This window comes from Erpetoichthys calabaricus, chromosome 6, assembly GCF_900747795.2.
Source record: "Erpetoichthys calabaricus chromosome 6, fErpCal1.3, whole genome shotgun sequence".
NCBI lineage: Eukaryota > Metazoa > Chordata > Cladistia > Polypteriformes > Polypteridae > Erpetoichthys > Erpetoichthys calabaricus.
In genome coordinates this window covers 212,183,673-212,255,761 of record NC_041399.2, presented here as the reverse complement: position 1 = coordinate 212,255,761, position 72,089 = coordinate 212,183,673, and the positions used below count along the sequence as shown (strand labels likewise).

Genomic DNA, 72,089 nt, shown 5'->3' with positions numbered 1-72,089 from the left:
GACAACGTGAAAGAAGTTTACTAGAGATTTTTGCAAATTTATTAAAAATAAAAAAATTGAGAAAACACATGTCCATAAGTATTCACAGCCTTTGCCATGAAGCTCGAAACTGAGCTCAGGTGCATCCTGTTTCCCCTGATCATCCTTGAGATGTTTCTGCAGCTTCATTGGAGTCCACCTGTGGTAAATTCAGTTGACTGGACCTGATTTGGAAAGGCACACACTTGTCTATAGAAGGTCCCACAGTTGACAGTTCATGTCAGAGCACAAACCAAGCACGAAATCAAAGGAATTGTCTGTAGACCTCCGAGACAGGATTGTCTCGAGGCTCATATCTGGGGACTGGGGAAGGTTACAGAAAAATTTCTGCTGCTTTGAAGGTCCCAATGAGCACAGTGACTTCCATCATCCGTAAGTGGAAGAAGTTCGAAACCACCAGGACTCTTCCTAGAGCTGGCCGGCCATCTAAACTGAGCGATCGGGGGAGAAGGGCCTTAGTCAGGGAGGTGACCAAGAACCCGAAGGTCACTCTGTCAGAGCTCCAGAGGTCCTCTGTGGAGAGAGAAGAACCTTCCAGAAGGACAACCATCTCTGCAGCAATCCACCAATCAGGCCTGTATGATAGAGTGGCCAGGCGGAAGCCACTCCTTAGTAAAAGGGACATGGCAGCCCGCCTGGAGTTTGCCAAAAGGCACCTGACGGACTCTCAGACCATGAGAAAGAAAATTCTCTGGTCTGATGAGACAAAGATTGAACTCTTTGGTGTGAATGCCAGGCGTCACGTTTGGAGGAAACCAGGCACCGCTCCTCACCAGGCCAATACCATCCCTACAGGGAAGCATGGTGGTGGCAGCATCATGCTGTGGAGATGTTTTTCAGTGGCAGGAACTGGGAGACTAGTCAGGATAAAGGGAAAGATGACTGCAGCAATGTACAGAGACATCCTGGATGAAAACCTGCTCCAGAGCGCTCTTGACCTCAGACTGGGGCGACGGTTCATCTTTCAGCAGGACAACGACCCTAAGCACACAGCCAAGATATCAAAGGAGTGGCTTCAGGACAACTCTGTGAATGTTCTTGAGTGGCCCAGCCAGAGCCCAGACTTGAATCCGATTGAACATCTCTGGAGAGATCTTAAAATGGCTGTGCACCGACGCTTCCCATCCAACTTGATGAAGCTTGAGAGGTGCTGCAAAGAGGAATGGGCCAAACTGGCCAAGGGTAGGTGTGCCAAGCTTGTGGCATCATATTCAAAAAGACTTGAGGCTGGAATTGCTGCCAAAGGTGCATCGACAAAGTATTGAGCAAAGGCTGTAAATACTTATGGACATGGGATTTCTCCGTTTTTTTATTTTTAATAAATTTGCAAAAACCTCAAGTAAACTTTTTTCACGTTGTCATTATGGGGTGTTGTGTGTAGAATTCTGAGGAAAAAAATGAATTTAATCCATTTTGGAATAAGGCTGTAACATAACAAAATGTGGAAGAAGTGATGCGCTGGGAATACTTTCTGGATGCACTGTAAGATCCTAGGATACTTAAATAAATTGTGGCTTGTTGCACAAGTGTCCCTCAAGGCTAATGTTTTAACTAGTTGTATTCCTAAGACAATGGCACTTAGTTTTCTAACAGGACACACTGTCCTTGGCTTGTCATCACCTCGTGTTACTCTCTGAGCAGGCGGGCAGGGAGAGGCCAAGCTGCTAGAGGTAAAAGCAAGTGGCCTTGAGCTGATAAGCACAGAGAGTTTTCTAGCTATATCTAGCTTTTCATCTTTAACTGTCACATGACCTTAAAACAAGCTATTACAACACCTTTTGTTTTAACTTGACTGAGAATGCATTGATTCGTAAATTTAAATGTTCTATACAAGTGGCTTATCCAATACTAATATTTTCTAACTAGCCAACCCGTGGCTTAGCATACGCTACATAATCATTTATTGATGGGTGAACACTTCCTTTAAGACACAGTTGTCCAAATGGGGTGGGTTTGAGGATACGACTGTGAGTAAATGAAAAGATGGAACTCTGGAGAGAGGAACATAGAATTGTCCGTGACTGAAAACTGGTTTTGGCAGATACAGGCATATCTTTTTGAAAGTTTGTCCCTGCGCCTTATTAATTGTCATTGCAAAGTCTAATCTAACAGGAAATTGTCTGCATGTAAAAGTAAAAGGCAAATTTGAATCTGATGGGGTCAGGGATATCTGGGGAATAAGGACAGTTTGTGAGGTAGCAGCTGCGATTGTTTTACACTCCAGTACATTGCGGTGAATGCTGGTAACAGTCCGTCTAGTGTCTTTACAGAGACTTCTTGCTGGCATGAGGTTTCTGAGAAGCATGACGACTGAACCAGTTTTAAGTTTGAGTTTATGCGGAGGCATGCCAGTGGGAGTAAGACTGCTAAGAAATTCTTCGGGGAATGAAAGTTGATGTGCGGGATCGTCTGTGACGATGGAGTCAACGCTGGTAAAAGTTACTTCGTCGGTAGGGATAAGTTTCAGTACCTGTTCATTAAGGTGTAGCGAGTCTTCGTTGGTGACGCTTAATATAATTCGCGTGCCGAGTTGTTCCGGAGTGACAGTTGAGAAGTCGATGTCGCCACATAGTTGTAGAATGGGATCAGAAATAAAAGGAAAACAATGTGAAGGCAATGTTGCAGGTGTTCCGTTTTTCCCGTCTTGCGAAATCTTGTTCGTGAGGAAGAACTGTCATATTTGTCGTCAGTGTAGTACGTGCATGTGACGCCACAAAGGTTGCTTGTTAATGCAACCGGTGACAGTAAGTGCTAGAGTTGGCGGGCGGGACTCTGTCGTGCGTACCCCATGACGCGGGAGGAGGGTTAGAGTTGGTGGATGGGGGTCTGTCTTGCGTGCGTGCGTGTGTATCCCATGGTCGGGCGACTTGGTGGATTCTATATAGAAAAGCAGGTGGAACCGAAAAGAACAATGTAAAGTCAACGTGGCTCAGAAGTGCATGTGGACTGTAGCAGAGACGAAAACGACTGAGGCGGTGTTTGGTGAGGTGCTGCGTGCCTCGAGAGCGAGGGTGGACACTAAAATGATGCCAGTGTGTGCTTGTATTCACCTTGCGATGAGCTGATGCCTGGAATGGGCGCATCCCTGGATTGATGGATGTAATCATTAAACCTCCATCCTTTTCAGAGATATTGTGGCAAGGTGTCCTCAGATTTTCATGGATGTTTCAGGCAATTCACAACACAGCGAAGCCAAACGTTTTCTCGCCGTGATGACATCTCGCACTGCCACCTGGTGGAATTTTCCAGATTTACGTAAAGTGTTCACGCAGGTCTAAACAGTACAACGCTTGTGTAGCAGTATTGTGTGCTGGAGCACGCGTCATGTAGCGTGAAGTATAAACCCGGCCTTAAGGGGTCACGTCAGGGATATGCAGGTGGATGAGCCCGTGGTGTCCTGGATAATGGAATGTCTGTAGGGCAGACCTCAGTTTGTGAGTCTCAAGGACTAATAATAATGATAATACATTACATTTACATAATTTTCTCAGTACTCAAAGCGCTATCCACACAGGGAGGAACTGGGAAGCGAACCCACAATCTTCCACAGTCTCCTTACTGCAAAGCAGCAGCACTACCACTGCGCCACCTGTGAGGACATTGTAAGTGACTATGTCCTTGATTTAGATGTGAGCAACTGTAGAACCCCACAAGGACCAGGCCTGTCACCTTTTCTCTTCACTCTGTACACTACCAACTATAAATATAACAGCAGGCCGTGCCACTTGCAGAAATTCTCAGATGGCTCTGCACTGATAAGAGGGATGGGAGAGCGGAGAGGAGTCAGTTGGAGAAGTTTGTTTCTTGGCGCAGAAAGGATTGTCTGCAACTTAACATTCACAAACCCAAGGAACTGCTTATTGACTTAAGCCCCACCAAAGAAAGTGAAAGACCACCTGGACCCACTGGAGTGGAGGACACAATTATCTATCTGCTCCACATGAATGAAGAAAGCTGGCATGCGATGTGAGGACTACGTTCTTGTTGGTTTCTCCAGGGCCTTCAATCCCATCCAGCCATCAATGTTAACGGGTTGAGATGTGCATGTGGATGAGTCCTTCCACCTGCTGTGGTTTGTGAGACTCGAGGACTGTGCCTCTGATGTGGATGTGAGCAACATTGGAGCACCACAAGGAGAAGGTCCGTCTCCTTTTCTCTTCACCCTGTACACCTTGGACTGTTAACCTTCTTGATGATGATCCTGAGCATGCCTTGGGCTGGGAATTTTATGTTAGTACAGTGTGGTCAGGCGGTGAAAAGGCAAAGAAATTTTGGGACAGTCCAACAGGCTTGCCCCTTTTATGCACCTCCAGATGAACTTAAAGTTTCAAAAAACTGTAAAGAAAATGCATGACTTTTCGCTGCTCCCCGGAATGGGAATTAGAACTTTGGTTTAGCATCACTAGGTCAGTGCTCCATCCTGCGGTAGGCTCCGGTCTTCCAAAGGATTTGATGAGATGCCACATGAGAGGATGGGCATCAAACTAAGTGAAGTGGCAATTCAGGGTTATGTGTGTAGATGGTTGCAGAATTGATCAGACACAGGGAGCAGAGGGTTATGGTGTGAGGACCCTCATCAGAATTGGCTGATGTTAAGAGTGGTGACCAGCAGGGGGCAGTGCTTGGGCTGCTGCTATCCATATTACTAACCGAAAATAAACCGGATATGGACGCAGGGACACAGCGATGTGACCATGAGACGTACTGCACAGGCGCGCGTCTCATAAACCGCAAGCGGAGTCGTATCCACCACGAACGAAGGAGTCACGGCCCAAGAACAAAAGAGCTCAACTAACGTGAATGAGAAATGAAGCAACAACGCGCCCATAGCTACCACTAACGACACAACCACACAAAAGAGAGGATTCTGCGCTACACCCCAGAGTCAAACGTGAGAGGCTACGGAGGCCCCACAGGTCCACAAAGAGAGTACGAAAGGTGCAGGCATCACCGCCATATTGTGAGTGGCACTACTGTGGAGTGAAGTTAGGAATAATGTGCTGCTTGGGATTGTACAAACTGCTGAACGCTTTACACCAAATTCAACGACAATACAGCTCAACGATACAAACACGAGCCCACCTGGATAAGATCAATGAACGCAGGCGCCTACAACGCGCGTCTGAAACTGCGGAAGCAAAGCAGGCACGGGTTCAAAACGAAAGACCACAACTGACGGAGATAAATAATCTCTTTCAAATCTATTTCGGGTTACCCAAGACCAGGGGTTGGCGAGCGAAGCGAGCAGGGGGCAGAGCCCCCTAGTTTTTAATATATAGAAATGATTTAGATAGGAATATACGTAGCAAGATGGTTAAGTTTGCAGATGATACCAAGATAGGTGGATTAGCAGATAATTTGGAATCCGTTATATGATTACAGAAGGACTTGGATAGCAGACAGGCTTGGGCAGATTGGTGGCAGATGAAATTTAATTCTGTCTATCTATTATATAGCACCTTTCATATCTATCTATTATACAGTGCCTTTCATATCTATCTATCTATCTATCTATCTATCTATCTATCTATCTCTTATTATATTGCACCTTTCATATCTATCTCTCTATCATTGTAGAGGTTCATTTTCTCTTTTTATATATGAAAATTATTAAAAAAATTTTAATTTTGTACGAGATTAGAGATGCATGCTAGGGTAGTAAGTCATTTATGTCAAATACTGTCTGAATTTATGTGCGGAGTAGGAAACGTGCTTAGGTAGCAGAGCTGACGATTAATACTATACATGTATGTGTGAGTATACGTAAGTATGTACATGTTTTCAATGTTAGAAATAGTTTCCTTTATAATATATGTTTATGTCAAGTGAAAATATTGAAATTTTATTTTTGTTACTTTATTAAATAAAGATTATTATAAAATAATATCTGTTGTGCGTTTCACATCTGTTTGTCTGTCCCTCTCTGTCTGTCTGTCTACTGAAATGCAGTTTAAGACTCACAGCTGTGTGCTTCAAAGGGTTACAATCTAAGGACGTTTCCAACAGCCAATCAGAACTCAATATGCAAATGAAGCCCTACCACTCTAATCCAAGTGACAGGAGTCAAGCAGCCATTACAGGGGAGGGGCTGCTGGAGTTTGCATCAATTTCTGGTCACACTGTTAACTGGGCTCCAGCTTTTAAATCATCATGGACCTGAAAAGTCCACTGCTGTTGCTTGTTCTGTTCTTCTCTGGGGCAATTTATTCAGTTGATACTAATGGTCCACAACAACTAAACGTGATCATTGATCTCTTCTTCCCTAAAGAATGCCAGGATTCCCTCCGTTTCCTTTCAAACCAAGAACCCGACCATTCGACAAGTAGTTCGTGGTTTTCTTTGTCAAAAAGCAGCCCGGACTTCACCAAGAAAACACAGACCATCATCACCAATCTAGAACAATGCAAGAAATTTATGATGAACTGGCTTGTCACCAAGGACAACCATTTGTCTGTTGGACAACTCCTAAGTGCCAGAATGGAGGAAGGTACTAATGGGAAGTTGCTGATGAGTAGGAAGTATAAGGAGGAATATCTAAAGGATATGCAGGCTAAAAAAGCGCAGGCCATTTCCCAGAACAATGGTAAGAATGGAAAAGAGACCCCACAGTGTGAGTCCGCCGAATCAACCATGAAGAGTGAGCCTCCTCTAAACCAGAGGCGCACACATAGCTGGATGTGGCCTGTTATTTATGGGGTGCTGTATGCCTTCTGCGGGGGCATCGTGATCGCAGGTAGTGCCGTCTTCTTGGCATCAAAAATCAGCCACGTCGAACTCTAGGCGACGGGGGAAAGGCAAATTCTTTTGCGGGTTTGAGGCTGAACAGCACCATAAGAGTGAAGATCTGCAATATGGAAGGTGACAAAGAGGAATATTCTGACTAACTACATGTGATGAACAAAAAACTAATGACTCAGCATTGAGGTGGAAGAAAAATTAGGAGAAGGTGCCAGAAACATGAAGGGTACTGTGGGGAAATGGGCAGAAAGGAGAAGAATCCACAGGATAAGCAGGAATGCCAACTAAGTAGCATCTGAAAGAAGGTTCAAGTGTCACAACCAAATGTGTCCGCTCCACCAAAGCTCCTGCACTCCTGCTATAATAAGAAAGGAGAAATGGTGGAATCCAAAGAATGGACTTCACTAAGATAAAGGAGCGACCTTTCTACTGAGCTGAGGCCGCCACCATGATACAGCAACACTTGGGCTGACTGCACTGTGAGCAGCTAGGAGTGAACTTTCTAACACTCATTTATTAATATCATTATGTTTCATACAGGTTGGTAACCCAGGAACATAGCAAGAACAGGATTGGATTAATTATGGATAATTGTATATTTTCAGATTTCTAGAGGTTTCTTTTATTAATATTTTCCATTTCACATATTAATGAATGAATGAAGGAAAAGAAACCGGACAGAATGACATTAATTCTGACTTCTGAGCCAATGCTTCAGACATTAAGGTTGGGGGGGGAGATCAATCTAAAACACTTTGCCATATTTTTGTATTTTATTTAAGAATGATTTGCTCCACGTCTGCAATGCCACAGACTAGGGCCGAGTCCAGGGTTGGTTCCTGCATTTGGAGAATGCTGCTGGGGCAGGCTGCACTCCTCGACAATCCTAAATTGGGTTAACTAAGAGATCTGGTCAATCCAAAACACCGTCCACCATTTTGTACTTTATTTATCTTTTTAATACATGACTTTCTCTCGGCCTGCACCAACTAGACTGGCACTCACACCAGGGCTGGTTCTTGCCTTGAAGCTGAATATCCCAGAGAAGGCTCCAGTATACGGCAACTGTAAATTGGATTAAGTAAATGAATCAACACATTACGTCAATCCAAAACACTGCCTACTATACAAATATAATATTTTTAGTTTTCTTTAAGTACAACTTAGACGTTTAATCCCTTTCACTGGTGTCCGGTCCATAGCTGGTTCCTGCCTTGTGTCTGACACGGCTGAGTTAGGCTCCAATATCCCCAGTGACCCAAAATCAGATACAAAGAGATGGAGGTCAGTCCAAAACACTCTAGCATTATATTTTTTCACATCTTTTATGCAGCAGACTGGGGTCCAGTCCGGCAAGCGGCTGCTGCTAGGGTAGGCTCCAGTATCCCCTAACCCTAAACTGGATCAAGTAGTTTAGCTAAGAGTTTGGATATATTCATCCATCCATTTTCCAACCCGCTGAATCCGAACACAGGGTCACGGGGGTCTGCTGGAGCCAATCCCAGCCAACACAGGGCACAAGGCAGGAACCAATCCTGGGCAGGGTGCCAACCCACCACAGGTTTGGATATATTTATATTTTTTAATGTTATTACGTATGACACGGTCTCTCTTTACAATAGACTGGTGTCCAGTCCAGAGCTGATTCTGGCCTTGAGCCTGATACTGCTGACGTAGGCTCCGACATTCAGTGAACCGAAATTAGATTAAGAGATTAATCCACAATAATGTCTAGTATTTAAAAAAATAAATGATTTTCAGGCAACATAATCTTTAATGCAGTAGACTGCCATCCAATCCAGGGCTGGGTCCTGCCTGGCCCGTAATGATGTTGCTGGGGTAGACTCGGGTATCCAGCGGCCCTTTACTGGATTAATGGTAGGAACGAAGTGAATAAGTGGACAAAGAGATCTTTTTATATTTCATTATTCACGACTTGCTCCTTCATTGCACTAGACTGGTGCCCAGTACATATGTTGCCTGGGTTTGGCTGCAAGCCCTCGGCACCTCTAAACTGGATTAAGCCAGTCTGAAAATGTTCTTTCTCACTATTTACTTCTTGTTTTGTGAACGAGTGTGACGGAGCCCCCTGTGAAAGGCTGGTGCCCTTCTTGGGTTGGTACATGTCTTGAACCCCAAGGCCAACCTCCCCTCTTTTTATTCTGTATTATTAATTATCCAATTCTGAAACAATTGTGGACCATAAAATAAAGAATAACCAGGCCCATTTATCATGACGCCAATATTCAGGCACTACTGCGTGTATTAAATATAACAGGGATGAGCAACAATGTTCTAGGAAGTGCATTTAAAACTTTATTATTAAACCTGAATCCATTAATCATGTTTTACATTACTAGGTGCTTTGATACACATAGGAGATAAGTGCTTGTCCTTTTATTCTCTTTACACTTATTGGCAGATATTTAAACAAGACCTACTGATTAGACCTGACCAGGAATTAATTACACAATTAAAAAAGAAAATGATTTAAATTTGACTGCAGTGGCTGGATGTCCTGTCCCCAGTTGGCTCTTGTCTCTCATCAGTTGCTGCCGCTGAACTGGACTGGAGATATAAATGTGAATGGATGGGTTCAGTAAAGGGATGTTCAGTGCTTAATAATAATAATAATTGATTACATGGATATAGCACTTTTCATAAACAGGTTTAGCACTGCTGCCAGTACACTTGATTGTAATTCAAGGGGTTCATCCATCCATCCATTTTCCAACCCGCTGAATCCGAACACAGGGTCACGGGGGTCTGCTGGGGCCAATCCCAGCCAACACAGGGCACAAGGCAGGAACCAATCCTGGGCAGGGTGCCAACCCACCGCAGGACACACACAAACACACCCACACACCAAGCACACACTAGGGCCAATTTAGAATCGCCAATCCACCTAACCAGCATGTCTTTGGACTGTGGGAGGAAACCCACGCAGACACGGGGAGAACATGCAAACTCCACGCAGGGAGGACACGGGAAGCGAACCCAGGTCCCAAGGTCTCCCAACTGTGAGGCAGCAGCGCTACCCACTGCGCCACCGTGCCACCCTCAAGGGGTTCAGTAAAGGGATATTCAATATTTATTTAATAATAATAATAAATGTGATTATCATTATTATTGTTAATAAATTACATTTATATGACACTTTTCTAACCCACTCAAAGCACTTTACATAGACAGGGTTAGCACTGCTGCCAGGAGATTTTGTTGTAATTCTGGGTTTAGTAAAGGGATATTCAGTAAATAATAATAATAATTAATTAATTGATTACATGGATATAGCACTTTACAAAGACGAGGTTAGCATTACTTTCACTTGGTTTGTAATTCAGGAGGTTAGGTAAAGGGATATGCAATAGTTCTTATTATTAATAATATATCACTTTTCTAACCCACTTAAAGCACTTTACATAGACAGGGTTAGCACTGCTGCCAGAAGACTTGGTTGTAATTCTGGGTTTGGTAAAGGGATATTCAGTAATTAATAATAATAATAATAATAATTCATTAATAATTGATTACATGGATATAGCACTTTACAAAGACCAGGTTAGCATTACTGTCACTTGGTTTGTAATTCAGGAGGTTCAGTAAAGGGATATGCAATAGTTATTATTATTAATAATAATAATTAATAATAATAATAAATTACATATCTAACCCACTCAAAGCACTTTACATAGACAAGGGTTAATATTGCTTCCTGAACACTTGGCTGTAAATCTGGGTTTAGTAAAGGGATATTCAGTTGTTAATAATAATAATAATATAATATTATTGATCACATGTATATAGCAGTTTTTTTTATTATTATTAATTTTTATTGTAATCATTCCATACAAATAGATCAATTTATAACCAAACAAAATTGAAGACAAATCAAACCCCACCCCTGAGAAGGAGAGCTAAGCCAAAGGAGAATTGCTTAGGGCTTTTTAATAAGGCAACAATAAATAAAAGAAAGGGAGAAATAAATATATATGTAAATAAGAGATGGAGAAGGGAATTGTATAAAGCAGTTTTCTAACCTTCTCAAAGCACTTTACATAGACAAGGGTTAGATTGCTTCCTGAACACATGGCTGTAAATCTGGGTTTAGCAAAGGGATATTCAGTTGTTAATAATAATAATAATAATAATATTATTATTGATCACATGTATATAGCAGTTTTCTAACCTTCTCAAAGCACTTTACATAGACAGGATTACATTACTGCCTGAACACTTGGTTGTAATTCTGGGTTCATTAAAGGGATATAATGGTAGTAATACTAATAATAATTAATGGCAATTAATTCCTTTTATATAGCACTTTTCTAACCTACTCAAAGCACTTGACATAATCAGGTTTAGCAATGCTGCCAGGAGATTTGGTCTTAAGTCTGGGGGTTCAGTAATGAGATATTCAATGATTAATTGATATTATTATTAATATTTATATTTATATAGCCCTTTTCTAAGCTACTCAGAGTGCTTAGAGGGTTAGCACTGCCGTCACGACACTTAGTCCTACTTCTGACCCGGTCTCCTGCTGTGTTGAGTTTGCATGTTCTACCCGTGCGTCAGTTTTTATTTTCCTCCCAAATCCCAAAGACAGACCTGCAGGTTAAATTGGGTTAATTAATCCGGGGCCGTAAATCTGCGTGATGTTTGTGTGTGAACGTACCTTGTGCTGGACTGGCATCCCATCTGGAGATGGTTCGTGCCTTGGTGTCCAACTTTAGACTCGGGTCCTTCACCTTTCACAACTGGATTAAAGAATTATGTATAGACTTGGCAAATTGAGCATTATGATATATTGAACTACAAATCGGATCAATTAGGCTTGAGAATCGTATTTTATATCACGTATACAGGGCTTAGTTAACAGACTTGTTAACAGACAAGTAGGATGGCTCTGCTAGGGTACATCCTCGATGAATCGATAAAATAATCAAGTGGTAGAAATTATCGGCAAAGTAGTTTCACGAGGTTTTTATATGCCATACATGGTTAGTATAAATTAGTTAGAAGTAAGTTAGTTAGTAGTACAACGCGCTCTTTGAATTTTGAGCCCCGAAGGTTACTACGCGCAGCAAATTGCGCACGCAGTTCTCACGTGAAGTGGGCGGGGCCAGGACCCCGCTGACCGGAGCGTTTGGGTTGCGCTGCCCCGCGTCAGTCAGTGAGCTCTGAACTGTTTGGAGGCTGAACTTCAGCTCGCAGCAATTTAAAGAGGCGGAGATGTCCTCCACAGGTAGTTTGCAGCACACTTGATATCCGTTCGGTTTTGAAGAATATTTCCTCGCATCGGTAAGTGTGTCCGATTGTCGCGGTTAACAATTAGGCATTTTTTAAAAGTATTACCTATTTCTCGCATTGGGTCGTTCTGCTTTTGAGCAGTTGATGTTTCCTCCGTCAACGTTGCTTCTGTCGAAGTGTCATTTTTGCTACAAAACGGAGAAAATTCTCTTCGCATTTTCCTACGCCGTCGCTAAATTTAAAGTTCACACTAAAGACGCACATCACATTCATTGCCTCCAATAACTTTTTTTTTGCACTCCAGTGTTCCCCGATGACACCCCTTTAAATGCCTTGCGTTTGTTAGCAACTTGGAAAATACGCGATTGGATTTATGCACTATTTGAGCGTTTTTAGTACGTCGTGAAATTGAGTAATTTTTAGGTGACGGTGCCGCGTATATACACAGACTACTTTGAAAGGCACTATATGACCAATATTTTTTTGAAAGGCGGTTAATTCGAAAAGTCCGTTTCGCCTAATTAATATCCCCGTATAATTAAATGAAACACCCATCAATAGACGAAAGGGATGCGCCCAGACTTAACCTTGCGCATCTTGACAAGCTGAATCCGAGTATTACGAGTGCGTATCTAAACTGTCAGAAATGGGAACATCGACACGCTTCAACGTAAAACATACGCAGCCCGAAAAGTTCGGTTAGCCCTTCTTTTAGAATCTGCCACTGCCTTTCATTCCCGTCTCAATGCGCATGCTCTCCCTCTCTCTCTCTCTCTCGCTCGCTCTGTTCGGCTGCCCCGTCGTTGCTTCTCTGTTGCGTCAGACTCAGCGTGCAGGTGCCACAGCACAGGTAAGAGTGCCAGTATAGTGAACTGATAGGACAGTTTTTTTCTTATTAATAGAATATCAGAATTCAGAATACCTTAACTGTCCTGTTTCTTTGTTCAATTTTTATGTTTTCTTAACAATTACTGTATCTGATAAATGTGTATATGTTATTACTGAATAAACAAAACCAATGCCATGTGTCAATCAAAAATGTATTATTAGACTAGTAGTATCAGACTATTAAGAAACTCGCCAGTCTGTGGTACTATATTATCATTTGTTTTCTTAATGCTGTTTAATGTTTTGATTTTCTTGTCTTATTTTTTACTATGTATTTAATAAATTCCAATGTCTCAGCCGAGTTTCAATTTTCATGGAAACTGTTAGTCAACTCAGACCTAATTAATGAAGAAAGCTGTCCCCTGCATTCTGATACAGGGGTTTTGGGGTGGCACTGGTGGGCTAGCGTTGATTCCTGTACCATTTACATTTATTTGCTTAGCTGATGCTTTTATCCAAAGAGACTTAGAATAGAGGTCGATATAAATGCAGTAACATCAGTCTGGGGTCTGTCTGGGAACAAGTGCGGCAGGACAAGGGTGCAAAACAAGCTCAAACCAAAATATAAGTGAGTTTACAATTCACAGATTTACAAATCCTAACCGCTGTTATTACTTAGACAGAACTTCACCTAACGAGAATGATTCTTGAACACGCATTCCTCAAACACCCTGTGCAGGTTAGATACCAGGAGGGCATAAATAGTGGAGGGGGTCAGTCAGGTCCATCTGGTAATGCAGTGTGCCAGGAGAAACACAGCAAAGGCCTGTTAGATGATGCTTATATATATATATATATATATATATATATATATATAACCAGAATGGAAACAATGGTAGGGTGGGTCATAGGTGATGCCCATCTGTTGATGCTTATTATTTTTACTAGAATGGCACAAATGTCAGAATATGTCAGGGTAAGGGACATCGGATGATACTAATTGGATATTAGAAGGACACAAACAGACGAACAGGTCAAAAGTGAGGCCCATGAGATGATGCTATCCTTACCAAAAGGGTAGAAAATGGCATGGTTGGTGAGTGGCAAGTCCCAACACGTGCTGGTTATCCTATACCAGGAAGACACAAATGGCAGAATGGGTCAGAACTGCGGGCCATCCGATAATGCTTCTTTATTGGGAGGACACAAATGGCAGAATGCATCAGGGTGTGGGCCATCAGGTGGTGTTTATCCTATGCCAGATAGAGAGAGAAAAAAAAAAAAGCAGAGTTGGTTGGTGATGAGGTCCATCAGATGCTTCTCATTTTGTATCCGGAGGATACAAATGGCAGACTGAGTGAGTTAGCGTGAGGCCCATCAAATAATGCTTGTCCTGTATCGGGAGCACACAAATGGCAGGATGGGTCAGATGATCCATCCATTCATTATCCAACCTGCTATATCTTAACTACAGGGTCACGTTGGTCTGCTGGAGCCAATCCCAGCCAACACAGGGCACAAGGCAGGAAACAAACCCCGGGCAGGGCACCTGCCCACCGCAGAGGTCAGATGATGCTTATCCTATATCAGATAGAGAATAAAAGGCAGAGTTGATCAATGATGTTTATCCTAAGCCCATGAGATGATGCTTATTCTGCACCTCAAAGACACAATTGGCAAGGCTGGCCAGAGGTGAGGCCCATCAGTTGTTGCTTACTCTTTACTAGGAGGGCACAAATCGCAGAATATGTTCAGGTGAGAGTCGCCATGTAATGCTTATCCTATGCCAGACGGTGAATAAAAGGCAGAGGTAGTCGGCAACGAGGACCATCGGTTGATGCTTATTCTTTACTAGGAGGGCACAAATGGTAGAATGTGGCAAGGTGGGGGTCATGAGGTGATGCTCTTCCCCTTTGTATCCTCATATCCAATAAGCAAGTCAGAAGTGAGGCCCATCAGATGGTGCTTATCCTATACCAGACAGAGAATATAAAGCAGAGTTGGTCAGTGATGAGGTCCTTCAGATGTTTATCCTGTACCGGAAGATTAATTAAAGACAGCGTTAGTCACCAATGAGGACCACTAGATGCCACTCATTCTGTACCAGGAGGGCACAAATGGCAGGATGGGTCAGGATGAGGCTTATCAGATGATGCTTATCCTATACCAGAAGTTGGGGGGGGAGGGCGGAGGTACAATGTGCAGCAGTGAGACATATTAGATGATGCTTATTCTGTACCAGGAGGACACAAGTGGCTGAGCAGGTCAGAGGTGAGGCCCATCAGATGATGATGATGATGCTTTATTAGGAGGACACAAATGGGAGAATTTGAGGGTCATCAGGTGATGCTTATCAGATATCAGAAGGATGTAAAGGGGAGAGCAGGTCAAAGTGAGATCCATCAGATGATGCTTATCCTATACTAGACCGAGAATAAAAGGCAGAGTTGATCCGTGATGAAGACCCTTAGATGCTACTCAATACTGTGCTAGGAGGACACAAATGGCAAAATGGGTTAGCGTGAGGCCCTTCAAATAATACTTGTCCTGTATCAGGGGACACAAATGGCAGGATAGGTCAGGGTGAGGCCCATCAAATGATGCTTATCCTATACTAGAAGGTGAATAAAAGGCAGAGGTGGTCAGCAATAAGGCCCATTAGATGATAAAGCTTCTTTATTGGGAGGACACAATCTGGGTGTGAGCCATCAGTTGGTGTTTATCCTATACAAGATGGAGAATAAAAGGCAGAGCTGGTCAGTGATGAGGTCCTTCAGATGATGTTTATCCTGTACCAGAAGGTTAATTAAAGACGGTGTTAGTCACCAATGAGGACCACTAGATGCCACTCATTCTGCACCAGGAGTACCCAAATGGCAGGATGGGTCCGGGTGAGGGTTATCAGATGATGCTTATCCTATACCAGAAGTTGAAAAAATGGCAGAGGTACAATGTGCAGCAGTGAGACCTATTAGATGATGCTTTTTCTGCACCAGGAGGACACAAGTGGCTGAGCAGGTCAGAGGTGTGGCCCATCAGATGATGATGATGATGCTTTATTAGGAGGACACAAATGGCAGAGTTTGTGGCTCATCAGGTGATGCTTATCAGATATCAGAAGGATGTAAAGGGGAGATCAGGTCAAAGTGAGGTCCATCAGATGATGCTTATCCTATACTAGACCGAGAATAAAAGGCAGAGTTGTTCTGTGATGAGGACCCTTAGATGCTACTCAATACTGCGCTAGGAGGACACAAATGGCAAAATGAGTTAGCGTGAGGCCCTTCACATAATACTTGTCCTGTATCAGGGGACACAAATGGCAGGATAGGTCAGGGTGAGGCCCATGAAATGATGCTTAACCTATACTAGAAGGTGAATAAATGGCAGAGGCGGTCAGCAATGAGGTCCATGAGATGATGCTTGTTCTGCACCTAAAAGATGCAGGTGGCAGGGCGGGCCAGAGGTGAGGTCCATCTGTTGATGGCTATTCTTTACTAGGAAGGCACAAATGGCTGAATGTGTCAGGGTGAGGGACATCTGGTGATGCCTATAAGATGGCAGAAGTTTACAAAGGGGGAGAGCAGGTCCGAATTGAGGCCCATCAGATGATGATTATACTATACCAGAAGGTTACAAACTGCGGTGGGTTGGCACCCTGCCCGGGATTGTTTCCTGCCTTGTGCCCTGTGTTGGCTGGGATTGGCTCCAGCAGACCCCCGTGACCCTGTGTTCGGATTCAGCGGGTTGGAAAATGGATGGATGGATGGATGGAAGGTTACAAATGGTAGAATGGCTCAGGGGTGAGGCCTTAAGGTGACACAGTATACCAAGAGGGCAGAAATTTGTAGAATGGGTCGGGGTGAAGGCTAACCGGTGACATTTAATGGTATTGACAGCTGTAAGGGCCATCCGATAAGGTTTATGGGAAGAAGGGCAAAGTCACTGGCGAATTTCGAAGTGGGCATACTGGTTGTAGGGCTTTTCCAGTTAACCAATGATTCCAAGCCCACCCAAATGTGAGTGTCTGAGTGGGCCCTGTGATGTCTGGTGCCCTGTCCGGGACTGTTTTTTATATGAAACCCAGTAAGATCGATGGAACTGGTATGAGTGAGTGTGTGACTGTTAGGTGTTAATTTGCTTTGGGATGGCAGTATCCAATAATTTTATAATAATTGAGGTGAGAAGGGGGGGAAAAGGGTCTCTGGATCCCAAGAGAGTCCTTCTATATTTTAAATTTGAAATTCTGCACACGCTGTGGGTTTTATACTTCAGGATGGGCATGAAAGCCTTTTCGGCAAGCCAGCCGATTCATGCTGAGCAGCTTCCTCAGGAAACCGCAGAACTCGCTCGACTGATCGCTGCCGACTTGCATCCTCCTGCACTTTTTTGAATGTAAACAAGTTTTGTGGGGGGGGCGTCACATGATCAAAAGCCAGGAGGACATCAGCTGTGCTCGTCAGGCTGTCACACAAATGGTCCTTGCGGCAGCTGCAGAGTAGCAGACGCTTGACCGTCTGGCTGTCCGGCCGAGGCTCTGTGCGAGAGAGGAGTTCAGGTGACCATGTTGTTGTGTTTTGTGTTGTGTATTTGTGCTTTGGCTCAGTTGTTTACTTGCTGTTCACTTTGCCCTCGAAAGTTGAAAATGGCTGTCAAAGGAGAAGCTGTTAGAGGCGTTTGTTGGACGTGGCACCCTGCTTTATGTCTCCAGCGCTGGGCCTGATAGCAGCCGTCGTCGTCCTCCTCCTCCTTTTTAGTGTTGTCATTGTGCTATTTAAGGACACAAAGGCTCCACTGTAAGTGAAACTGTTGAAGGGGGCACAGAGAAGTGGCTTAGTGTGCCGCTGCCCGCTGTGTTTAGCGAGGGGCTTGTTTAGGATGAGCTGGCACTTTTTTCTTTCTTCACTTTTAAGATCGGAGGATAAGAAGACTTTATTATCACAAAGGGAAATTTGTCATCTTTTACGCCTATTTGCTTGTCTCTTCTCAAAGACCGAATGTGTTGGGTGAGCTTCCTGTTAAGGGGTCAAGGTTGGCACCTCGAATTCTCATTCGATTTCCTGCAACTACACGGCTTGGGCGGCTGTTGGGACACTTTGGACATGCACTATGGTGATAAAGCGTGTAGCCAGCCGTCTGCCACGTAGCGTGTAGCACATGTTTGGGGGGGCTTCATCTGGGGTTTGTGGACGCTGAAGTCGATAACAATGAGAGACAAAAACACCAATTTAAAATATAAAGCCATTTCTTTATTCTTGGTGTGTTAAAGAGACTGCTGCCACCCCCAAGGACTCCGAAGAGATTGGAGCCCCCCCCCGAAACCCCCAGGTCAGTGGCACTGGCTGGTCAGAATAGACAGTCCGCATAAAAGAAAAGAAAAATCCTCTCTTATATTACCAAGCTTATTCAATAGCCAAAGAAAAAAATGCACAACACTTCATTTTAAGGTCACATCTACAGTGCATCCGGAAAGTATTCCCAGCGCTTCATCACTTTTTCCACATTTTGTTATGTTACAGCCTTATTCCAAAATGGATTAAATTCATTTTTTTCCTCAGAATTCTACACACAACACCCCATAATGACAACGTGAAAAAAGTTTACTTGAGGTTTTTGCAAATTTATTAAAAATAAAGAAACTGAGAAATCCCATGTCCATAAGTATTCCCAGCCTTTGCTCAATACTTTGTCGATGCCCCTTTGGCAGCAATTCCAGCCTCAAGTCTTTTTGAATATGATACCAACGGTACCAACGGAGAGACACAGTAACAAAGGAGTCCAGTCTTCGTCTCGGGTCACTGGATAGCGTCCATATCTCGCAACCATATAGCAAGACAGGCAGCTCCAGGACTCTAAAGACTTGGACCTTCGTCCTTTTGCAGATATTGGGAGTGCCACACACCTCTCATGCGACCTTATGACCCCCCCCCCCCCCCCCCCCCTTCCATGCTGTCCCAATCCGTCTACTGACTTCATAGTTTGCTTTTACTTATCTTGGCGGCAACCTTTGTATCTCTGGTGGCTTAGACAACGCATAACTTCATAAAACTAAACCTCTCAATGACGAGGTCGAAACTCCGCAGACGGACACACTGCTGATGGCCGTGCCCAAGAGGTCATTAAAGGCCTGGCTCTTTGGTTTTTATAAGGACACTCGCAAGCCCAGACACTCAGTCTCTCGAGCGCTCTGATCAGAGCCTCCATTGACTCCATGAAGATCACAGCATCGTCAGCAAAGTCAAGATCTGTGAATCTTTCTTCACCAACAGATGCCCCACAGCCACTGGACCCCACGACCTTACCCAACACCCGGTCCATACAAGCATTGAACAGAGTAGGAGCAGAACACGCCACTGACGAACACCAGAATCGACTGGGAAACACACAGAGGTCCTGCCTCCACTCTGCACAGCACTCACAGTACCAGTGTACAGGCCGGCCATGATATCCAGCAACCTCGAGGGGATCCCGCGAACCCTCAGAATGTCCCACAGGGCAGCTCAATCAACTGAGTCGAATGCTTTGTGAAAATCGACAAAGGCTGCAAAGAAACTCTGCCGATTATTTGTGTTTGCTCTCCATGAGAACCCTAAGTGCCAGGATGCGGTCAATGGTAGACTTCTTAAGTGTTAAACCAGGCTGTTCCAGTCACTGGTAGGTGAACAAGTGATCACGGATCCTATTGAGGACGACCCTAGCAAGGACCTTACCCGACACCGAGAGCAGTGTTATCCCCCTGTAGTTGCTGCAATCCAGGCGATCACCCTTCCCTTTCCAGATAGGGAAGACAAGTTCCGTTTTCCAGTCAGTTGGGATGATGCCAGTCTCCCAAATGGAAGTAAAGATTGCTTGCAATGCCAGGAGGGCATCCTTACCAACAGCCTGGAGAAGTTCACCCCGGATACCACAGATCCCTGCAGCCTTTCCCTCAGTCAGCTGGTTCACCACCTGTGCAATCTCAGTGAGACCGGTGGGGGGGGGGGTCACAGCTAATTGGAGGATCAGCCTCAAGAACCGTGGACCCAGAGATATCCAACGTCCTGACCAGAAGGTCTGCTTTGAACAACTGCTCAAAGTGAAAAATACAATTTATTTTTATATAGCCCAAAATCACACACAGAAGTGCTGCAATGGGCTTTAACAGGCCCTGCCTTTTGACATCGATGTGTCATCGGAATTTAATGGGTGTTCTAGGCAATTCACAACACAGAAGCTGAACATGTTCTCACCGTGATAATATCTCGCACTGCCACCTGGCGGATTCCTCCAGATTTACGTAAAGTACGCGCGCAATTATAAACACTTCCAATGCTTGTGTAGCAGGAGCGTCCGCTCCAGCATGTGTCGCGTGAAGTATAACTCCGGCCTTAGAGTTGGCGGGCGGGGCTTTGTCGTGCGTACCCCATGTGCACTGCCTGCTCACGCCTCGAGAGCGAGGGTGGATGCAGGAGGAGGGTTAGAGTTGGCGGGCGGGGCTCTGTCTTGCCCGACCATGGGATACGCACGCACGCAAGACAGAGCCCCCGCCCGCCAACTCTAACCCTCCTCCCGCGTCATGGGGTACGCACGACAGAGCCTCATGTGTCAGCACGCAAAACCTCACCAAACACCGCCTCAGTCAGTTTCGTCTCTGCTACAGTCCACATGCACCTCTGAACCACGTTGGACTTTTCATTGTTCTTTTCGGTTCCAGCTGCTTTTCTATATATAATCCACCAACTCGCATGCGTGCGTATCCCATGGTCGGGCGAGTTGGTGGATTATATATAGAAAAGCAGCTGGAACCGAAAAGAACAATGAAAAGTCCAACGTGGTTCAGAGGTGCATGTGGACTGTAGCAGAGACGAAAGTGACTGAGGCGGTGTTTGGTGAGGTGTTGTGTGCCTCGAGAGCGAGGGTGGACTCTGGAGGAGGGTTAGTTGGCAGGCGGGGCTCTGTTGTGTGTATCCCATGGTCTTAGAGTTGGTGGGCGGGGCTCTGTGAGTTGGCAGGCGGGGCTCTGTTTTGCGTATCCCATGGTTTCTGTCTTGCGTGCCATGGTCGGCTGCTTAGTGAATTGTTGGCGGGCGTGGCTCTGTCTTGTGTGCGTCTTGCTTGCCATGGACTTCTATAGATAGTAAATAAACTTCTATCTATTATATAGTTCTTATCACATCTGTTTACCTGTCTGTCTGTTTTCTGTCTAACTATGTTTATAAACTGCCTGGTAGGACCCCCTGGCATCAAAGCCCATGCCCAGATGTTATCCGTGTGGAGTCTGCATGTCCTCCTATATCTAATGTTTTTTTCTACCAGCTACTCTGCAAGCCTCACTTGCTTGCCATAAAACATCTAGGGGTTGATCGGCAAGTCCAAAATGGCCCCCTGTTTGTGTAAATGTGTGTGATGGACTTTAGGTGCCCGGTTTGGCTCCAGCCTCCCACAATCCTGAACTGGATTAGGCAGGTTTGTGAACATGATGTGTGTTTCCTAACTGGGTGTTCTAAGAAACTGCAGCCCCATGGAATAAGTGACCCAGTAGTGTGCTCGATAGTGGGACTTTAGGGACCTTCAGATCTCGAAGCTGGAAAGCCGGATTGGTGAACTTGTGACGAGAATGAGACTCTTCAGTCCAACAACTGTTCCAAGTCCAGCGGACCCACTCAAAGTAGTGAAGTCAGCTGAGGCCCCCACTCCTGTAAAGCTCCCCACCTCGGCCGTTTTTTTAAATGATGCATTGCACAGCTCGTGGGCAGCAGTGGGTTAACAGGCGAAGGTGACCTCATTCAGCAATTCCCACCCCCAGACTGTTTTTAAAAGGAAACAATCGCAGAGGGTCAGACGGAGTGCATGTCGGATGTGCCAGTCCTGGGAATGCCAGCTGCTTGACATAATGAACGGCATGTAAGAATTTTAAGCGTTCCTCTGATAAAAAAAGGAACCACAGAGGGTGGAGAAGAAATTAAAGAGGGTGGGGGGGGGGAACCTGCTTGACCGCAGATCAAAAAAATTTTTGAAATGTGAGGTCCCACATTGGCTCGAATATCCGCCCGTTATTGCAGACATTCTTCTTCTTTTCACTAAGGTCTCCATTCCTGGAAAAGCAACCCGTCTCTGTTATATCTGGTGGCAGTGCGGCCAAATGGCAAGAAAAAGGCTCTGGAATTTGAACAACAAGGCTTGTCCCCTCAAAGTGACGGTGTGGCCATTAGCAAGTCACTTTAACTAATTGTGCTTTTTACTGTAAAATGTGCAAAAGTGTAGGCCCCCCTGCTTAAAGTGTCTGTGGCTGTGAATAGTTAAGTGAGCAGATGATGAACTGATCGCCTCAAGGCAACAAGTTAAGGATGACGCTTTTCTTTTCAGTATTTTATTAGTGTTTTACAGTGTAAAAAGGAAAGGAGCACTGTGCAAAAGTTTGGGCACCCCCTGACCGTGCTCATAAGGTGTACTCGATTTTCAGACCTCTTGATTGTGTAATCAAATCTAACTTTTTTTTTCTTCCTATATGTAATATTTTACTGACATTTAAATGTCATCTGTCACAAATCTGCCTGAGCCTGTCTGCTGTCCAAGTGTCCCCATAATGATTCAGCTGATTCTATTTTTACCTCCCAATCCACCTACTCGGGTAGAAAGCCAAGCCATCTTCAAATTTAACCAGCTTTTTATTCATACTCCAATATCAAGAGCAGTTTAAGCACATCCATCCATCCAAATCCAGAGTGGCATGCAAAAGTTTAGGCTGCTTAAAGTGTCTGTTTACTGTGAATACAGTAATCCCTCGCTATATCGCGCTTCGACTTTTGCGGCTGCACTCTATCACGGATTTTATATGTAAGCAGATTTTTTGCTGGTTCACGGATTTCTGCGGACAGTGGGTCTTTTAAATTCTGGTACACGCTTCCTCAGTTGGTTTGCTCAGTTGATTTCATACAAGGGATGCTATTGGCGAAGGCAGGCAAGGAATCCAGTATGGTGAGGATGGCTTCCTGACTAACCTCATGTTCGCAGACGATAGTGGCATCCTGGCCGGCGACGACACGGAGGCCACAGACGTCCTCTACAACATCGCCAACATCGCCCAGCCATATGGATTGAAAATAAAAATAGACAAGACGAAAGTGCTGACAACAGACGGATCGCAGACAAATGTGCAACTCGATGGTGTGCAGATCGAGCAGGTCCAAAAATTCAAATACCTTGGGTCGCTGGTCCAGGAGAAGAAAGTGGCGTCCACAGTCGAATTGGTCAATCAACCGTGGCATTTGCTTCCCTAAAGTGGTGCCTGTGGAAGCAAACCAACATCTCCAACGAGACCAAAATTCGACTCTTCAAAACTCTGATTCTGCCAATTCTCCTCTATGGATCCGAGACGTGGACACTGCTCAAGCAAGACCTCAACAAACTCGAGGTCTTCCAAATGCGATGCCTGCGACAAATCCTACGAATTTCACTCCGAGACTGAATACGAAATGAGGAAATCTGTCGCTGGGGTGATCAACAGCCAACAATCGAGGAGCAAATTCAACAACGGCGACTACAGTGGTTTGGTCACATCTGCAGAATGGAAGGCAGCAGGTTACCACACAAACTCCTCTGGTGCGATCGACCCACCCAGTGGAGAATCCAAAGAACGGCACCAAAGAAAACATGGCTCAAGCAGGTCGAAGAAGATATCGGAAACCGTCGACTCAGCCTCGACGAGGCCAGAACAGCCGCCATGGATCGCCTTGCATGGAAACGCCTGCAAAATGAAATCCGACAACCATTGGCACCCACAGCAGTGTACGCTCTTAGGACCAGGTCCAGACCAAACGCCAGCTTGGGACCAAAGAAGAAGAAGAAGAAAGAGAGATTGGCGGATGGCTGAGAAGCTACCCAATCGGAGCACATGGTTAAGTTCCTGGGTGGTGTTTGGCTCAGCGACGGAGCACCGAATTTGATTCCGCTTTGCGTTAGTCAGCATCTCGTCTCGCTTATTCAGCATCAACACGTTTCGCTGTGTAAAGACTTTTGTGTTTTTCTTTGTGCGTAGTCCAGCCCCTTCGTTATGACTCCAAAACGATCTGCTCCTGCTACTGCTTCAGGGGCCGTGCTCAAGCACCAATGGAAGATGCTAACAATTGCTGAAAAGGTAAGTTTTGGACATGTTGAAGGAAGGGAACAGCTACGCTGCTGTAGGACGCCATTACAGCATCAATTAGTCCACGGTTCTTTTTTATTTAAAAAGGAGTAAAAGAAAATAAGATCTACGGCCTCAGTGTCCTTTAACCAGGGCGCGAAACGAGTTGTAAGTGGACGTAATAAGGCGATAGTCCGGACGGAATCTGCTTTAGGGATTTGGATTGAAGACTGCAGGAAGAAGAACAACGGCGGTGCTACACAGTCGCCTGAAGAGGCTCCTTTAGAAGAGCTGTAACGCTCTCCTTTGTTGTGCAGTAAAATTAAACTCCTCGTTATTGGACTAGTCGTCGTGTCATTGTTGGTGAGTAACCATAATTTTCTACGTACATTACTTAGTACATGTACGTACATTTAGTGTCACTGTACACACATTTTACTGTATACAATTTTTCTTGCATTGTACATATTTATTGCTGGTGGCCTGTCTGTCGTAATGGCTGTAACGTGTGATATCGGAGATGCTCGATATCTTTAAAATAGCATTTAGGTTTTACTGTATATAAACCGTGGGGCGGCACGGTGGCGCAGTTGGGAGACCTGGGTTCGCTTCCCGGGTCCTCCCTGCGTGGAGTTTGCATGTTCTCCCCGTGTCTGTGTGGGTTTCCTCCCACAGTCCAAAGACATGCGGGTTAGGTGGATTGGCGATTCTAAATTGGCCCTAGTGTGTACTTGGTGTGTTTGTGTGTGTCCTGCGGTGGGTTGGCACCCTGCCCAGGATTGTTTCCTGCCTTGTGCCCTGTGTTGGCTGGGATTGGCTCCAGCAGACCCCCGTGACCCTGTGTTCGGATTCAGCGGGTTGGAAAATGGATGGATGGATGTATATAAACCGTGTGTTTACATACATAATTTCAACGAATCTTACCTAATATCTAAGAGAATATAAAGGGTTTATGCTGTATAACTGTGTTTATAAGAGTGTGGGAGAGTTTATAAGGGCTTAAAATATATAATATTAATAACCATATGAACACATGGTTTTTACTTCGCGGATTTTCACCTTTCACGGTGGGGTTCTGGAACGCAAACCCCGCGATCGAGGAGGGATCACTGTAGTTAAGTGAGCAGAACATGAACTGATCACCCACGGGCATGAAGTTAAAGATGACACATTTCTTTAATATTTTAAGCAATTAAATCATTCACCGGTTCCAAATGTCAGTTTGCGCCTCTTGAGGTGTTCCATTGTGGGTTTGGAGGTGTGTTTCGGGTGATTATCTTGTCTTCTCTTTAACTTCAAGTTCAAACTGCATCTTGATATCGGAGTGTTAATAACAAGCTGGTTAAATTTACAGATGGCTGGCCTTCTACTGGATTAGGTGGATTGGAATGTTAAAATAGAATCGGCTGAATCATTACGGGGGCACTGGGACAGCAGACTGGCTTGGGAAGATCTGTGACAGATGACATTTAATGTCCATAAATGTAAAGTATTACACATAGGAAGAAAAGAAATGTTAACTTTGACTACACAATGGGACGTCTGAAAATCAAAAGTACACCTTATGAGAACGATCTGGGAGCCATGGCGGACTCCTCACTATCTACATCCAGACGTTGAACAAAAGTGTTAGATTTCAGCCAGAAATCTTCCCCCACCCTCCATGGCTGGGGTTCAGAAGCATGTGTTGTGTCCTTTTTGTTCCTTGTTGAGCCAGTTATCCATGTCAATGTTGCTTTTGTTATTTGTCTGCTCCATTTTCTTAGCCGGTGTTATGTTCTTGTAGGGCCTGCTTAGGCTGATGCCTGCAGCTTGTAGTTTGGCTGATTTGGAGAGAAGCTATTTTAGAAAAGCCCAGCGAAGATCATGATTTTTGAGGCGCTTTTTGGTGACCTTGGCTCCTTTTCAACCCCTGCTGTCCATGATAAGTGCCAGTAAAACGGTCTGATCCATTGCACAGCTGCCATACAACATGCACTTCAGAAGAGGTCATCCCACCCGAAGCTAAGCATGTTCAGGCCTGGCCAGTACTTGAATGGGAGACCATCTAGGAAAAGCTTTTGGTTGCTGATGGAAGAGGTGTGGGTGAGGCCAGCAGGGGGCGCTTACCCTGTGGTCTGAGGATGGGTACACTGTGCTGTAAATATGGTGACGTTCTTTGGATGGATCGTAAAACCGAGGTCCTGACTCTCTGTGGTCATTAAAGATTCCTGGACATCCTTCATAAAGAGTAGGGGGTAGGGGACTTGCCCAACACGGCCTGGTCATTCTGGCCTCCTAATCACCCCCTGTCTCTAATTGGCTCGCTCTCTTTCTCACCACTTCAGTACCTAACAGCTTATATGTGGCAAGTGTACTGGTGCAGAAATGGCTGCCCTCGCATTATCCTGGTGGATGCTGCACATTAGTGGTGGCTCAAGTGGCTCCCCACTCACTATGTAAAGCACGTTGTGTAGTAAAAGCAAAGGATTCATTAGTTCACTGGCTTTGTCTAAAGAACCATTTTTTTTTTTTTTTTGGAATGACAAATATGATGCGGTGCACCACAAAAATTAATGCTGTGGTCTACGTTTATTGCTGTGAAGGACAGCTAGACTTAGGCTTTCAACCCCAGAACTTGAATCCAAGAGGCGTGAACCCCGTGTTACTTGTCACTTGCTACTGAATGGTACACCATAGAATTTAAGATTTGCTGGATCACTCAGTAGCCCCACCTAAGTCACATATCGTTATTGAGCTCTGGTTGTAAGATTAACTTTAATGCACATGTAATATGCTGCACTTCTACACTTTAATTTTTCCGTGGAGTGGAGGTGACTGTTGTAAGGCAAATTTTGTTTGCGTATTTAAGTCGTGTGTCATCTTATTCATGGCTGTAAGCTGACCAATGCCCCCAATCCGCCGCACCCCCCTAAATTGAATGTCGCCTTTGAGCAAATGTTGCTGATCGGCAGTATGGCCAATTGATTTTGTTATTAGATTGTAAACTACAAGGACGTGGGCGAGTCCCCATCACAGACTTCACTGTGGGCTTCTGGCTGAGCTTCACAAACTGGGGGAATGATGTTCACTATAGAAAGGCAGTGAATCTAATAACTAACTTAACATCTTCACCACAGTATGAAATGGTCCGTAATTTTAATGATGTTTTATTTTCTGATTTTTTTAGAGCCTTTTCTAAGTGCAGTAAGCCTTCAAAGATGGCGGCGTTCTTTTCAACAGTTGCAACGAGTAAGTACCCACCCATTCCTTTGCTCACCCCGTTCTTAATTCCGGGTTATGGAGTGGAGAGCCAGTGTGCGTGTGTCCTGGTAGCACTTTGTCCAATGCCAGACCTTACATAGAGTGCCAGACCATCGTAGGACCCATTGACTCAAATTGGAACCGTTTAGTGTATCCCTGAAACTGAACATCGTGGGGAAGTAGGAGACAACAGGAGAGTCCAGAGATTAAAACCCACCTAGACATCGGGAGAACCTCCATGTAGGCAACCACCAGAACAGGATTCAAATCTGGCACTCTGGAACTGGAGAGATCAGAGCATGAACATCTGTTCCTGCCTCCGTCATTTGTAATTCATATTTACTTCTGTTTTTCAGGCTCGCCATTGAAAATGAAAGAACATTCAGAAGATCAGCCCTTGAATAGGTGAGTGGCATGGAGGGGCCAGACAGTTCTTGAGAACACACCTTGAGGGACAACTTGTAATTTATTTCATGAAGGAAAAATTTAAAAACAACGCAAAGAACTCCAAATAAAACTAAATCCATTCACTGCCAAAACCCAACCTGCCATTCACTGTGCAGTTTTCTTGTGTCTTGACATTGGGAGATCGGTTGTTACACTCTGATGGGTGTCTCTCGCAGGGTCAGACATGAGTCTCGAATGACAATACACGTTTGGGGACAACTCGTTGACAAGTTTGTAGCGAATAGCGGAAGAACTCAGCACTGGTAAGGCTCCGCCCACAGAACACTTCTTAAACCCCCCCCCCCAATTTCTTTTAGTGTGTGCACTTTAAACCTTCATGATGTCATGATTTGGTTTTGTTATTAATTATATGGTATTATGTTGTGAGATCGAGGATTCTGTTTCTGTCAATTTTTGCTTAGAATTAATGGTTTGCATGCTGTGTTTTTGTTTTTGCAACATCCTGCATGCCAATTTAGGTCCTTAATTACTGCCATTTTGAGTTCCTGTTGTTAGGTCTACCTTCCCTGCACTTCTAGGGGTGTGGCCTTGGAGGTCGTGACCTGTTCATTATCGAGACAACGGAATAAAATGACGAATAGGGTTTTGTTTTATTGTCTGATCTGCAGATTCCAAAATTCTATCAAAAAATCTTTGCTCTAAATATTTGTATGTGTTTTGTTCACTTTTGACCCTTTACATGTCCTTTCAACCTTGATTTTTACTTTCTTGTGTACGAAGTATAGGGAAAGTATTGGAATCGTCCAAAAATTCGATATCGAGATTTTGATGAATCTCGACGTTTTAGACCTCCCAGAGTCCGAAAATACCATTTTTTGAATTATGTCTGTGTGTGTGTGTGTGTGTTTAAATATGATAACTTGAGTACACTCATGCTTAGGTCAACCAAATTGTACATACAAGTATTAGGTACAAAATGTAGATTTCTATCAACTTTTGAGCTATGTCGACTAACCGGAAGTGGTATTTTTTTAGATTTCTTCAACTTTTATCATAATTGTTTAATATATTATTAATTTAATTTGATTTGTTGTTGATGGTTCTTTTAATATACATAAGTTATCACTAATTTAATATTTTCTTTATCAGTATGCTGCTGCTGGAGTATGTGAATTTCCCCTTGGGAATAATAAAGTTATCTATCTATCTATCTATCTATCTATCTATCTATCTATCTATCTATCTATCTATCTATCTATCTATCTATCTATCTATCTATCTATCTATCTATCTATCTATCTATCTATCTATCTATCTATCTATCTATCTATCTATCTATCTATCTATCTATCTATCTATCTATCTATCTATCTATCTATCTATCTATCTATCTATCTATCTATCTATCTATCTATCTATCTATCTATCTATCTATCTATCTATCTATCTATCTATCTATCTATCTATCTAAAAATCATTGTCTTGCTGTTTACTCCTCAAATATCCAAATATACGAGAAAGTCTAGGGAAAACCAGTATCGATTTTTGACATTTTTAAGGTTCCAGTGTTTCACAATGATAACACCAACAATAATCTAATTTTCCTTGTGTATTATTATTATTCCCTCGTAAATAAATACGTTAAACAAGTAAAAGATGGCAAGAGAGCAAAAGGAGCTGAACAAGACGTAATGCTGAGACAACAAATAAATAAAATTGCTGTTTTCAGTTCAGGAGCTCATTTGCACAAAGCAACTGAAGCTTAATAATTTAATTTGTGCAATATAAATGTAATGAATTATTATTATTATAATTTCAATGACAAAACAAATGGGCACATATATATTGTGATAAAGGCACTATATAGCGCCCGACCCTGCACAGACTCACTCAGAGGAACGTGTTAAAACACAGAAGACTTTTATTTTCTTCAGCTGGAGGGCACGTCTTCCCCGTGAACCCCCCAGCCACAACACAGTCCCAAAAGCACTTAATATAACACACAACTCTCCACCTTGGCACCACCATTCCTCCCAGGCAACCTCGTCCTCTTCCTACCGATTCAGGCTCTTGAGTGGTGGATGCTGGCCCTTTTTATAGCCCACCTGGAAGTGCTCCAGGTGCTTGATCACCTGTTGCTAACTGCACTTCCGGGCGGGGCTGTAGAGGTGTCCAGGTTGGCTCCGGGATCCATGCAGCACCTCCTGGTGGCCACCCCAGATCCCCACAGGGTTGTGGTGAACTCCATCTCCCATGGAACCCTGCGGGAAACTGAGGCACCATCGTCCACTAGGGAGGCTGCCACCAAGCGTCCCAGGGGAGGTACTGAGGAGCCCATGGCTGCTCCCCCGGAACATAAGTAGAAGGGTCATCCCAGCCGGGAATGGGACCCGGCCGCCCACCACTAATATATATATATATATATATACATACACGGACAGACACGTAATAATAATAATTCTTTGCATTTATATAGCGCTTTTCTCACTACTCAAAGCGCTCAGCAATTGCAGGTTAAGGGCCTTGCTGAAGGGCCCAACAGAACAGAGTCCCTTTTGGCATTTACAGGATTCGAACCGGCAACCTTCCGATTGCCAGTGCATATCCCTAGCCTCAGAGCCACCACTCCATCCTCCATCGTAGACGACTGCAGACATGTTTGAGAAGTGCTTCTGTCTGCTGCGATGCCTTATTGTCATTTTATGACCCGCGGAGTCCTGAACAGGGTCACAGGGGTCTGTTTGTTCCTATTCCAGGTAGCATAGGACACAAGGCAGGAACAAACCCAGCATAGGGTGCCCAGCCATCACCGGGCTACCTTTCTGTCATTTTGACTATTCCATCACTACATGGCATAACAATTGCAAATAAAGTTTAAGCATTGTTTTCTGTGTTTAAAATGTGGAGGGTATTTTTTGGTGTGGCATGTTTTCATTTCCAGTTAGCGCCTAATGTTAACTTCCTTTAGTTGTTTAGATTTGAAGTAAGAAGGTGGATGCTGTTTAGCCTAATCCGTAATGTTGATTTTGTCAAGTCATATATGGTCTGTCCTGAATGAAACCAGACCTTTTAAACAGGGTGCCAACGAGCCAACATAGAAGACTCAAGATAATGGTAGTGTGTAGCAGTGACCTTGAGCCTTCAAATCCCTACTTGTTCGATCACGTCATGTCAGTTAGTCACAGAATACATGCAGTGGAGTGAACTTGACTCCTGTGCCTTTTTTTATTTTTTGCCAGTTGAAATATGAAAGAGCTTCAAGAAAGATGAGCCAAAAATCTGGCCATCACACTTTGGAAAGCAGCAAGAACAGAACAAAACGCCGTGCTTGTGAAAACAACGACACTCCTTAATGAAGAGATAATGAATTGCGAACTGTTATTTCATGGGAGGGTGGCGCAGTGTTAGCGCAGCTGCCTCGCAGTTAGGAGACCCGGGTTAGCTTCCTGGGTCCTCCCTGCGTGGAGTTTGCATGTTCTCCCCGTGTCTGCGTGGGTTTCCTCCCATAGCCCAAAGACATGCAGGTTAGGTGGATTGGCGATTCTAAATTGGCCCTAGTGTGTGCTTGGTGTGTGGGTGTCCTGCGGTGGGTTGGCACCCTGCCCAGGATTGTTTCCTGCCTTGCTCCCTGTGTTGGCTGGGATTGGCTCCAGCAGACCCCCGTGACCCTGTGTTCGGATTCAGCGGGTTAGAAACTGGATGGCTATTTCATGGGAACACTGCCACCTGCTGGTGCAGTGTACTCATTGAAAACACAAAAATGTTCCAATTTCATTAAAGTATTCCTATGGCCACCTTAGTGTTACGTTGCAAGGGAGTATAGGGTGATGATGCAAGGAACCTTGTCAGAATTGGCTGACGTTAAGAGTGCCGATCCACAGCGGCCAGTCCTGAGGCTGCTGGTATTTTTAATATACATAAGTGATTTGGATAGGAATAGAAATAACAAGCTTGTTAATTTTTCAGATGATACCAAGCTCATTGGATTGGCAGATAATCTCAAATGTGTTGAATCATCACACACAGGGACTTGGGCAGCAAACAGGATTGAGCAGATTTGTGGCAGATGAAATTTACTGTCAGTAAATGTAAAGAATTACACATAGGAAGTAAAAATGGGAGGTCTGAAAATTGAAAGTACACCTGATGAGAAGGACTTAGGAATGGACTTGACACCATCATCTGCCAGACAGTGTACAGAAGCCTTTAAGATGGCTAACAGAATGTCCGGTTATATAGCGCCTTGATGTGTGGAGTACAAGTCACAGGAGGTTCTGCTCAACATTTATAACACACTGGTGAGGCCTCATCTGGAGTCCTGTATGCAGTTTTGGTCTCCAGATTACAGAAATGACAAAGCAGCACTAGAAAAAGTCCAGAGAGGAGCAACTAGGCTGATTCAGGGCTACAGGAGATGAGTTATGAGGAAAGAGTAAAAGAGCTGAGCCTTTACAGTTTAAGTAAAAGAAGATGAAGAGGAGACCTGACTGAAGTGTTTAAAATTATGAAGGGAATTAGTCCAGTGGATCGAGACTGACATTAAAATGAGTTCATCAAGAACTCGAGGACACCACTGGAAACTTATTAATGGGAAATTTCACACAAGAGACAAGAGAACTTTTAGGGACTTTCAAAACTCCGCTTGATGTTACTTTGGAAGATTTGCTGGACTGAATATTGGTAACCCCCCAGGAAGACACGTGGCCCAGTTCCACCCTTGGAAAATGACCATCTATCTGTTGCAGCCAGGTGTTATGTGGGTGTCCCCTTGGCCTTGTCTAGTTGCTCGGGTCCTGTGAGCCGGATCACCCTCAGGAAATCGCGCCACGTGGCCATAGTGTCATAACTGTCACTCCCTCACAATGCAGGTAATGTGTTCCATTCAGGACTCCATGAGAAACATAAAGTCAAACCAGTGGTACCCAAGGATTCTCAGAAGAGACACACATGAAGGAGTCCAGTCTTCATCTCAGGTCACTGGATAGCGTCCATATCTCGCAAACAGGGAGCACCAGGACTCTAAAGACTTGGACCTTCATCCAAGGTATCAGGAGTGCCACACACCTTTCATGCAACCTTATGACCCCCCCCCCCAATGCTGTCCCAGTCTGTCTACTGACTTCACAGGAAGTTTACTTTTACTTCTCTCGGCAGCGACCTTCGTATCTCTGGTGACTTAGACAACGCATAACTTCATAAAACTAGGAAAACAAAAATTAATTTTACGCATTTCTCTTCTTACATTTTTTTCTGTTGCTTGTACAGGAGAAGTTGGAATGTGTGGAAGAAAAAAAAAAAACTCGCCCGAGGAAGGACAGGTTCAATCAATTAGATTTTTATTCAGTTACAGAGTACCTGGATTCTACGTTGCAAGGCAGAAGAGCAGTTACATTTTTTTCTATTGGCTTTTTATCATTTCTTCTTCCTCCTCCTTCCCCTTATTTCTTAAGTAAACGATAATTATGTTTATTTTTAAGTATTTTGTTTTAGTACGCTAATGGGCTATCTGTTCTTATTTTTTCACTGATCAGATTTTTTCACTGACCCTAAAGAAGGAAAGGTTATCTTTCCTGTGTTAAATAGATGCGTTCCTAAGAAGCTGGAAATTGTCTTTGGTCCGCTTACTGTACCCTGTCTTATGACAGACGCCTGTATGAATACCCTGCCATTATAGCAAAACGGCTTTGTCGGCTATTAACCCTAAGTAGCTTGCAAGCAGTTAATTTTTCTTTCACAAATGTCCGTGCCTAACCAGTGCAATGGATGTGCCCCTTGTGTTTTTTTGCAGGCTACAGCAGCACCAGGCTTGGTGACTTCCACATTTCCCCAGACACAAACATTGACAGTTGCCACATTGTGAACAGAGTTAAGGGAAGCTAACATCTTGCTTGTCCTTGCACTCATTCGCAGTTTTGTTGTCTCTTTGTCATACAGTTATTGTCGTGAATTTGCCAGGCATGTTTTGGCGGTTCGGTTGTACAGAGCTGTATTACTGTTAACGTCTCATGACCAATTCACATGGCCGTCACTCACACCCGATTCGAGAAATGGTTCCATTTCAGTTTGTTGTAAAACTACCTTTTTGTTTGCCATTGTATTTCTCCTCCCTACTCTTGAATATTGGTGAGTTGTTAAATTAGCAGAAAGCATAAAAATATATTTTTTTGCAGCATGATGTATTTCATCCACTAGGTGGCAGTAGAATACTCTGCCGAGTGTTATTTGGGCTCAGCCGTATAAAGAGGATCATCACATGTCAAACAGAGCCTGACTCGGGTTTAACCGTAATTTCATAGCGTTCTGAACTCAAGTCATGGTTGGGGTTAACGGCAATTTGGTTAATGGAGAAATATGGAAACAATGGTACTGTCCTTGTAAACTAGGTTTGGGATGGTGCTGTTTGAATGATATGATATGAAATGACCAATTTGACCAGTGACTCCCTGTCTAACCCCGAGAGAGTCACTTAATTTATCTGCCACTTTGTGTCCCTGCCAGTTTATTTTTTGATGTGGACTTGGATAGGAAAGGTATCGTGTAAGTGAAACGTTTTATTATTATTATTATTGTTATTATTATTATTACACCCTCCTCTCCGAGCACTAAGGTGCGATGGTGCGTTGGCTAGACATCAACCAGACCTCTCGGGGGTTTTGAACTCCGCTTGTTGTTCAGCTGAGGACTTGTCTAAGAACGTGCTGAGGAGTGCAGTCTTCTGAATCTCTTTTTCCTCACTGACTTTACACTGGAGTTTGTTCAGCTGCTCTTGAACTGGGCCTTGATGGTCTCAAGTGTGCTTACGTCTACTCGAGCCACTCTGGTCCTCGTGTTCCACATGCGTCAGGCGTCGATCTCTAGGTGTTTATATTTGATGATGTTCTCTGCCTCGTTGCTCAGGATGTTGTTGTCATCTGGGATTGTCACATCGATGACGACGCACGACTTGTTCTTCTTGTCGTGGAACACAATGTCCGGCCTATTGGTGGTAATGGTATGCTCTGTGGCAATGGTCTTGTCCCACATGATGGTCAAAGGCCGCATCTGGTATATGCTTGTATGACTTGTCAGTCATCGTTGTTGTTGTTCTTATTATTCTTATGATTGGTTTGCCCTGTGATGGATCCCTGGGCATCGGCAAACCCTGACACGAATACAGAATCACAGTCCCGGGTTCAAATATAGGTTGTTTATTAACCACAAATACCTTGAACACAGTACAAAAAACACAACCCACAAGTTTTCCTTCTCCCAATAACTCTCTCTCTCTCACCACCGCACTGCCCTCCTCCAGTCAAGTGTTGCCTCTCTACCACCCAGCTCCGACTCGCCTGGATAAGGGAGTGCAGTCCCTTTTATTACAGACCCGGGAGTACTTCCAGTGCCAGGGTGATTGCCCGATCGAAGCACTTCCGGGTCACACACAAGTCCATTACCATAGAAGGAAGCTCGTTTCCCTACAGCACCCTCTTGTGGCACCCAGTGACCCGAGCAGGATAGCCCTGCTGGACTACATTTTTTTGGCATGCCCTGCTAGTTTCCCACTGGGTGTGGATCTCAGGGACTGCTGCCATCTAGTGTGCTGGGGGAATAAAAACTCCTCCGCAACGTCTCTTCTTTTAGAGGGGCTGTCCATCCATCTCTTTCTTCCGTGTGTGGTTCCTGTTTCCTTCCCAGCCGGAATGCCCGTCCAGCCCTTGTGGCATCTACAGCTTACAGCATGAACATGTCAGTGGAGGACATGGTGCTCAGGGCACTTGACACTCTCTTCTATTTCTACAGTCACTGGACATATATATGTCCACTTAATTTTTTTCTTAACCACAACTCTATCCTACATATCCTTTTCAGTTTTTGACAAACTGATAGACCTGACTATCTATTGATCCTTTAATTGGCTATTGACATTTCTTTCTAGTATGAAGTAGGTGGTCAAGCAAAAGGAGAACATCTCTAAGCTTTTATCCCTAACAGTTTTATCTGTCTGTTTTTAGGAGCCTTCCCCTTCTCTCTGATGAATGCTCTTATGAATGCTACTCGGTGAACCCACTGACGGGATCCCCCTGTATGTGCCGCAGGAGTCCCCGGCTTCTCTCTAATGGCTACTACATCCTTACTGAGGACAGCTTTGTATATGATGACGAGGGTAACGTCAGCCTGACTCCATCTAAAATCAACGTATCCTACAAAGAGAATCTTGTCAGGTAGAGTATACCGGGATTTCAGCTTAATGAGGGGTGGTCGTGGTGAGGTGGGGGTCCTTGAATTTTAGCTGCTCCTTGATTTCCGTAAGTGACGTGCAATGTGGCGAGTTAAAGCCTGTAGTGGCAACGCTGCACACAAAAGATAGGGGCTTAAACAGACGTCACTAGAAAGTGCACCACTTGAAGTATTCATGCATGGTCTCGGCGGGACCAGCTAATGGATTCCCCCCCCCTTTAGCTCTCACTACACAAATATCACTTCTGATCCAGGTGTTGTGGGTTTGTGGCTTACCACCAACAATTCATCACACTGCAAATCTTTGAAATGAGATGCTTTCCTGTACGAGTCCACTGCAGTTCATTTGGCAATGAGGATGGGATTTGCACTGTGTGACAGTCTACTGCAACTTTATATGGTGACAAGGAACTCATAGTGTTCAGAGACCCTCCCTGTGCAGCTGGCTAATGGAGATACTCCTTTAGCTCACATTACAAGGATACTACGTTTGATTGGGGTGCTGTGGGTTTGCAGCTGACCACCAACAGTTCACCACATTGTAGATCTTTGAATTGAGATGCTTTGAGATGGTGAGTCCACCTTAATTCACTTGGAGATGAGAACGGGATTTGCACTGTGGACAGGGAGAGTGTAGTGGCAATGATGTCACTTGGAAGTGCACTGCCGACAGTGTTTACAGAGCGCCTCTGCACAGCTGACTAATGGAAGTTACTCACCATACAAGCGTATTAAATCTGATCTGGATGCTGGGAGTTTGTAGCTGACCACCAGTTCTTTACCATAGTGGAAGCGTTTGAACTGAGATGCTTTGTGGTTCCTAGTCCACGGCGATTCATTTGGTGATGAGGATGGGATTTGCACTGTGGATAGGTGGAGTGTAGCGGTGTTGCAGCAAAGAAAAGATGTGGCTGGCACAGAGAAAGAGAACCACTTGCAGTGCTCAGATGTGGTCTCTGCATGGCTGGCTAATGGAGTTCCTCTTTTAGCTGATGCTGCAAGGGGTTTGCAGCTGACCACCAGCAGTTCACCACAAAGAAGATCGTTGAATTAAGATGCCTTATGGTTGATGGTCAACTGCATATCGCATGTCAACAAGGAACTCGCCGTGTTTAGAGACCGTCCCTGAACAGCTGACTAACGAAGATACTCCTTTAGCTCACACTGCTTTTGATTCGGGTGCTGTGGGTTTGCAGCGGACCACCAACAGTTCACCACATTTTTTTTTTTTTGTTGTTTGTAATTTTAATGCAAAATTTTGGTAATTGTGTTTTCTAAAATTATCTTTCTGGGAGTTTATGACTGCACATATTTTTTTGTAATGATTTGTTACTTGTTAAAAATAAAAAATTCTTTCTTTCTCTTTCTAACTGGGAGAAGAAAAGTGTGTCAGCCCCTATTTGTGACAGTCTCTACAGGCCACCATTAAATAAGTGAACTGCTTATCTGCAATGGAGAATTGTACATGCAGTTGGGGCTGTTTTTTTTGTCATCAATTAACCGCAATGTTTCAGAGACGTGACAAAGACAGTCTGATCTTCACTCTTAATTGTTTTTAGAATTGGATCTCTTTTTATCCGTGGTTTTTTTTACTATGTCTCGGTTGTGTGTTTCTTATGATCAGATTTTTATTTTTGGTGCTGCTAACTCGAGCTGCCCAGCTGGCAAATGTTTTATTGGGTCTGCCCAAGGTTCACATTTATAGTACCAAGAAAGAAAAGATTAAGAGAGACAAAGGGCACAATTAAAACTGGGAATAGTTTTAGACTATAAGTTTTATAAGATGATCCATAACTTGCAAAATATTATTGAGCAATGATGTTCAGACAACGCAATTTGCAAAATTGTCAATGATTTATTTTTTCTATTGTGAATGGAAAAACAAAGTACGACATGCTGCCTGATCCTGGCTTGTATCAGGATTTGTCTTTTTTGATGTTTTATTTTAATGCTTGTTGATGATTAATAAGGTTTAGTTAAAACTCAGTTGTTTGTATGATCAGAGCTTTTGGGGGGATTCCACTTTGTTCATTTCAACTTGTGGACTTTCTTTCTTCCTTTCTTTGAAAGAATCATTTTCAAGGCAACTTAAGAACACTAAACAGAGTTAAGAAAATTTTAAAAGAGGCCGAAGTCTAAAATCCAAAGAGAAAGAGGTTGTCTCTGGTGTTGTGCTCAGCGGTTCCCAGCACCCGGAGTCTGTAGAGCTCTTTGCCCACATAGTGCTGTCCAATGAAGTCTCTGTATGCTGTAGATGGCGTGCACACATGACTTCCGTATCCTCAGGGTCCAAACCAGCTGGTACAACAGTCACATCAGGAAAGCCTTCAGTGGACTCCGGTTCATCTCTGCCAGCGAGGAAATTCCCAATAAATCAAATCAAAATTTATTTATAAAGCACAGTTTTAAAATAAGTGTAAACCAATGTGCTGTACAATAAAAAAAAAATCAATGATCCGTAAACAGAGGACAAAAATTACATAAATAAGTTAAAGGAACCGACTATAGAAGATAAACAATTTACAGAAAAACAATACATTGCCCTGCCCGGGATTTGTTCCTGCCTTGCGCCCTGTGTTTACTGGACTCCAGCACACCCCCGTGACCCTGTAGTTAGGATATGGATGGACTTGGGGGTTTTCTTTGTTTTGCTTTACTTAACGATAATGTTAAAATGATTTGTTGAGTGTCAGTTTTAATAAAGTTCAATTCAAAATTCAAATCCTCTCTCTTTCTTGCAGAATCTTCCGCCGTAGAAGGAGGGTCCGCAGGTCGTTGGCCAGCTTCTTTAACCTGAGCAGCCCCAGTGAGTCCTGGCTAAACAGCAGCGTGTTCAGCACTCTGGACCCCCCGGCAGCTGAGTCTTCATGGCTTGAAGGAAACTCCGATTTGGACAACGGCTGTGGTTTCTTTTGTGGTGAGCTGAGTTGGAATTTAAACCCAAAATGACACAAGGTTGCCTCCTGTATTGTGCATTTCTGCTTTGTTCCGCTCCCCTTGGTCTTTAAAGTTACAGTGGACCCTTGACTTATGAACTCAATTCGTTCGCGAGGGCTGGTTGTAACTCAAGTTGATTGTAAGTCAAGACTATTTTTCCCCATAAGAAATAATGGAAATACCCATAATGCGTTCCGAACCTCCCACAGCAACACTTACTTAACCTTTTCATAATAAAAAAGGGTTGTATAATGTGCAGAATTTACCAAAACACCAATAATTTTTCTAATGTACTAACCAAAAAGTGCCTGGCCTACCAGAAACAACAATTTCATATTGTACTTACCATTTAATTTGACATCTTTTGGGCTGCAGGAAGGGAGGAGGAGGAGAATGAAATGGAAGGTGGGTATTGTTTGGAAGGAGCCTCCTTATACAAATCTTTTCTTTGTAAAATTGTCGAGATGGTGGATTTCGACATGCTGTACATATTAGCGAGATCGGTCACACGAACACCACTCTCATATTTCCGCACAATTTCCTTCTTCGTTTTTGATTGTGATCGCTTTCTTTTACCTTCGTTACCTTCTCCTCCTTCTTTGGCAATTATCGAAAAAAATTATATAAATCACTGCACTGACTTGAAAATACATCCACAAACACATGTATCTGGACTCCGACTGACGCTTACAAATGCTCTCGGCTGTTTGTTTACAATCGCACAAGCGGATACACGTGACCGCATTCGGGTCGTAACGCAAGATGTTGGTCGTAAATCAAAACAAAAATTTTGGTCGTAAATCAGGTTGTTCGCATGTCAGGCCGGTCGTATATCGAAGATCGACTGTATATCTGTGCTGTGTAAGACGCTAGTTGGCACTGTTGCCCCTTTAAACCCAACAGACAGACATTCAGGACCCAAGGTATTAAAGCAGGAAGAAGATATTGATTAAAGATTTCTTCTTAAACCGTGCCCTTCAAGCACCACACCCACTAATAAACAGACAATTAATCAAATAACACCGTCTCCTCCACACCTCTCAGCAAGCTTCATCCACCTCCACCCGACTGTGGCTCACCTGCTGGGTTTTCAGCAGTCCTTTATATAGTCCTTGACCCAGAAGTGTTTCTGTTCTTCCTCCCGTGTGACTTGCCAGGGTCAGATGGAGAATTCAAGTTCTTTAATCAGCCTGGAAGAACTTCAGGGCTTCTGTCCTCGTGACTTCCTAGTACTTCCAGTCTATAAGGAAAGCACGACTCCCCAGGGGCCTCATGTATAAGCGGTGCGTACGCACAGAAATGTTGCGTACGAACCTTTCCACGCTCAAATCGCGATGTATAAAACCTAAACTTGGCGTAAAGCCACGCACATTTCCACGGTAACTCATACCTTGTCGTACGCAATTTCTCCGCTCGGTTTTGCAGACTGGCGGCACCCAGCTACTGTTCCTAAGTGGTTACTCTTTCTTAGATCCACATCCACGGCGGCGGCTTTGTCAAATACACTGAAATCAACCGCATATCGTTCATAAATTTAATGCATCTGATTGTAATTAACCTGTAACAATATAATGGTCCACAGAATGGTCAAACTACTGTTCCTGTGTGCTCATCCTTTCTTTCTTAGCTCCACATTCCTGACGCGGCTTTATAAATACACTGAAATTAACTGCATATTGTTTATTAGTGTAATGCATCTGATTGTAATTAACTTGCTGCAATATAATGGGCCAGGTAATAGCCATAGTATTCCAAATACCATAACTGCTTTAGCGTTGTTACGCTCACTGCATCTTGTTCTTCTTTTTGCTGTTCCCGTTAAGGGTTGCCACTGCGGATCATCTTTTTCCATATTACTCTCACTGCACCACTCGGAGTATTTATATCACTGTATCTGAGTGTGAATCACAGCAGCAGCTGATCGGAAAGAGAATTATCGGTATACAGTTTCAAGTACACACTACCTCAACCACGGCAAAAAGCGTCAAAGCCTTTCCTGTACGGACCTCACGTTTCAGAAACAGTTTCATCCCAAGAACTATAAACGCACTCAATCACCTCACTGTAAACTTGCACTACAGTTATAATATTGCACAACCTGCGCTACTTTATAAAGCGCGTATGATGACAATATCATTTTTAAGATGAAATGCAGCAAAATATGTTGCTTATAGTATACAGATAAAACTTTAACTTCATTTAAATAATCTGTATTGTTAATAATTAAACATGTGAGGACACGGTGCCACAACGTATAGCTAGTTCAAGGATAGCTCCTGCCTTGCGCTGTATTCTTGCTGGTGCTGACGCGACACTGGAAGGATAGACGAATACTGTAGAATAATTAAACATGTACTACGAAGATATTTCAATGTTCCTTAAAAGTTTTGAAGAATCGGCGTTCTAAGCTTACAAATGGCTTCACGTCTATTACAGAGCTGATTGTGTGGCGATTGGAGAAAGAAAAGTATGGACAGGAATTGGAGGTTAGTACGTTTGAAAGAGACAGTACTTCTGTAATAAATTATTTCATCGAAGGTCGCACATGGTGCAGCAAGCCTCTTGCATGAGATATGAACAATCACTGCGCCACCGTGTTCCCATGTTTAATAACATGCTTTCATTCCTATCATCATGAAAATAATATCACGTATACATCTCAGTATTTTAATTATTCAGAGAGCTGTAATATCACGAATGTAATGGATTCTGTGTCCTGTCGGAGAAAGAGAAAGAACGGAAGCACGTAGTGATTCACACACACAGAGCACATAGAAGATCAAACACAGAAAAAAGCATTTAACATGCTACTTGAGAAACTAGTAAAATAAACGATTTTAAGATGAAGTTTATGATGTTCTACTTTAATGGCAAAATAAACTACGTGATTAAAGTGGAAATTTCGAGATTAAAGTTGACATTTCGTGCTTTTTCCCCACTGTGTGCCTATGTTTTTTTGTCTGTACCCTAATACGCTTTCATATGACACTCAGACGGTGGGCTACAACTCGCCTTTTCACAGCGACCTTGATATGTGATTTCTTTTTTATTTCGGGCACTGTGCGACTTTGTGAATTTAATCTTTCGAGTTTCTCCGACACTCTGTCACTCGATCAACTTACTTTTGTTGATTATATCACTGTTTAAACCAACAAATAGTACATTTTTCCTTTGCCTCCACTTGGTATTCGCTGAAATTCTTATATTTTCCCCTGTGCTTTTCCCATTGTCTTTTCACAGAAGGCTATTTATATTGATTTGCATATTCAAAGAGGCGTAATTCTGGGAGGAGTTGGGGCGGGACAGAAGGCGCGTGCACGTGCGTTACTTTTCACGCAAATCGGGATTTATGTAGCAGAAGAACGTGAAAGTATGCGTGTGCACAGATTCCTGCATCTGGATTTTTCTGTGCGTACGCACAATCCCGCTTTTGTGCTTATGCCATGTTATAGTGTGAGTTCTACGCACGGCGTTATACATGAGGCCCCAGGTCCTTCCACAGCACCCAACAGGCCTGAGATACCGAACTCCAAGTCCCAGGATGTCCTGTGGGAATCTGGGACACCCCTACACTCCAGGGGAGCTGCCAATCCCATTCTTCCATTCTCGGTGCGTCCTGGCCAGGTTGAGCTGCCGGCCGTCTCTTACAGCTGATATAAAATCATTCTAGCAGATTCTGTTTGACTTTGTGCTGTTTTTAGACATAGAAACTTAAATTCATAACATGATTAGGCCTAATGGGCCCTGTGCAGGACTGTCCTTGGGTTGATTCCTGCCTTGTGCTCTGTTATCGTCTGAAATGGATGAAGCAGGGTGGAGAATGTGCGGTTATGTTACTTTATGTTAATGCATAAAATGTAGATGTATATATTTAACAATTGAAAATGACTTAATCGATTAACCCTTTTGCACACTGTGTGCTTTATCCCTCCGTTATCGGGTCAGGGTCCTGCTCTACAAAGCCCATCCTGGTATCACTGGGCTCAAAGACAAGAACAGCGACCAGCCCTCATCGGACACACTTAGCCTTTCTGTTTGAGTCTTCAGTCAGCCATGATGCCTTCAGGAAGTTATACGGGGCCTTCACCTAGAGTTGCAAATAAAGGGCGGCCATGTTTGAATTTCACATGTAACGATGGCTTCTTTATTTAGTATTTTTCCACAACACACCCCAACATTTTCTGGGCTCATGTCGCGCCTCACTCGACCATAGCTAACTCTACCGTGCTGTAGCAGATCTTAAGATTTACAAAACGATGAAACTTTTTTTTTTTTTTTTTCCCAACTTCCAGTCCTCCAGGTTTTAGAGACCACGGGCCCACAGTAGTACCCTTACCAGCATGTGCTGAACCCACTGTGGTTATCTGCTGCTGTCGCCCAACTTCTTCAAGATCCGACATGCTCTGCACAGGCCACCGTTATAAAGAGCTGTTAGCTGTGGCCCCTCTTGAACAAGTCTGTCAAAAGGCTTGAAAGCGCCGGTCCGAGTCTGACCACAGCTGGAGGCAATTATAGGCAGGAGTCGCCCTTAAAGGCTTAGATTAAAGTTTTATTATTCTTACACAGTGGTGATAACAGAGCTGGAAAAAGCACACGATTCCATTTACAATCTGGTCAAATGGTAATTTATTACACACCACGCCATGCAAGGAATATAACGAGCAAGGCAGGGGAGAAGACAAAGAAATAAAATATTTTCAGCAATTTTAATAAGGCCATAAATAATATTACTTATTCTTATCTTAGCTATGTCTGTTCATCAACACATCTTTGATCTTTACAATACATAACTAGTACCTGTAATAAAAAATAAAAAGGGAGCATGTTATGTCACACATTTTCTCTAAGACATGTGATTATCAAGAAATCAAGATTAACTAGATGGTAGATGTCTAATTATAAAAGCTGGATTCATTTAAAAAAAAAATATATTATTTATATTGTAAACAGGCTGTGCTACCTGTCTAAGATCTGTTGAAATCTAAATAATCAACATAGACCTCCGTGTTAATCTCTACAGTGCGTCTTGGAATGGAAATGTCTCTGTTAAATAGCTTTAGGTATGGGATACAGTATGAGAATGCAGTGTTAATGTCTGTGATGCACCATCTGTTGGAATGACAAATGCAATACTTGTGCCTCTGTTCTATGCCACTAGATATGGGATACAGTATGAGAAAGCAGTGTTAATGTTTGTGATGCACCATCTGTTGGAATGACAAATGCAATACGTATGCCTCTGTTCTATGCCACTATGTATGGGATACTGTATAAGAAAGCAGTATTAATGTTTGTGATGCGCCATCTGTTGGAATGACAAATGCAATACTTATGCCTCTGTTCTATGCCACTAGATATGGGATACGGTATGAGAAAGCAGTGTTAATGTTTGTGATGCGCCGTCTGTTGGAATGACAAATGCAATACGTATGTCCCTGTTTAGATATGGGATACTGTATGTGAAAGCAGTGTCCCTGTTTGTGATGCGCCATCTGTTGGAATTACAAATGCAATACGTATGCCTCTGTTCTATGCCACTAGGTATGGGATGCTGTATGAGAAAGCAGTGTTAATGTTTGTGATGCGCCATCTGTTGGAATGACAAATGCAATATGTATGTCCCTGTTCTGTGCTGCTAGGTATGGGATACTGTATGAGAAAGCAGCGTTAATGTTTTTGTGATGCACCATCTGTTGGAATGACAAATGCAATGCATTTTATTACAAAGTACATTCCAGTAGATGGTGCAATTTAAACATTAATGCCGAGGTCTGCATTGGTTCCATAGATTTCACGCCATCTTAGACGGTTATCCCAGGCAGTTGTGTGTGTTGTGGTGTGTTTTTTTTATTACATATATTAAACAATGCATACTGATGTTTCTGAACTTCTTCTTCTTTTTGTTTCTCACAGAGAACAGTTCTGCTCATTCCCAGAGCCATACCCCCTGGTTCCCCACTGCACAGACGTCCGAATATGAAAGTGAAGCCTGCTACTCCAAAGAACAATTCAGCCACTTAACAAAGAGCCTACTGGACCTTCAGCCCCCCAGCCAGCTTTTGTCACAGCCCTCTTACTCAGCGACATCTCCCAAGCACATAGGTAAGAGCGATTTCCAAGTTTAACCAGTTGTTAGACCACTGATACGTGCAGTAGATAGGTAGACACAGAGTACTTTGTTTGTCCCCAGGGGCAAATTTGGCTTTTTACAGAAGCTCTTTAAATATGTAAATAAATATTACTAGAACAAGCAACAACCCAATGCTAAATAAATACCAAAAATGACTAAAAGAAAAAAAAGACACATTTCTGACTTGGCTAAAGACAAAAAGCTACAAGGGCGTATTGCCGTAGCGTTTCTTGACACACTTCAGCTGAAGTCCTCGAAGCTGGCACTTCAGAGAGAGGATGTGCAGTGTTGTTCATGTTGTCACTTCGTTCTAATTTCATTCTCTGCTCCACTGCTACCTCCAGGGGGTCCGGAATGTGTCCCATAACTGAGCCTGCCCTTTTAAAATTAGCTTGTTGGTTCGGTGGGCCTATCTTGAAGTTTAATTCTCTTAACTCAGACAATTAAACCTCAAGGAGACTGCCTGGGAATCTCATCCAGGTCTTGAAGGTCCTCAATGGCATTGATAAAGGAGATCCAGCAGCATTCATTCATCCTGTGAATCGCATACTCGAGGACATCAGCAGAAGTTAAGGGGAAGTGCATGAAGGACCGAAGCCAGAAAGCTCTTCTTTATGCAAATAATTTGTGTCGTCTCTGGAACAAACTACCGAGACATGGAATTGAAGCAGAAACCATGAGAACCTCAAAGAAGGGTCTGGATGAAATGCTGGGACAGCGTAGCTATTAGATAAATGGACAGGTTGATGAATTGAATGGTCTTCTCTCGTTTTTCACATTTCTTAAATTTCTGTTCTTCTGATGTTGCCAGCCCGGCACACCACACTAACCATCACAGAGTGGTTGAAGATGTCAAGGATGTCACTTCCCACATTTAAAGGAATATGGTCTCCTAAGGAAAAAGAGCCTGCTTTAGTTCATCTGTGTTCTGTCATTTAATGGGGACCCCCAAGTCCCTGTAGGAGTGGACCACTCACTGAATAATTACCAGACACAGAGACTCTTTGCTGTGGCAGTTCTTTGCTTTTGCTGATAGATACTTTATTAATCCCAAGGGGAAATTCACATACTCCAGCAGCAGCATACTGATAAAGAAAATATTAAATTTAAAGAGCAATAACAATGCAGGTATACAGACAGACAATAACTTTGTATAATGTTAACGTTTACCCCCCCGGGTGGAACTGGAGAGTCGCATAGTGTGAGGGAGGAACGATCTCCTCAGTCTGTCAGTGGAGCAGGATGGTGACAGCAGTCTGTCGCTGAAGCTGCTCCTCTGTCTGGAGATGATCCTGTTTAGTGGATGCAGTGGATTCTCCATGATTGACAGGAGTCTGCTCAGCGCCCGTCGCTCTGCCACAGATGTTAAACTGTCCAGCTCCGTGCCTACAATAGAGCCTGCCTTGTTCACCAGTTTGTCCAGGCGTGAGGCGTCCTTCTTCTTAATGCTGCCTCCCCAGCACACCACTGTGTAGAAGAGGGCGCTCGCCACAACCGTCTGATAGAACATCTGCAGCATCTTATTGTAGATGTTGAAGGACGCCAGCCTTCAACGGGGTCCATGAGGGGCCTGGGCCTCCTAAAATCCACCACCAGCTCCTTGGTTTTGCTGGTGTTCAGGTGTAGGTGGTTTGAGTCGCACCATTTAACAAAGTCCTTGATTAGGTTCCTATACTCCTCCTCCTGCCCACTCTTGATGCAGCCCACAATAGCAGTGTCGTCAGCAAACTTTTGCACGTGGCAGGACTCCGAGTTGTATTGGAAGTCCGATGTATATAGGCTGAACAGGACCGGAGAAAGTACAGTCCCCTGCGGCGCTCCTGTGCTGCTGACCACAATGTCAGACCTGCAGTTTCCGAGACACACACATACTGAGGTCTGTCTGTAAGATAGTCCACGATCCATGCTACCAGGTATGAATTTACTCCCATCTCTGTCATCTTGTCCCTAAGTTGCAGACAATTCTCTTTAAGTTTTCCCCCTGACTCCTCTCCTCTGTCTCATCCCCCTTATCAACACACCCCAAAAGTACAGAATCATCTGGGAATCCTCTGGCCTCACCAACTCCTCTTTCAGCAGTAACCCAAGCTTTTCCTAGATGGTCTCCCACCCAAGTACAGGCCGGGCCCAAACACCCTTTGCTTCTGGAAGATTGCCTGTTCTGAAGGGCATGTGGTATGGCTGTCACAGCAGTCCCAGTGAGGCACTATAATTTGTTAATATAATTTAATACATAGTTTGTTGTCTGAAAGTCCTCAGTGTTGGTGTGTCACAGAAAAGATGTGCAGCATTGTTCATAATGGCACTCTGTTTGGTCTTCATTCTGTCCTCCTGTTCTACCTCCTGGGGTCCAGAGTGAGTTCCATAACTGAACCTGCCCTTTTAATGAGTTTCTTGATTCGGTGGACCTCTCTTGAAGTGATGTGACTAGCCCAGCACACCACACTGGCCATCACAGAGTTGTGGAAGATGTCAAGGTTGTCACTTCCCCCATTAAAGGAATACGGTCTCCTAAGGAAAATGAGCCAGCTTTACTGCCTCTGTGTTCTGTCATTTAATGGGGACCCCTAAGTACCTGTAGGAGTGAACCAGACACAGAGGCTCTTTGCGGTGGCAGTTCTTTAGGTTTTGCTGATATTGCTGACAATTCTCAAAGTTCCCCCACTTGCAGAATCCTCTGGGAATTTCCAGAAGTCTGTAAATTTGTCCATACCCACATTAAAGGAACACTGTCTCTTATGGAAGAAGAGCCTGCTGCCCTGCCCTTTCTTCTCTTTTCCTCTGTGTCATGAGACCAGTTCACCCTGTCATGGATGTGGACCCCCAAAGTACTTGTCCCTTGACATCCAATTCCTGATTTGTGACCGGGCATGAAGACTCTTTTTAATAAGCACTTCCTTTGGTTTTGGTAATGTTAAGTTGCAGACAGGTCTTTCTGTACCAACAAACAAAATTTTCCATCTGACTCCTCTCCATCGTCTCATCCCACTTCCCAACACACCCCAAAAATGCAAAATCCTCTGAATTTCTGCATGTGGCAGGACCTGCTGTCCTATTTCTTGTCTGAGGTGCATGTAGTGAAGAGAAAAGGTGACGGGCCTGTCCCTTGTGGTGCTCCTCACATCCATAACAGAGACGCACAGTCCATGAGTCTGTGGTATGGTGGGGCCGCGGCTCAGAAAATTCACATAAATAAATAAATAAATAATGAACACACTCACGTTGGGGCGTGGAGCAGGTGGTCAGAGGTGGACTCGTCACTGGCCTGGAGTCACTTATGGCATGTAAAAGTAAAAAGTTAACATACTTTTGTTTCTGCTGTTTTTCAACAAGGAATACACGCCAATGTCCGTTATCATTTCCTCCCACTATCTGCTAAAGGATATGAATGTCAGGCTAACTGGCCGAGTGTCAGTAGTGTGGGGGTCTGTCTGTGTTTGTGCTCATGATGGGTTGGGACGCTGTCCAGATAACAACTCAGTTAGGATTTGAATTTATGACTCTGGAAGTGGGAGAGAGTAGTGCTAAGGTTAACGAGAAACACTTTGCAGTATAGTTTGATGTAAAACAAAAATGTATGGTAGCCATCTAAAGTGCAACTTGTAAGTACAATAAAGTTAGTGTCACCAAAGGGGGGGGGGGGGGCATCAGATAAAACGGATCAGCCGAACAGCAACATGATTGAAAAAACTGGTCAATCGCCTTCACGCACTCAAATCCCGCTTTGTTCTGTTCTCTTTTAGACTTTGCTTTCATAAGAATCTTCTACTTTATTGTCCTGGCCATTTGCATTTGCATAGCTGTGCTTTCAAGGTAAGCGTTTTTTTTTTCTTTGATATTATGGGTAATTTTAATTAATGGTGGGGAAAGGCTGGGCTTGTGTTACGTTATTAGTTGCCACTGCTGCTTCACAACTTGAAGGTGCATGCAGATCCCCAGCGTGGTCACTTACTGTGTACAGGTCATCTGTGCTCTCAATCCAAACCCAGCAAGTTTAAGATAATTAATGGCCCGTAGTTCAAATCTCAGCCTAAGCACCGAATGTGCAAATCTGCCAACGTCTTGCTGACATGCTTAAAAGGTTCACACTGGGATGATGGGAGATTACATTGTATTGCATGTACTGTGTGTGTGCGCCTTGTGTAGGGCTGGGACTTCGTTTTGTTGAGTGCCACAACAGCTGACCACAACCCTAAAGTGAACAGAATGTGGCTGTGCCTGTCTATAATATAGTGCCTTTCACGTCTGTCGGTCTGTTTCTCGATTTATATAGTGCCTTCCATGTCTGTTGTCTATTTATCAATTACAGTATGTGGTGCCTTTTGTGTCTGTCTATCTATGTATTATATAGTGCCTTTCATACCTGTCTATTATAGCACCTTTTCATATATATCTGTGTATTTTATAGTATCTATCTATGTATTATATAGTCTCTTTCATATCTATTATTATATAGTGCCTTTCACATACATCTATCAAAGAATATAGTGCCTTTCATGTCTGTTTATCTATTGTATCGTGTCTATCATTTACAATATGTGGTGCCTTTTGTGTCTGTCTATTTATGTATTATATAGTGCCTTTCTTTCTTTCCATAATATGGTGTATCTATCTATCTATCTATCTATCTATCTATCTATCTATCTATCTATCTATCTATCTATCCCATTCAATTTAGTGCCTTTTCCTATCTTGATGTATTCATTTGTTTTTCTAAGGCTGAACAGCGGTGCCATGATTGTTGTTCTCCTGACCTTCGTTCTTCTTTTTTTATCCTTCCGTAAGTACTTATCATACTTCTAATAAATTGGGTTTGCAATATAATAATTGGGAATTGTTTTATTTATTGGATTTCCTCTTACATTCTATTATTTCTATCTGTTGTTCTGTAGAGAAAAGCCAAGCAAAATTACACCTTTTATTGGCTATACTAAAAAGATTACAATATGCAAGCTTTCGAGGCAACTCAGGCCCCTTCTTCTTGCCTGAAGAAGGGGCCTGAGTTGCCTCGAAAGCTTGCATATTGTAATCTTTGTGGTATAGCCAATACAAGATGTCATTTTGCTTGGCTTTTCTCTACATTCATAATGGCTAACATGGTACAACACCCTAGTACTATCTACTGTTCTAAAAAAAAAAAATGAAAACTGTTTTCATAAAGTTTTTTTGTGGAGGAAGTCATCCGTGTACTTGTGATTTTTTTTTTTTTTTTTGGGAGGAGGCCCTGATTTTTTTTTTTTTTCCCATTCATTTACAGTTGTGATTTCTGTGTTTTGCAGTCCTCACCAAGTCTGACATCTTTACCTTTGCTGGCGCTCAGAACAAAAACAAAGGTACGTTTGTCTGATCTCTTAGTGTGTTTGCATATCAGGAGGTTGCTTCCTTTGCTACTACATATTCATCTGATGTCCTGCAATGGTCCCATTGTCATGTCCTGCTTGTGCTTCCTAAACTCAACACTGAAACTGATCTGACAATAAGAATTAATCCTGCAGTCTAAACTGACCTGCTGATTCAAGACCTGCAGCACTTGCACCTCCATTAAGAATAAGTGCAAATGACCTAGTAACAACAAACAAAAATTTTTTTTTGTCATATAGAGTCTTACAGTGACCCTTTGAAGTCTTTATTGTGTAAACGTAACTAAAATGCCTCAAATCCCACACACTTGCCACTCTGTGGTCAGATACAGTACTCCAGTTCAGCAGTTTCTCCCCACTTCCCTTCTATATCTGCATCTTCAGTCAGACAGACAGAGTGAAAGAACAGGCAGGAGAAAGAGCCACACACATTTAACACTTCACACGCAAGGTATGGATTAAGTCGTATCTCATTGAGCCCATCAAGGCACGACATATGATAGAACTCATATCTAATATAAATAAGGTTGCTGTAGATACAACCAGTCTGCTGGCAAAGCTGTACTGCTGCCTCTCAGTTATCTGCTATAGTGCTGCCATCTAGTGGAAAGCGTGGTATCTATCAATCTACAGACAGACACAGAGTGCGGAATTGTTTTGAACATTCACCTGCTTAGGCTAAAACCCTTTTCTTTTGTTAATACTTTTCTTTTTTGGTTATAATTTGGGTTCAGGGATGAGACATGAGCACCCCCTACAGTCCACTAGATGTATATGTGTGTGTATGTATATGGATGGGTGATACATATGTGAGTTCGCAAAACAGAGAGATTATAGTTCAGTTGTTTATTTATTTGTATTATTTGTCTAATTCTTCTAATAATAATTTCTTTTTCCATACAAAGAACTGTTAACCTACTTTTGCTCACCCCTGTGTTTGTGTGGGTGTGTGTGTGTGTGTATATATGTAATATATATATAATATTATATATTATGTATGTACTGTATAATGTATGTGTGAGTGTATATCAGTGCTGGATTAACCATATAAGCAAAGTCAGCACATGCTTAGGGCATAAAGGGTAAAGGGGGCACCACAAAAATTTTTCATTGCCGAATTTATCAAATTATTAAATTAATTTAATTTATAGCCATTTTCAAAATTTAATGAATAATGCCTCCCTGTACCTCCCTATGCCGTCACTGTTCGTAGATGGCACCTTACACAGTGTGTTCTGCATACTGGTGCCATCCCGTTTCATGGTGATTCCCTTAAACTCTATGTTATGTCAAACTATTGTGAAAATAATTCGATTCAAAATAATGTTTTTATATTTTTAAATAATAGTTAATAGTTGATTAAAAATTATTATCACGTAATTGTTGTGTTTCATGAATTATCTGTTATTTAACTTAAAATTAAATTTCTAGTGCGTAGAAAGCGTTATTTTCTGTTTTAAGCAAAAACAAAAAATCGTCCCAGTTTGAGGAAAAAATATTCTGGTAAGTCTATTTAATTCTATTCTTGGATATTTTTAAATTCATTCACATTATTTAAAAGTGAAAATCGTACAGCTGATTACTATTGGATAAAATTGTTTATAACTTTTTTACTACTTTCACAAAATATTCTTCAAATCTTGTACTGTGTAAATAGATTTTCTAAATTGACACAAAAGCCATAAATAAATTAAATAATCAAAATGGTAAATCTACGGTTTTCAAACATTTTTAAAATAAAAAAACCTTTAAAATTGACCCCAAACGTTAACATTTGTAAAATTTCGGATGCCATTTTCTCTTCAAGTAATGATAAAAACGCGATCGGATCTTTATCGAAAGCAGTGCCGCACAAAATACATTTTTAAATCAATTTTAAGTCAATTTCTACAGGTTTTGGCAGGAGATTGGATTATTTGTAGTCCTTAGAGTAATGGCAGATAAAATTAATATTTGTAGCCATTTAAGCCACTTTGTAGTCGCTTTGAGACCTAAAACATCCTTAAATACGAGATGTAAAAAATTTCAAAAAAGCTGAAACAAAGTCTGCGCTAATTGATATTTTGGAATTTGGTTTGCTTCATCAAAAACTAGAGATTTTCACAAATTTTAGTCCTAGTCTCATTTTGATATGACAATTTTCACGACCACTAGATACTAAAACAATTAAAGTCGTTCGGTTTACAACATGGAGGCGGCAGTTTTGCAGTTTTTAATGCATATAACCGCTCTAAGCATTACATTGCCGTACGACTTTAACTGTCATGAATTTTTACCATTTTTATTATTTCATTTATTTATGGCTTTTGCGTTCATTATTTAGCAAATCTTTTACACACATTCTTAATATAAGGTTTAAAGAATATTCTGTGAAAATTTTGTAACTATATCTTAGTAAAAAAAATGATCTCTATTATGTATAGAAGCAGATGTGTTACGTAAGATTGATTATGAAGATCTAATCAAAGAGTTTGCAAGGAAAAAAGTAGGAGAAAATTATTAAGATGATAATAAAATGAAGCATACAAAAATAAATATTTTCCTTCTTACTATAAGTATGTTTTGTTTCTAATTTTTGATAATAAAATTTTAATTTTCTAGTTTATCTTAATATTTTGAATTACTAGTGTAAGGGGGCACCAAAATTACTTAGTACTTAGGGCATCTAAGGGTCTTAATCTGGCCCTGGTGTGTGTGTGTGTGTATATATATGTGTATATATATGTATATATGTATGTATGTATATATATATATATATATATATATATATATATATATATATATATATGTATGTATGTATATATATATATATATATTGTCCTGCGGTGGGTTGGCACCCTGCCCAGGATTGGTTCCTGCCTTGTGCCCTGTGTTGGCTGGGATTGGCTCCAGCAGACCCCCGTGACCCTGTGTTCAGATTCAGTGGGTTGGAAAATGGATGGATATAATATATATAATACTATATACTGGGTGTATATATGTGTGTATATATAATATATAATATATTTGCAGTTGGAGATCCATACAATCGACGTAAATCAGAACCCCCACCCCACCTGCCATTCACTCCCGTATCACCATAATGTGTCAGAAGGCACGGCACGCACCCTGACCAAGTGGGGCATCAGAATAGCACATAAACCCACGAACAATCTGCGCACGGTCCTGTTTAATGCTAAAAACAAGAAATCGACAGCCGAAACACGAAACGCAGTTTATAGTATTCCATGCAATTCTTGCTCAGCTGTATACATAGGACAAACGTCAAAAAGAATCTCAACACGTGTACAGGAACATTGCAACGCCGTCAGAAGAAAGGACGCACTATCTTTGATATATGCACATACTAAATCGACAGGACACACATTCAACTGGGACAACGTGAAAGTAAAATTTAAGGCCAGTACAAAAAGCGCCAGAGAGTTGGCCGAGTCTTGGCTATCAGATGAAAATGCCATCAACAGACACTTGGACATAAACCCAGCATATGCTAACTTAATAAGGACATGTAAACAATAATTAAACTGTACAACCCCCATATACCCCCCCCACCCCCCCCCCCCCCCCGATCATACTGACTTAGTCACCGCCACCCACCCCCCACTGAATGTGTTGCTATATATTGCCTTTGATTCTTGTAAGTCTAAGCATTATCCTCTGATGAAGACCCCTGACAGGGGTTGAAAGCTCAGGAATAAAATTATTTTATGATACGTGATTCGTTTTTTTCTCCCTTTGTGGATCTCCAACTGCAAATATGCAAACCGTATCACAGACCTTCTCTTCCATATATATATATATATATATATATATATATATATATATATATATAATATTATAATATAAATATATTATAAATGTGTGAGATGGCAGCCACCCTGGTCTGCTTCGGGTGCCACCAGAACAGAGCTGGGAAGCTCATCCCTGTTGGGGCCCGTGGCCACTGCCAGTGGGTGCCCGGATGATTATGGAACCCTGGATGGCAGCTTTTCCGCCACACTTGGAGGTGCTGCCGGATGGCGTTCCAGGGACAGCCGGAGTGCTTCTGGGTGCTCATGCAGCACTTCCGCCACACCAGGAAGTGCCACCGGAAGATCGTCAGAGGGCACCTGGAGCACATCCGGGTACTGCATAAAACAGGCCGCCTTACTCCAGTAGATGAGCCGGAGTCGGGAGGAGGAAGACAGAACTTGTGGGGAGAGGAGTAGAGGCGGCAGAAAGATTAAAGAAGAAAGGAGGAAAGAAGGGATCTGAGTTGGCTGATTTAAGGCATTGTGGTGTAGTTATTTGTAATAAATGTGTGTGTGTGTTTTTGGACATTAGCTGTCTGTCTGTTTGTGCCTGGGGGCTGTCTTTTCACAATATATATAATATGTATATATATACATAAAACACACACACACACACACACAGGGTGAGTCAAATTATGTTAACATTTGAATGGCAGAAACAATTTATTCACAAAACATACTTCATATGTTCAAAATGATTTACAGGAATGTCTCAACCTGTTCGGCATCATGTTCAACACATATACCTTATGTGGCACATAAATTGTCCACAAAAATTTGCATATAAGTTTATCCATAGCAGTACCATTCGTGTTAACATAATTTTGACCCCCCTCATACCCCAAAGCCCCTTCTGTCCTCACCTCCACTTTTCTTGTGTCTTCTTTTACAGAGTAACTCGAATGGCTGCTTTGGGGATGACGGCATACTGTCTGTGGGAAGGACCAGAGTGGACAGTGTGACCGTATGTGGCATACAAGACTAAAGTGATCCATATTAGTGAATCTTGGCGAGATTCGTTTTGTCCGGACTGAGAGGGATTTCTGAAGAACCAGCAGAAGAAAATGTGCAGCCTGGTGAAGTTCATAAAGCCTCTTCAGAGGAAACAAGGCACTAGACTGCAGTGACAGAGTACATTTAAATATATATAATATATATATACAGTATGTATATATTGGGTAACATAAATAGAGGGGGGAAAAAAAGAGAGCAGAAAATGGTGCACCCTGTCAGGTCGACCGGCTGGTCTGTGTCGAACCCTTTACAGCACAGTAGGTGGAAGAGAAACGAGAGGAAACATTTGCTTTTTTTTTTTTTTTGCTAGACAGAAATCCTGTTTTTGAAAGAATTGTGTCAGTTGTAACTTATGTTGGAACAAGATCAGATCCTTTTCATTTTTACTCTAAATAATTGGGTGTAGTAATTGGCAGGAGGTTTTTTATTTAAAAAAAAAAACAAATTAGCTACCGCACTCACTGAGCAAATTCTTCGGACCATCTGTACTCCGGCGTATCCATGCAGTGATCTATTTAGCCAGTCAGTGCAGTGCGTCAGATCCTGCTGATACAGGTCGGTAGCTTCAGTTAATGTTCACATCAAACACCACGTGATTTGGACCATGGCGTGATGGTTAGCACCGGACGGACTGCTTTGTGTATTTCTGTAACTGGTGATCTCCTGGGATTTTCCCGCATACCAGTCTCCAGAGTTTATTCACAATGGTGCAAAAAAAAAAAAAAAAGGTCATCCAGTGATGACAGAGGACATTGGCCTGACTGGTTGGAGCTGACAGAAAGGCGACAGTAACTCAAATAACCCCTCTGGACCAGAAAAGCATCTAGGAATTCAGAACATGTTGAACTTTGAGGTGGATGGGCAGAAGACCACGTCGGGCTCCACTCCTGTCATCCGAGAACAGAAAATTGAGGCTGCAGTGGGCACAGGCTCGCCCAGCATGGACAGCTCAAGACTGGAAAATTGTAGCCTGGTCTGACATAACTCCATTTCTGATGATTCCGCCTCGATCTGCCTTTGTGTCCACAGTCCAGGCTAGTAGTGGAGATATAATGGTGTGGGCAACATTTCCTTGGCACGCTTTAATACTAATTAATCGTCCCTTGTATGCCACGACCTATTTGAGTATTGTTGCTGACCATGTGCATCCCTTCACGGCCACAATGTACCACCCATCTTGTAATGGCTACTTCCAGCATGATGACACACCGGGTCACAAAGGAAACTGGCTACATGACCATAACAGTGTGTGCTGTGGCCTTTCCAGTCACCGGATCTGAATCCCATAGATCGCCAGTGCCATGTGGTGGAATGGGCGATGCGTTGGCATGAAGGTGCAGAAGTTGCGTGATGCCACCATGTCGTCATGGAAGAGGATCTCAAAGGAATGTTTACGACATCTTGGAGAGCAAAAAGAAGGGTCCTACCCAGTGTCAGTATTAATGATCCGAAGAATTTGACTAGTGAGTGCATTTTATTCAATTAGAATTATTACGACCCTGGCAGTAGTAACAATGTTATTGAACCCAATGGGCTTGGCTAAAGCTCTGTAGAAGGAACATGTGGGTGGCTTGGTGGTTTATTCTTGACGGCTGTTGTCTCTCCACTCTGAAGTCCCAGCTCGAACGCTGCTTGTGTGGAGTTAGTTTGTCATCCCCCTGTCTCCTGCCCCCATGTCCCCAAATATTAGGCCTGCTCTAGTTGCTGTCTGTGTGGAAGTTGCATATTCTCCTTGTGTCTTGTGTGTTTTCCTCCAGAGCCCCAGACTGTGAGATTAACTTACCAAACAGCCTGGTTGCTTTCTCTGTGGAATTTTACATATTCTGTGGGTGGGCTTTCTTCCCAGTAACTTCGGTTTGAATCCCAGCCCTGTTGCTCCCAGTCTGCATGTTCTGTCTCTTCTGCATGCTCTTTGTCCCACCAATCCTTCCGAGTCCTCCGTGCAATCTGTGCGGAGTTGGCACATCCTTCCCACGTCTCTGTGGCTTCTCCTTCTGTGTCCTAGAAATCCCTGCTTCAAATCCTGGTACATTTGCTGGCCATCAAGAATTTGCACATACTCCATGTCTCTACTGCACCAGGGTCTTCAGTTCAAATCCCTAACTGATTTGCCAGAGTTAGTCCATTCTCCTCTCGTCTGTGTCGGTTTTCCTCCCATGTTTCATAGACTTTGGTTTGAATCCCATCCGAGTTGCTATCTCTCTCTTTCTGCATGGGTTTTACCGCCAATGTCCCAGAGTTCCAAGTTTCAAATCCCAGCCCAGGTGCTATTAGTGTGCATTTTCTGCCACGTCTGTGTGAGTTTTCCTCCCATGTCCCAGAGACTTTGCTGTGGAATTCCAGCCTAGTTGTTGTCTGTGTGGTGTTTTTGCTTCTTCTTCTGCATGGGGTTTCCTCCAAGGGGTTTCTTCCAATCCTTCTGAATCCTAGGTGCAAAATGTGGCCCAGAGTTTACATGGAGTTTACACATACTTCCTAGAGACTTGGGTGTGAATCCCAGCCCAGTCACTCCCAGTCTGCGTGTTCTGTCTCTTCAGCTTGCTTTTTGACCCACCAATGCTTTTGAGTCCTCTGTGCTATCTGTGTGGAGTTTGCACATCCTTCTCTGGTCTCTGGGGCTTCTCCTTCTACATCCCAGGGTCTCTGCTTCAAATCCTGGTACATTCACTTGCCATGAAGAATTTGCACATACTCCATGTCTCTGGATTGGTTTTCCTCTACTGTTCCAGGGTCTTCGGTTCAAATCCCTAACTGATTTGCCAGAGTTAATCCGTTCTCCATTCGTCTGTGTGGGTTTTCCTCCCATGTTTCAGAGACTTTGATTTCTATCTCTGTGTGGGGTTTTTGTATGTTCTCTCTCTTTCTGCATGGGATTTACCTCCAGTGTCCCAGGTTTCAAATCCTAGCCCAGTTACACTTAGTGTGGACTTTATGCATTTTCTGCCACGTCTGTATGGGTTTTGCTCCCATGGCCCAGAGACTCCGCTGTTGAAGTCCAGCCCAGTTGTTGTCTGTGTGGTGTTAGCGTCATCGTCTTCTTCTGCATGGGGTTTCCTCCAATCCTTCTGAGTCCCTCGGTGCTATCTGTGCGTAGTTTGCACATCCTTCCCATGTCTCCTTGGCTTCTCTTTCTGTGTCCTAGAAGTCCCCTGCTTCAAATCCTGGTACATTCCCTGGCCATGAAGAATTTGCACATACTCCATGTCTCTGAATTGGTTTTTCTCTACTGTTCCAGGGTCTTCGGTTCAGATCCCTAACTGATTTTCCAGAGTTAGTCCATTCTCCTGCATGTTCACCCAGTGTCTGCGTGAGTTTCCTCCTACAGGCCAAAGCCATGCAGGTTAGGTGCATTGGTGATCCTAAATTGTCCCTAGTGTGGGCTTGGTGTGTGTGTGTGCCCTGCGGTGGGCTGGCGCCCTGGCCGGTGTTTGTTTCCTACCTTGCGCCCTGTGTTGGCTGGGATTGGCTCCAGCAGACCCCCGTGACCCTGTAGTTAGGATATAGCCGGTTGGATGGATTGATGGATAGTCCATTCTCCACTCGTCTGTGTGGGCTTTCTTCTCAGAGACTTGGGTTTGAATCCCAGCCCAGTCACTCTCCATCTGCGTGTTCTACATGCTTTTTGTCCCACCAATCCTTCAGAGTCCTTGGTGCTATCTGTGTGGAGTTTGCACATCCTTCCCATGTCTCTGTGGCTTCTTCTGTGTCCTAGAAGTCCCCTGCTTCAAATCCTGGTACATTCGCTGGCCATGAAAAATTTGCACATACTCCACGTGGTTTGGTTGGCTTTCCTCTACTGCTCCAGGGTCTTCGGTTCAAATCCCTAACTGATTTGCCAGAGTTAGTCCATTCTCCTCTCGTCTGTGTGGGTTTTCCTCCCATGTTTCAGAGACTTTGGTTTGAATCCTGTCCGAGATGCTATCTCTGTGTGGAGTTTTTGTATGTTCTCTTTGTCTCTTTCTGCATGGGTTTTACTTCCCAGTGCCCCAGAGTTCCAGGTTTCAAATTCCAGCCCATCCCAGTTGCTGTTAGTGTGCATTTTCTGCCACGTCTGTGTGGGTTTTCCTCCCGTGTCCCAGAGGCTCAGCTGTTGTCTGTGTGGTGTTTGCATCTTCTTCTGCATGAGGTTTGCTCCCATCCTTCTGAACCCTAGATGCAAAATGTGGCTCAGCTGCTATCAGTGTGGAGTTTGTGCCTTCTTCCCAGGTCTCTCTGGTGGGTTCTCCTTGTAGGTCCCAGAGTCCCTGCTTCAAATCCTGGCCCATTTGCTTTCCATGAAGAATTGGCATGTTCTCCAGGTGTCTGCATGGAGATGTGGAGTGTGTAGATTTATGCAAGTCCATATTTGTTTCCTTTTCTGCAGGTACTTCAGTTTTCCTTCTCCAAGACGGGGGTCCCCAACTCTAGTCCTGGAGGACCACAGAGGCTGTAGGTTTTCATTCTAACCCTTTTTCTTAATTAGTGGCCTGTTTTTTGCTGCTAATTAACTTCGTTTGAATTAATTGACTTGCTTTTTTGTAAGATTTGTTCCTGTGAATTTCTTCATCGTGCCTCGTGAATTGCTTCATTTCTTTCCTTAAATGGCACCCAAACAGAAATCAAATGTGAAGTGAGGGAGTCAACAGAAGACCACCTAAGTCAGGGCCTCAAACTCCAACTGGTTGCTCAATTAGGCGCAGATTCTTATTGTTAATCAAACCTGTTCTTTAACTCCATGGCTTGTTGCTGCTTTCCTTGTGCAGTACAAGACCTGTCTGAAATTGTGGATTTTCTCTTTCCTAGAAGCCCTGTTAAAATGTTTAGGGGACCTGAGCAGATCAGCATTCCTGAGACCTTCACCAGTTTTTAGATATTGTATTACGGACACAGTTTGCTGGTCATGTTTTAGCTCATTTTATATCTCATTATTGTTTGGCTGATAAAGAAACAAGGGGTCTGAGTCAATGAAAATGAAATCAAAAGAAATTAATTAGCTGCAAAAATTGGTCACTAAGAGGGTTAGAATGAGAACCTGCAGCCACTGTGCTCCTCCAGAACCAGGAGTTCGTTACCCCTGCTCTAAGCCACATGTTTTGTTGATTGGTAACACTTGAACTGCTGTGATGGACTGCAGTCCCATCCCATCCAGTTGCTGGACTCGAGTCTTTGGTCTAACTTCTGGCCGTGTAGTTATCTGTGCCAACTTTGCACATTCTCCCTGTATTGAAATGGATTTTCCTGCCATACCTCGGTGGGTTCAAATCCCAACCTGGTTGCTATCCGTTATCAGACACACTAGAGGTAAGCAATACAAGTGCCTTGGAAAGCAGCCCCTCTATGTCCACCATGTTGGAATGAGTTTTTCTTCCAGGGAGGAGATGACCAATCGGGGAATGAGATGGGTGTAATGAGCAGGATCCAGATTAGGGAAGGGCCAGGTAATGAGCACAGAAGTGCATGATGGGACAGCAATAAACAAAACAAACTCACAATCAAGGGTTGTCTCAAAAAGCCTCAGCAGTGTGGAGTGCTGGGTCAAGTTGGGAGCTCCACTCCACTTCTTTTCTTTCACCTTCATGTCTTCCTTATTTTTTGGCCTCACCTGAGCAGGCTCCCTATATAGCCATAATTGGGCCCTAAATCTGTCTCTTCTGCATGCTCTTTGTCCCACCAATCCTTCTGAGTCCTCAGTGCTATCTGTGTGGAGTTTGCACATACTTCCCCTGTCTCTGTGGCTTCTCCTTCTGTGTCCTAGAAATCCCTGCTTCAAATCCTGGCACATTTGCTGGCCATGAAGAATTTGCACATACTCCATGTCTCTACTGCACCAGGGTCTTGGGTTCAAATCCCTAACTGATTGCCAGAGTTAGTCCATTCTCCTCTCGTCTGTGTGGGTTTTCCGCCCATGTTTCATCCTGTAACGCCACTCCACTCCTTTTCTTTCACCTTCATGTCTTCCTTATTTTTTGGCCTCGCCTGAGCAGGCTGCCTATATCGTCCTAATTGGGCTCAGGTGTAAATGTGACACCTCCTTCCTGGAACGTCCATTCTAATGAGGCTCTGACCAAAAGGGGCGTGGCCTTCTCTAAGTGCAGTGGGCGGGTCATATGCCCTCATTGGTCGTCCCCTCAGGGCTGCAGAGGGAAGAGATGAAGGCGCAACAGCACCGCCTATCGTCCTAGTGTAGTATCACAAAACTTTGTTGAGCCATGAAGGTGATCCTGTGTAATTATTATTATTATTACTGTATATGAATTATATAAAGAAGCAAGTGGACAGAACTGTTGGTTCACAGCTCCACAGATAGATCAATAAATATCCCATATTTTTGGGATTTATTTTCCAATGAGGGCACCCCTAAAACGTCATATCCATCCACTCATTTTCTGACCTGCTTATTCAGCTTTGGCACCAGCCCAGGATCCTCCCCTGACAGCAACGAGTGCAAGGCAGGAATCAACCCTGGGTGGGATGCCAGTATGAGTGGGCAAACTCACATGAAGCAAACGTGTCACCAGTTCACCTAAGCTGTATGTTGCTGAGATGTGAGCCGGGAAAAAAGAAGGAAACCCACAAAGACAGAAAGGAGAAAACGCAAACTCCAAAGAGACGATGGTCAGACGTGGAGTCCAAACAGCGGTCACCGGAGCTGAGGGGCAACAGCACTAACCACTGCGCCACCCAGCACCTTGCTTTCTGTTTGTCCCCATATTATTAAAAAAAAAAAAAAAATGAAACTGAGGTACTATTAAATTGCACTTAATTTTTTTTTGACATTTTCTGGTTGTGGACTGCTGGCTGCTTTGATGATCGTCTGCTGCCATATTGCAGCCTGCTGCTGGCCCAGGACAGGCTTGTTCTCTTTAAGACCCTGTAATTTAAACAATAAGCTCATTTTCGTAGATAATTCCGAAGCGTGCACAGTATTGTTCATAGTATGCACTTTAGATGGAAAGTATAAGTGAATGTAAAGAATTGTCATAAAAAACGGCTAATTCTAATGCATATCATTTGTGTATTGCTTTTTGATTTCTAAGGATCCTGTAATACAGTTAAGCCTCTGTAAAATGGTACTTGTTAATTGTTATACGTAGATGAAATACAAAGAAAGACGTCTTTCATGTTTTAATGTTATTTTCTACAAACATTTGATTCTAACAAAGGTCATTTATGTGCTATATAAAGTTGAATGTGTGTTTGTCTGGTGTGCAAATCCACACATACACACACGTTGAACCCGTGTCGATAAATGGGATTTTATTCTTGTGCTTTAAAGTGTTGAGAAGAATTCGGATCTAATTTCTTTGCTTCCACCCCACCATTTATTTGATTCATCAAAAATTTCAATTTCCGGTTTTCAACGGATTTCGACATTTTGGGGTCTCCTGATACCGAAAACACTGATATCTTGATGATGGGTGTCTGTTTGTCTGTGTGTCACAGTTTCTAGAGCTAAAACCGCTGGGCGGAAAAATACCAAAGTCGAAATGTAACCCTGTTCTGAGACGACGATGTGCTGATTCGTTTTTGAACCAAATCGTGCAACAGAAAGGACCATTCTGGAGCAGACTCGAGCCTGGGGACCCCGCTGTGGCTGCAGGTTTTTGTTCCACGCTTCTGTTTCTATTTGGACTCCTGGGCTAATTAAGTGAACTGTTATTTCCCAAGTTCTGTGTTTTGGGAACAATATAGAAATTAGAAAACTGTTCGGTAAAAAAAATATAATGTACTAAGCAGTTATATGGGAATAATGTGTTTTTTCTTTGTAACAATATTTTTGTCTTGATTTTTATTCTATTTTTCCAGGTGTTCTAATAGTTTAATCCGTCATTTACTAATTAGTGGCTCTGACGCTAAAGTAGCTGCAGCCTTTCACGATTTCGTGTTGTTTGCCTGGCTGTCTGCTCTGCTCGTTTTTAATGGTCGTTTTAAGCTACGATCAAGGGAGCAAACGGCACAGCTGAAGGGCAAAATAGAAAGAAATCAGCACAAGAGTTAAGCATTTAAATCTAAATGTCTTAATAAAGGTAAATATCATGCTGCTGTGCTTTTCTGAATGTAGAATTAGAGAAGAGGAGAAAAAAAAAAAACAGCTAATGAGAGGAATGTCCTCAGTTGTTGTCACTCATTACAAAGGTCAACAAGCATTTTTGCTACTGCACTGCAAAAAAATTTCAGTAAATTTAATGGTAAAAATACTGTAAATGGTGAAAGTAAAAGACCTTTTCTGAAAAAAAGGAAAGTTACCTTATGTGCTACTGAAAATTACCTGTATATCTTAAACAATACATTTCATTATTTTTTACAGCCAAGTTCTGTAAAATCGATATTTTTCTACCTTCAAAATATGCTAAATACCGTTTACCTGATGCATTACAATTACACTGAATAAATCTGTTAATTTTACAGTGTAAAACTGTTAAATAGCGAAGGTAAACAACCGTAAAACGGTAAAGCGCTGTTTCAGTAAAACCGAAATTACAATATTTGCATAAGGACACGCCCCCTTTTACAATATTGTTCCTGGTGAACCGCATACCTTTGAATAGTAGGGAAAAAAACTTAAACACAGCAGATGTATTTGTCCCTGCGTGCTGAAGGTTTTTTGAGGTTATGGAAGCTGATTTATGGTTGGCTGTATTCGATAAGCTGGCACACCTGTAGGACACCATACACCACAAAAGCAAACTTTTCTTCCCCACCAGACAATGTGCCCTAGTTTCCTTAAGCATTGAATTGTTTTCAATGTGTATAATTAAATGGTACCTGCTTGTTAAGCGGGCAGTCATGTACAAGGAACCTCAAAAGGGTGGGAAAGGCATCCCCAACATCCCCACCCTGCTCAGGGCCTTCTTTGCCTGCAACTGCATCCGCAGGACACTGACGGAGTACAGCAGCGGATCGTCCGGAAACTCCATGTCCCGCTTCTTCCTCCTGCCAGTCTGGAAGAGGCTCGGCTGGGACAAGTGGGACAGCTCCTACCCTTACAACTGGGACACTCCATGGTTCTACACGGATGTCGTCCGCTTCGTAAGGGACCACGGACTTCAGGGAGTAAAGCTGGACCTATGTAAGCCGAAGACCATCTACAAGCTCATCAGAGCCAAAGACACGACGGAGACTATCGGAACCCTACCATCCGCAACAGCCACGGTGGTCTGGGAGAACATAGCCTCCAAGGAACTGACAAACAGGCACAGGGACCTGGCGTGGATGGCCGTGCGGGGGGGACTGCCTCTCCGCTCATTCATGCATGCCAGGAATCTGTGCAGGTACAGACATTGTCCATGGTGCATCGTGCGGGAAGAAGACGCACTGCACCTCTTCTGGGAATGCCCAGCGGCACAGTTACTCCTTGACGCCGTAGAAGAGGAACTGGAAGAGTCGGTACCCAGAGACAAACTTTCGCACCATTCGGTGCTCTATGGACTTTTCCCGGGTACCCACTCGCTGGAAGCCACCAAGGAGGCATGGCGTCTCATGTGCTGCGTGAAGGACGCTCTATGGGTCGCCAGGAACCGCCTCGTCCTCAGGAGGGAAAGGATGACAATCCAGGACTGCTGCACATACATCCGCAGCCTCCTCAGAGACTATTCTATTCTGGACTCCTTGAAGAACTGAGGATATGCAAAGGCACCTCTCCCTCCAAGAGGTGCATTAATGTGACTTTTGTTTTACTGCAGCCATTGGCAAAGCCCTGTCTTTGAGGACAAGCCTTCGAGGATGGGGACCAAGTCAAGACTGCAATAACCTGTAAAAAGTAATACAATGTGGAACAGTATATTGAATGTAGTGTTAAATGTGATCTAATTTGTAAACAAAATATTATCACGGCTTGTAACATTGTAAAGGTTTTTTGTTTTGTTCATATATTTGAGCAATGCATATATAAATATGGTGTTGTAGGAATGGAATAGTGTAAGACTGTATCAGACTATAGCTGAATACAGTTGTTTGTATTTTAGTAGACAGTTATATATTGTAATTGTACTGGATTGTGCTTTATGTATATCATATATGTAAATAAAGTATATTTTTTCAAAAAAAAAAAAAAAACCTGTTTGTTATTGATTGTTGTTACTTTACTGACGCGAGCTGTGTATGGGGGTTTAACCCTGACAGTACTTTCTAATGGTTTATTGATTGACATATTTATTACACTACATGAATTTCTGGGTATGGTTAAACATTCCCTACTGATGGAATGTGTTGCAAACAGATTTTACTACAAAGTTCTACTATAGACCTAAATATATTGTCACCTTATTTACTACAGTAAAATTTTGGCAACCCAGCTGCCAGTACTTTACCATAATTGTAACATTTTTTTTAAAGTGTACCATAGACCTAAAAATATTGTCACCTTTTTTTACGGTAAAATACTGGCAACCCAGCTGCCAGTATTTTACCATAAATTTAACATTATTTTTTTTTTTTTACAGTATGGAAGTTTTTCACCTTTACTGTAACAAATTACACTTGCTGACTCCAAATCTGAAAACTGTTTTCATCCAGCACGTCCCATTTTTTAGTTATGATGCTCCAGGTCTTGGACAACTAGGGTGACGGACAGTAAAGGTGGATAACCATTTTGATAAATACCGGTACTGTAATTCCATTAGGGAGGCCATTGAGATAAAAAGAATTCACCACACGATAACAGCTGTGAGTTGTTTACCTTGTCATTGTTAATTTTATTTAAAAATTACTAATTTTTAATTTGCAGAAAAAATATTAGTTACTGATTACCAGGTCTTATATGACTCTAAAGTATAATGACACCACTCAGACATGACGGTGCAGTAGGTGGAGGTTTTACTGTTAAACGTAACATTCCCTTTCAGGACATTTTGTTTGTTAGATTCACCATTACTTTGAAAATTCTGTCAAGGCGATGGACAGAAACGGCGATGCTTTTCAGCATTTTAGAAATAAGTTATGTCTCGAGAAAAGTGAAGCCAAAATTAAGGAAGGTGTTTTTGTTGGCCCTGAAATCCGTGTTATGGTGCTTGACGAGGAGTTCACTGAATCGGCACCCTCATTCGTGCGGGTTGTCCAGAATTTTCTTGGCAGTCACAGAGCAGAGAATAATGCTCTATCATAAATGTTAATTAATTAATTGATGTTCTATCAGATGGTTGTGGCGAGTGCCCTCTTCTACGTGGTGGTGTGCTGAGGAGGCAGCATAAAGAAGAGGGACACCTCACGCCTGGACAAACTGGTGAGGAAGGCAGGCTCTATTGTAGGTATGGAGCTGGACAGTTTGACATCTGTGGCAGAGCGACGGGCGCTGAGCAGACTCCTGTCAATCATGGAGAATCCACTGCATCCACTGAACAGGATCATCTCCAGACAGAGGAGCAGCTTCAGCGACAGACTGCTGTCACCGTCCTGCTCCACTGACAGACTGAGGAGATTGTTCCTCCATCACACTACAGTATGTGACTCTTCAATTCCACCCGGGGTGGGGGGGGTAAGCGTTAACATTATACAAAGTTATTGTCTGTCTGCATACCTGCATTTTTATTACTCTTTAATTTAATATTGTTCTTTATCAGTATGCTACTGCTGGAGTATGAGAATTTCCCCTTGGGATTAATAAAGTTTCTATCTATCTATTAGATAGGTGTGAAAGGCACTATATATATATATATATATATATATATATATTCTTCTATCTATTAGATAGATAGAAAGGCACTACATGATAGATAGTGTAGCAGTAGAGGCTTTTATCGACCTCTTGAACCCTCAGGTACCATGCCAAACACCAGGTAAAAGTCCAAGACTCTTTATTTTTATAATAACACAGTGCACAAAGCACCCTCCACTCCACACTACTCATATAATCAATAAACACTCTACAAGTACCAATGCTCCTCTCCCAGACACTTCGCCACCCTACCTCTCAGCTCAGCTCAGTGTCTGGGCTTTCCCAGAGTCCTTTTATACCCCCTGACCCGGAGGAATTCCTGTCCAACAATCCACAAGACCTTATTACTTCTGGGTCAGGGTAAAAGTCCTTTTCTTCAACCTGGAAGTACGTCATTTCTCCTGTTCATGTGACCAGGATGTACTTCCAGGTTACAGGGCACATAACAGTCTGATAGCCCCCTTACAGCGACTCCCGGTGGCCCCCATGGTATCCAGCAGGGCTGCGCATACAAACTACAAGGTCCATGAGGCCCTGCTGGAATTTGGGGAACCTCCATGCTGTTGGGAGAGCTCCACCTGGTGGCCTGGAGGGGTGGGCTGGAATATTTAGCCGGCCATCCATCACAATAGATAGATGTGAAAGGCACTATATATATTTATCTATCTAATATATAGATAGATAGAAAGGCACTACATATCTATTATGAAGTGCCTTTCTTTCTATCCATCTATCTAATGCTGAGCTTGTGGAGAACCTGCTGAAAGCATATCAGCTTACGGGAGCCAGAATGTCACTGAAGACACATTTTTTTTACATTCTCATCTCGACTTTTAGCCACCAAACCTGAGTGATGTCAGAGATGAATATGGGGAATGATTTTATCAAGATACAAAGGTGATGGAATACTGATATCGGGGAAAATTCACTCCGTTCATGATGGGTGACTACTGTTGGTTCATGTAAAGAGAGACGGATGTGCAATAAAAGCGAGTGCCTCAGACATTTTTGGGCCCGCTGACCTCGCTTTTATATTGAGGTAAATTGACATAAATATGCTTTAAGGTGTCTCTGGTATCGTCTTCTGGTTTGTTTTCAGAATAAACACATTCAAACAATTTTGGTAGGACAGAGTCCAAACTCCAGATATCGTGTTGATATATTGATATTCAAAAGTGTCAAAACGTCAATGATGTGTATGTCAAAAACCTGACGTGCTAGCTTAATTCCGATTTAATATATGAAATCAGTGTAAAAAACTTAATAAGGAGATGCTCTAAACTTCCCAGTAGCAAACAAAAAATGTTTTTTGTAGACCAGTGTTATGAATCTGGTGGAACAAAAACCTGCAGCCACAGGGGGTCCCCAGGACCAATCTGAATAATTGCTGTAGACACTGTATATGATCCACCTTAATAAAAAATGTATGTCGATGAGTAGGTAAGGCACACACCTGACTGTAGAAGGTGCCACAGGTGACCAAAAGCAATACAATTTATATTTGTATAGCCCAAAATCACACAAGAAGTGCTGCAATGGGCTTTAACAGGCCCTGCCTCTTGACAGAAACCCCCCCCCCCCCCCCCTCCCCAACTGCCTCGATTCTCTAAGAAGACAAGTAAATAAAACCCTTGTAGGGGAAAAAAATGGAAGAAACCTTGGGAAGAGCAGTTCAAAGAGAGAGACCCCTTTCCAGGTACGTTGGGCATGCAGTGGGTGTCAAAAAGAAGGGGGTCAATACAATACAGTACAATACACAGAACAGAATAAATCCTCAATACAGTATAAAAATAAAAATTTTACAAGTATGGACCAGAATTTAACAGTAGATGATATCCCATAATATGATTTGGATTTGTTTAGAGTCCTGGGGACCTCAGCCATCAAGCTGCCTCCCCCTATTGGCCATTCCACAGCTGAAACAGCGCTGCACCGGCCAATCCAATGAAAGGACCCCTCTACCCCACCATTCCTGCAATCCTCCATCAGGGATGACTTTATCTTAGGCAGGCAAAACAACATGGCAGGTGGGCCGTGTACCAAATGCCACATTTGAGTACCAAGAACAGGTGAGGGTGAGTAACAAATTCTAACTATCATGTTACTGATGTTTTAGTGCTAATGACTAACCGCAGAGATGCAGTCTGCACATTTAATCAGCAGCTCTACTCAGGGTGTGCTAAACTGAAGTCGTGAGACTTCAGCCGGGATTTGAAAGCTGAGACCGAAGGGGCATCTCTTATAGTAGCAGGCAGACCACTCCACAGTTTAGGGCCCCCTTGTAACTAAAAGCTTGACCTCCCACTGTCATTTTATTAATCCTTGGAATCATCACCGGACCGGCATCTTGAGATCTTAATGTGCACTCTGGTTTGTAAGTCATGATAAGTTCAGACAAGTAAGCCGGACCTCGGCCATTTAAGGCTTTATATGTTAAAAGGAGGATTTTGAAATCTGCCCTAAACTTAACCGGGAGTCAGTGTAAGGATTTAAGAACTGGAGTTATGGTTCATATTTTCTTGTTCTTGTAATAATTCCTGCAGCCGCATTTTGGATTAACTGGAGGCTGTATAAAGAACAGTTTGAACATCCAGTGAACATCGCATTGCAGTAGTCAATCCTACTAGACAGATAGATAGATAGGAAAGGCACTATATAATAGATAGATAGATACTTTATTAATCCCAAGGGGAAATTCACATACTCTAGCAGCAGCATACTGATAAAGAACAATATTAAATTAAAGAGTGATAACAATGCAGGTATACAGACAGACAATAACTTTGTATAATTTTAACATTTACCCCCCCCCCCCCCCCCAGGTGGAATTGAAGAGTTGCATGAATTATTTTCTCAGAATCCTGTTTATTTAGAAAGTGCCTTAATTTCCCAACATTTTTAAGATGGACAACTTTGTAATGTGCGCTTTAAATGACATGCTAGAGTCAAAGAAAACTCCGAGATTTTGGGCTGATTCAGTAAAATTAATGGGGATTCCAACTGAGTTAAATAATGACAAAAACCAAGCCATGAGGCTGAAGAAATTGCCTACAGAGCTTAGAGACAGTTTTGTCTGTGAAATTCACTATGGTTTTCCTATAGTTTATCATGTTTTTTCTACTGTAAAAATTTTAGTAGATTGCCATGGTGGTCCATTGGCGGCACTACTGCCTCACAGTAAGGAGGGTGTGACCCACAATGGACACACGAAGAAACTTCTATTAATGTAATGTCCCCGTAAGAAAAAGAATGCTGCAGTGGATAATTGTTCATCGACAAAGGAAGAAATAAAGAACCTGGCCATCACAATTCGGAAAGGAGCAACAATGGAACAAAAAATGAATATGCGAAAGCAGCGACTTCTCTTTATGGGCAGAGACTGAATTATAAACTGTTATTTCATAGGCAGTAGCGACACCTGCTGGCGGAACATGCTCATTTAAAACAAAAACGTTCAGATTTCGGTATATGTAGTATCCTTAGCGTCATGTTAATGTTACCGGCCTCAGACTTAGGGACACCGGGGCCAGGTACAAGCCACTGTCGCTACAGGGTGTAGCCGCAGCGATACGGTGAAAAACATAAAAGAAGCAGACAGCAGTTCTGAGTCTCAGACCCAGAAATATAGAATAATAATAATGAATTACATTTATATAGCGCTTTTCTCAGTACTCAAAGCGCTATCCACACTGGGAGAAACCGGGAAGCGAACCCACAATCTTCCACAGTCTCCTTACGAGAAATGCTTCGATCCGCATAGATCAACATGACGATCAGTTCAACAATGGTGCATGCAAATTCCCTTTGCAGAACAACAGTGTAAACACATTTACTTTGGTTCAAGAATACTATTGTAGGCGGAGTGGTGGCTCTGAGGCTAAGGATCTGCGCTGGTACCCCGAAGGTTGCCGGTTCGAGTCACTGCCAAAAGAGATCCTACTCTGCTGGGCCCTTGAGCAAGGCCCTTAACCTGTAATTGCTCCAGGGGGCGCTGTACAATGGCTGACCCTGCGCTCTGACCCCAAGGGGTATGCGAAAAAACTAACAAACACTGTTGTAAGTCGCTCTGGATAAGAGCGTCTGCTAAATGATGTAAATGTAAATATATTGTTGTCAGCTATAAAGAAGTACCTGATTAGAAACCAATGTCCCCAGAACTCGTTCATTTTCAAAGGATGCAGACAGTTCTGTATCACCACATCGTGTGTGGATGTGATACTAATCAAAGCAGTCTGATTAATTAAAGCAGGTGACTCTTTTGCAAGAGAGGTAAATATTTATGTCCTGTAGATGGCAATCAACAATAACCTGTTGCAGAATTTTCCAGGTATTTTGCCTTTTCTTTTAAACGCCGAATTCTAGCCTATTACATTTACCCCCTGAAAAATGAGTCAAAAACATTATTGTTTTGGCGATTCTGTATTCATAATGGTCCATATTGGATTATATCCTTGTATTGTATAGTTAAAAGAAATAATAATAATTTACTTTGACAACATGCTTTAAATTGAGTTAAATCGAGTTAATAAATATATAAATCCCGTGCTAAAACACGTCAATCTGTCCTTATTTAACTCCGTACTGTGTTTAGTTTGGCCTTTCTCGGCCGCCGTCGTTTGGTTTCCATGGCTACTGAGGAAGTGTTGCGGTAGTTTGAGTTGCAGTTTGTGAAGCCAGAAAGGAGAAGGACAGCATGGTGCGGAGTGAGTATGATTTAAATGCATACAAGTATTTGTGACTGTCCATTTTCCGTGATTGACATAAACACAGTATGTTCTGCCCGGATGACGGTTACCTCGTGCTTAGGCCCGCCGGTGGACTTTTCGTACGTCCGAGAGTGGGCCATTTATCGGGTACTGTAGTGGCTTCCTCCGAAAAAGGGGGCCGTTTAGAAGTTGACGAGTCGGGGAAATCTATTGAACTAGTTAAACAGACTATTAATACCTGTACCTGAGACCACTGAACACGTGCTCGATGTAATATGCCGTCGGAAGATATTGGAGGAGCGGAGTTCGCTTTAGTTTTCAATGCAAAGCTCCCTCGTGTACCAGTAGTGACTGGTTTGCAATGGGAGTCAAATGAAGTATACGTCTTTATGAGCGATATACTTAATAAGTGTTATTTACAACTATACTGGTCAGAAAATCGGGCCACGCTTCTATTTCATTTAATCATTCTATAACATTATAGCGCCATTCCCCTTCAATGATATTCAACTGCAGAGCCGCAGTGCCAAGCATCATCACAGTTAGAAATATATTTATTTTTATGAATTTTGAGCAATAACGGATAAAGTCGGGTGTCGAATTTAAAAGAACTATTAATGCTACTGCTATGTTATGTTCGGCATGTTCTCCCTGTTTTCGTGTTTTTATTCTCCCTGGGCTGTTTGTTG

At 43.0% G+C, this 72,089-nt stretch overlaps 2 protein-coding genes and 1 long non-coding RNA gene across 4 annotated transcripts in view; all 3 read left to right on the top strand.

Annotated features, from left to right (window-relative positions):
- Window positions 1-11,981: 11,981 nt before the first annotated feature.
- tmem71 (transmembrane protein 71) lies at window positions 11,982-55,189 on the top strand. Its single transcript, XM_028790899.2, has 10 exons — window positions 11,982-12,081; window positions 27,132-27,193; window positions 27,562-27,610; window positions 35,605-35,814; window positions 38,572-38,747; window positions 44,681-44,869; window positions 48,641-48,710; window positions 49,616-49,677; window positions 50,177-50,230; window positions 54,941-55,189. Exons 2-10 carry the CDS (start codon window positions 27,163-27,165, stop codon window positions 54,943-54,945), a joined length of 846 nt encoding a protein of 281 aa, XP_028646732.1. The 5' UTR covers window positions 11,982-12,081; window positions 27,132-27,162; the 3' UTR covers window positions 54,946-55,189.
- Window positions 55,190-56,541: 1,352 nt separating this feature from the next.
- The window catches only part of LOC127528393 (uncharacterized), a 104,431-nt gene continuing 88,883 nt past the window's right edge, over window positions 56,542-72,089 (top strand). Inside the window, exons 1-2 of one of the 2 annotated variants that reach the window (XR_007935278.1) lie at window positions 56,542-57,908; window positions 58,997-59,468. This is a non-coding gene — a long non-coding RNA (uncharacterized LOC127528393). Of the gene's footprint in view, window positions 57,913-58,996; window positions 59,469-72,089 lie in introns of both variants that reach the window. The other variant, XR_007935277.1, reaches the window with a different exon arrangement.
- Window positions 71,336-72,089, top strand: part of dnaaf11 (dynein axonemal assembly factor 11) — an 82,154-nt gene continuing 81,400 nt past the window's right edge. The window contains exon 1 of the mRNA XM_028790886.2: window positions 71,336-71,397. Within this exon, the coding sequence (XP_028646719.2) occupies window positions 71,388-71,397 (10 nt within the window). The 5' untranslated portion in view covers window positions 71,336-71,387. The remainder of the gene's footprint in view (window positions 71,398-72,089) is intronic.

What these genes read in the sequence shown, in the direction of transcription:
- tmem71 (XM_028790899.2), top strand. Translation starts at nt 27,163, where the DNA reads ATGGCGGCGTTCTTTTCAACAGTTGCAACGA. An exon ending in GAAGATCAGCCCTTGAATAG is followed by an intron (nt 27,611 to 35,604) that starts GTGAGTGGCATG and finishes GTCTGTTTTTAG; the next exon opens with GAGCCTTCCCCTTCTCTCTG. An exon ending in TGCATAGCTGTGCTTTCAAG is followed by an intron (nt 48,711 to 49,615) that starts GTAAGCGTTTTT and finishes TGTTTTTCTAAG; the next exon opens with GCTGAACAGCGGTGCCATGA.